Below are 72,089 nucleotides of genomic sequence, written 5' to 3'. Positions count from 1 at the left end.
GTACCCTTCCCTCCTCCTCCCCCCCCCCCCCCCCCCCGCAATCGTCAGAGTGGTTCGTGAGTGACTGCACTACACTCTACCCATTCCAAAATTATGTCTTTAAATTAGGTGTAGAACGGATTCTTCCTTCAGAAATGTCCGTCGTACACTTTGCTCCTACTGGCCCGTATTATATTCCTCCGGTACCGATAGCCTTGTTGTATGTTGTATGTTAACCGGAGACCTAGAAGCGACGGAGAGGCTCCGTCCCCGCCGCAGCCGCAGTGGTCCACAACCCCACGAAGACTACCGCAGTCCACTTCACCCCTCCGCCGCCCCACACCGAACCCAGGGTTATTGTGCGTTCGACCCCCGGTGGTGTTATGATTATCTGTCAATATATAAATAACAAAATCTCTTTTCACTGTATTCGAAACAGTGTCCCTGTCATTATGGTTTATGTTCGGTAAAGTAAAACGAGAAATAAAAAGAAAATATTCGGTTGTCGCTTGTAGGTAGGGAAAATGACGAAAGATTTTCATGGTTTCCAAATTATGTTGTTTCCTATCCCTCACTTTGCTCGGAAATTATCGTGGTGAAGATTATGTCGCTATCTTACAAAGATATCTGCTGAAGAAGTCCACATTTAGCACATAATAAATCTTCACAGTTAGATTCGTGTGTTCTGAAGTTGAAAGTGTGTCTTGAAGTAAAACTTACGAATTTCGTTGTAGTAAACGAATGGTCTTACATTGTCTCTCATTACCAACAAAACAGTTAACACTGGTAAAGGTAGATCCTATTTCGTTAATTATTTTGCTAGTTTTCTGGTTGGCAGTTAGAGAGGCAAACGTAGAGACGAAATTATGTCAGTAGACGTTGGAGTTGAAAGATACTGTATTTTGTTTACCATCTTATGTTTGTGTGCTTATTATTTCCTCACTTCATACTGTGTTATTCTGGGAGGTCTTAGGCAGCATAAACCCTGTAGCTGCTGAGATTTTGATGACTTGGCTCTCGTGATAACTGAGAACAGGGGGAAAGCTGCTGGTCACGGTGACAAGCTTATCAGCGAGGACGCTACGGGTCCTTGAAGCCGTTTGAGTATTTATGTAAACACTGGTACCCGAAGCTGCTGTCTGTTCCTTGATGTCCAAAGCTGTTAGACCCATACTATTCGTAACGCCATGGCACCAGGTGCCCAGTTATAAGGAAGACATAATCGTTTACTAGCTGCCCTGTGGACTGTTGTATCTTACGTCACATTCATGATATTGAAGATGAGTATATTGTTCTGTGTATGACAGAGCAGTTCTCAACGTGAGAAATTTTGCGATGTAACTATACGATAAACCTAAGGCCTGTTTCACACTATACAGGTTCCGCCAAAAGGCAAATCGTCTCTTCCGTAGGCTGCATAATGTGTGTACTGGGTTTTCATCTGCTACACACACCTTTCCACTGACACTAAAGCTTTTGCACCTGTTTCTCCTGCGGCAGCTTACAGTACTTTTGGGTACAGATTTGGCAAGTGATCACAAGGTCGTTGTAGCTAGGCTCAATACCGTTTCTTCCAAATCCACCAGAAACAAACGCAAAATAATTTTATTTAAAAAAGCGGATAAAGTGTCACTAGAAGCCTTTCTAAGAGACAATCTCCTTTCCTTCCGAACTGACTATGCAAATGTAGACGAAATGTGGCTCAAATTCAAAGATATAGTAGCAACAGCAATTGAGAGATTCATACCTCATAAACTGGTAAGAGATGGAACTGATCCCCCATGGTACACAAAACAGGTCCGAACGCTGTTGCAGAGGCAACGGAAAAAGCATGCAAAGTTCAGAAGAACGCGAAATCCCGGAGATCGGCTAAAATTTACAGACGCGCGAAATTTGGCACGGACTTCAAAGCGAGATGCCTTTAATAGGTTCCACAACGAAACATTGTCTCGAAATTTGGTAGAAAATCCGAAGAAATTCTGGTCGTATGTAAAGTACACAAGCGGCAAGACGCAGTCAATACCTTCGCTGTGTGTAAGCTTAGGGACTGATGACCTTAGCAGTTAAGTCTCATAAGATTTCACACACATTTGAACATTTTGAACTTCCTTCAGGATAACGACATCGCTCGACTAGAGTTAGCAGCATGTTCTCCAGACATTAACCCAATCGAACATGCCTGGGATAGATTGAAAATGGCTGTTTATGAACGACGTGACCCACCAACCACTCTGAGGCATCTACGCCGAATCGCCGTCGAGGAGTGGGGCAATCTGGGCCGGCAGTGTCTTGGTGAACTTGTGGATAGTACGTCACAACGAATACAGGCATGCATCAATGCAAGATGACGTGCTACTGGGTATTAGAGATACCGGTGTGTAAAGCAATTTGGACCATCACCTCTGAAGGTCTCGCTGTATGGTGGTACAACACACAACGTGTTGTTTTAATGAGCAATGAAAAGGGTGGAAATGACGTTTATGTTGATCTCTGTTCCAGTTTCCTGTACGGGTTCCGGAACTCTTCGAACCGAGGTGATGCAAAACGTTTTTTGATGTGCAAGTATATAGCAGTTTTTATGAAGTTACCCGTGAAACAGATCCTATGTCTCTTTTACATTTCATTTATCATATTTTGGTGACATTATCTTCCTGACATATTTTACTTCAATAAAACCCTTGAATTACTTAGCATATGTTACTGCAGACATCAGAAAATAGCAGCTACCGAAATGCGAAAAAATCACTATCGTAGATGTCTGCGGGTGCTAATAAACAGTGTGTTAAGGGTAGTCTTTTTTTCAAGTTACGTTGGTTGTCAGTAATTAATATTCTCCTTTTAAATTTTCTCCTCCGTTGTAATGAGAAGCCATCAGATGTGTCAACCTACACGAAGCGCCAAATAAACTGGTATAGGCATGCGTATTCACATACAGAGATACGTAAACAGGCAGAATACGGCGCTGCGGTCGGCAACACCTATATGAGTAGGGTTGGGTTGTTTGAGGGAAGACACCAAACAGCGAGGTCATCGGTCACATCGGATTAGGGAAGGACGGGGAAGGAAGTCGGCCGTGCCCTTTCAAAGGAACCATCCCGGCATTTGCCTGGAGCGATTTAGGGAAATCACGGAAAACCTAAATCAGGATGGCCGGACGCGGGATTGAACCGTCGTCTTCCCGAATTCGAGTCCAGTGTGCTAACCACTGCGCCACCTCGCTCCGTCGTCTATATGAGACAACAAGGGTCTGGCGCAGTTGTTAGATCGGTTTTCGGCGCACGAGCGGTGGGACACAGCATCTCCGAGGTAGCGATGAAATGTGAATATCAGAAATCGGGTAAAACATAAAATGTCCGACATCTCTGCCTCCGTAAAAAGACCGTTCAAGAACGAGACCAACGATGACTGAAGAGAATCGTTAGACGTGACAGACGTGCAACCATTCCGCAAATTGCTACAGATTTCAGTGCTGGACCATCGACAGCTATCAGCGTGCGAACCGTTCAACGGAACATCATCCATATGGGCTTTCGGAGCCGAAGGCCCATTCGTGTACCCTTGACGACTGAAGGACACAAAACCTTACGCCTCGCCTGTGCCCTTCAGCACCGACATTGGACTGTTGATGACTGGAAACATGTTGCCTGGTCGGTCGAGTCTCGCTGCAGATTGTTCCATAGGTAGACCGCTCGCCTGGTGCAAGTCTTTTTAGAGAAGAGAAATTCTCCGACACAGCCGGGAGTCGAACCCGGTCCCTTCACACGGGTGACCACCCAGCTATGGAGGCGGAAATTTATTTAAATAATCAGTAAGTTAATAATAATAATTATTATAATAATAATACATTATAACACGAAAAAACTTGATTGTATTAACAATTGTGTAAGAGTTCGAACTGTGTGCGGCGTGCCTTTTTATATTACTAACAAGTGACTATCACCAAAGCTGAACCCAATATCAGTTGCAGGTTGCCTATCTAATGGCTTCCAGGGGCAATAAAAATTTTATTTTCAATATTTCACATAATGATTGACCGAATTTAAAAATTTAAAATGCTGCCATAATCTACTCATTAGGAGGTTTGATCTTACGTCAAAAGTTTAACACAATAAGACAAAGATAAAAGTCAGAAACTGTGTCAAGGCAATTGACGGCGCACAAGTACCCGGAGTTTATTCATCCAGTATTTGAGAATAAGAGCACTTGGCGACTTCAACAAACTTTACACATGATTTCAAATTTTTAGGAAACTTTTCTCGCAGAAATTCCCCACAAAACAATGAAAGGAAAGAAGTTCATAGCTTACTACATTTTTGCTGTTCACACAGTAAAAGTGCCGCCTCAGACATGACATTTTATTGTTTTACTACCGACTCTGTTCGCAGCTTAGATTTCAGACAATGTCCGCTTATATCACTAAATGTACCTGGAAAATTATATCAATGTCCGACACACATTTCAGGAGATATGGCGTCATAGACATTGAGATGCGTGGAAAACTAGCATTTGCTTCAAATGGAGCGGAAGTTATGCTGAATATATTCATCCACTGTTTCATAAAGAGAACACTTAGCGATTTCCAACAAACTTTAAGTGTCATCCGAAACCTTTTCTGAACTACTTCTCGCTTATATGCCTAATGTCAAATATTTAACACATGAACTCATTTGTGGTCAGGCGTTTCATACTTGGTAATTTGGTTCGTTAAAGAGCTGGGGGTTTTACTGGTAAGCTTCTATATGGTACGGTGGGGCGAGCAGGTCATCTCTTTCGCCAGCGCCCACAGTTACGTCTGCGCGAGGCGCCTGCCGCATTATTACGGCAACTGTGGTCGTACCAAACATCCAACAGGTGTTCACCAGCTGCCGCTTCAGCGATCGACCTGCGAAAGCGCGCATTGCTGATGTCTTTAGTTCACATCCGTTTCCTCACGAAGGGAGATAGATAACGGCACGCATCTGATACTGATAGTTGTCTGTTAAGATTTGCCAATTTTCAAAAATCATGCTTTACGTGCCTGATACTTGTGATCAATCTCTGCTGGCATATCTGTGCCCACTGATCGATTTTCCGTATATTCAATACTAGCTTAGCGCCCGCTGGTTTGCTCGCGTTTGCTTAGTAATTACAACAGAAATAATTTTATAAAAGTATGAGGTTTATCGAAAAGTTAGTGTATTAAAAGCGAATTACTTTTTATATGCAATTGTGAGAAAGCCGATTTGTCATAAATATTGGTAGCTTTCTTTGATGTAGTTCGCCAATTGTAACACCTTCTAAATTTTTCACGGCGATTAAGGCCATAGAAGCATGGTATTTTCTGATTGTACTCCTGACCAAATGCGATTTTGGTGGCTGGACCCGGAGGTTTTTGTCAATCCCGCCTTTTGAGTTCTTGTTGTGATATTTCCATGGAAACTTTCATCCACTAACACACATTTCTTTATTTATAAGCGAGAAGTCAAATACTATTCCCCATAGATTTAGCTTTAAAAACATTTTAATGTAACAAAATATTGTCACCCCTATTCCCCCCCCCCCCCCCCACTGGGGGTTGAATTTCCAAGAACACCGAAACACGTTTTTTTTTTGTTGTAACAGAGAAGTCAAATACCAATTTTCATAGAAGCATCTTTAATATTGATTTACTTAAAAAAAATTGCAGGCTGTTTCACCTCCTTATGGGTTGTATTTCCAGAAATGCTGAAGCACGTGTTTTTTTCATTTCTGATCAATAACTGAAATACCAATTTTCATAGACGTTAACTTCAAAAATGGTTTAGTAGTTCTGTAATAATTTATTTTCACAAAAATTTTGAACCATTACTTCCTCCCTTAGGGCTGCATATCCTCACTTCTGCAGTTGTAGCTTTAAAATTGCTTTAATCACCAATTCCACCCCCTCAGGGATTGAATTTCCTAAAATACTGAAACATGAATTTATTTCAAAATACAAATTGTCATAAACATTACTTTAAAAATGCTTTTATAAAGAAATTTATTCATAATACTTGTCAGCTGCTGTTTCACCTCCTAGGGGGTTGAATTTTGAAAACCATTGAAATACGTATTTTTGTTTCTAATTGAGAAGTCATATACCAGTTTTCATAGACGTAGCCTAAAAAATACTTTAGCAGTTCTTTATTAAAGGTTTATTTTCAAAGAAGCATGCACTGTCTATTTCTGCCCCTTATGAGTTGAATTTTTGAACAAAAATGCTGAAACACCTAATTTTTTTTAAATTTCTGGCTGGTAAACGAAATATCAGTTTTCGTAGTTCTAGCTCCAAAATTGCCTTAATAACTACAGATTTGAAGGAAAAAATCTTTCATCCCCTATTTCAAACCCCACCGACAGTACTTCTACAGTATAAGATCAACACCCTCTTTAGACTTCAAGTTTCTACCCTTAGCGGTTTGGGCTCGGCGGTCAATCAATTAGTCAATCAATTAGTCAATCAATCAGCCAGTCAAGAAATATATATATAAGAGAGAAAGAGATTTCTTCTGCTAGTCTCGTTTGTCTTGGCTAAGATCCTTGAGGCAAGAGCGGGGTCAACAAATAAGGGTTGATGACGCTGCTAAGGGCAGCGTACCTTACCAGTTTGAAGTGGAACAAACTTCCCGTCTTCGGTGCTATTCTGTTCAGGAGTGAAGGTGTGCCTTTGCTCGTGTGCTGCATGGTGTGCTGATAACCGTGACTGCATCGAATTACCCTGGGTAAAATAGGCAGCAATGTGTGAAAGTAGCCTGGGGTTTTTATTCAGAAAGTTATACAGAGAACAGTGCACAAAATTTGGCTATGCGGTTACTCTGTAAGACAAGGTAATGTTTGTATATTTACGAACTTGGAAAGCCAATTTTAAAAGTAACATTCCTTGGACACGAAAGCAAAACGAACAGCTTAGTGATACTCGTGGTTACGACTAATGTGGGGGCAGTTTCCACTCTGTTTCATGCTGTATTTCATTCGTATTAGAGTTTAGCTAGTCGGTATTTCTTTCACGAAAGATTTCTTGCACTGGCTGTATTTCACAGCTACCCTGAAGAGCAGGGCGTGTATACAGTTGATTTATGTAATACTAATCTTATTTTCCTGTGTTACACATCTGTGTTACACATCTGTATTATTTGGGATTCAATGATCACAAGTCAAAAGAGAACCACATATTTTTCTTTACATTTCATTCCTGCATCAGTTTAATTAAATAGAACATGCTTTTCATGATGGTGGCAGTGAATAACCATGAGATATGGCACTATTGCTTGCCACAGGAATAATAAGAGAAATTATGCTGTGCTTCAGTTCGATGAAAGTCACGTCTCCTGTCATAGGAGTTGTAGAGACAGAAAAAAAATTCTGTTAAGTTTTTCAATTGTTTTGAGGTTTCAGGAGCTTAATTTGATTCGAGAATATTCCAGACCAGCAGTTGTTTCGCCATGTTGATACATTGTTTTGTGGGAACATTGTATTATTGGACACTAACAGTACATTCTTGTAAACCATAACTCAATGCACAATTCTGATACTTGTGTTCCCTACTAGACAAAATCTAGAGGATGTATACGCAGTTCAAGGTTAGATTCAGCGGAAAAATTTGTTCAGTTACAAATAGTACATCATTCCAGAAGTCAAACAATATCTGTTGTGTGTCTGTATCGAATCATATGTGAAGGGCTGTCAGATCGGGTAATGATAACTTTTACGGCTCAGTTCACTTACTGAAGAGAGCATCTTGCGTCGGAGCAATTTTATGCGGGACTTAATCACCACTAGTATAAGTGAAAATCATTTTACAGGCGTCATACAAGATTAATAGCTTCTACGAATCGTTAGCTACATTTCGTACGCTGGTATGTATAGACTAAAAAGTACTGAGCGCTAAACCACACGCTGTCACACTTTTTGAATACATTTGTGAATCAAGTGCACGCTCTCAACTAATCAAGAGATTTCAAGGGCTTTCATTATGAATCTGCAATGTTTCCAAATGGCATTAAAAAAACTCATATTTTTGGGAAATACTAATTTCACAATCGAGTGAGAAATTTGGCTTGAACAATCGTGTGATATAAAAGAAAAATCTTTTTTCCATTTGAAAAGTAATGCTTCTATTGAAAAAGAAGCTCCGCTAACAGATTTTATATACTCTGCTTTATGGAAATGGAAATGCAGTCCCATGCTTCTTGACAGAGCGTAGGGGAACGATGCGGGAAACCCGCACTGTCGTACTAGGCAAGGTCCTAATGGAGGTGGTTTGCCTTTGCGTTCCTCCGACGGTAATGGGGATGAATGATGATGATGAAGACGACACAACAACACCCAGTCATCTCGGGGCAGGTGAAAATCCCTGACGCCGCCGGGAATCGAACCCGGGAAGCGCGAACGCTACAGCGAGACCACGATTGGTGGACACTTTAATTTATATGTGAATGATTTATGGCAACAGAATCGGATACACCAGTTTCTAACTGCTAGATGAGGTACACAACCAGCATGCGTGAAAAGTCAGCTGTGGACATGGTACAGCGTAATCCCCCGCACGACGGAATTCGTTGTGTTTGAAACAGGCCTAAGATGAAACTTCGTGGCAGATTAAACCTGTGTGCCGGGACCTTTGCCTTTCGCGGGCAAGTGCTCTACCATCTGAGCTACCCAAGTACGACTCACGCCCCGTCCTCACAGCTTTACTTCGGCCATACTCGTCTCCTACCTTCCAAACTTTACAGAAGCTCTCCTGCGAACCTTGCAGAACTAGCACTCCTGAAAAAAAGGTTATTGCGGAGAAATGGCTTAGCCACAGCCTTGGGGATGTTTGCAGAACGAGATTTTCACTCTGCAGCGGAGTGTGCGCTGATATGAAACTTCATGGCAGATTAAGACTGTGTGTCAGACCGAGACTCGAACCCGGGACGTTTGCCTTTCGCGGGCAAGTGCTCTACCATCTGAGGTACCCAAGCACGACTCACGCCCCATCCTCACAGCTTTACTTTCTTCCAGGAGCGCTAGTTCTGCAAGGTTCGCAGGAGAGCTTCTGTGAAGTTTAGAAAGTAGGAGACGAGGTACCGGCAGAATTGAAGCTGTGAGGGCGGGTCGTGAGTCGTGCTTGGGTAGCTCAGATGGTAGAGCACTTGCCCGCGAAAGGCAAAGGTCCCGGGTTCGAGTCTCGGTCTGACACACAGTCTTAATCTGCCAGGAAGTTTCATATCAGCGCACACTCCGCTGCAGAGTGAAAATCTCATTCAGGCCTAAGATGTTTAGCGGAGTAAAATATACTGAGATGACAAAAGTTGTGGGGTAGCTTCACGCACATATACAGACGGCGGCAGTACCGCGTACACAAGTTATAAAATAGAAGTCCATTGGCGGATATGTCACTTGTACACAGGTGATACGTGTAGAAAGGTTTCCCACATGATTCTGGCCGCATGACTGGAATTAACGGACATTGAACGCGGAGTGGTAGTTGGAGCTAGACACATGGGACACTCCATGTCGGAAATCGATAGGCAATTCAGTATTCCGAGTCTGCAGTATCAAGAGTGTGCTAGGAATAGGTTTCTGGTATTACCTCTCACCACGGACAACGCAGTGGCCGAAGGCTTTCACGTAACGACGGAGAGTATCGACATTTGCGTAGAGCTTTCATGCTAACAGACAAGCAACAATGCGTGAAATAATCTCAGAAACCAATGCGGGACGTACGTCAAACGTTTCCGTTTGGATCGTGCGGCGAAAATGGGCGTTAATGGGCTACGGCAACAGGCAACCGACGCGAGTGCATTTGCTAACACCACGACATCGCCTGCAGCGCCTCTCCTGCCCTCGCGACCGTAGTGGTTGGACAACAGACAACTGGAAAATCGTGAGCTGAGCTGGTCAGATGAATCCAGATTTCAGTTAGTAAGAGCTCATAGTAGGTTTAGAGAATGGCGCAGAACGTGCGAAGCAATAGACGCAAGTTGTCAACAAGGCACTGAGCAAGTTGGTGGTGGCTCCATAATGGTGGGGGCTGTGTTTACGTAGAAAAGACAGGATCCTCTGGTCCAACCGATCACTGACTGGAAACGGTTATGTTCGGCTACTTGGAGATCGTTTGCCGCTATTCATAGATTACATTTTGTATGTGTTACCGGGCCACAATTGTTCGCGATAGGTTTGAAGACAATTCTGGACAATTCGAGCGAACGATTTGGCCACCCAGATCGCCCGACATTAATCCCATCGAACATTTACGGGACTTAATCGAGAGGTCAGTTCGTGCGCAAAATCTTGCACCGGCAACACGTTGGCAATTATTTACGGCTGTATAGACAGCATGGCTGAGTGTTTCTGTAGGGGACTCCCAACGATTTGTTGAGTCCATTCCATGTCGAGCTGCTGCACTAAACCTTGCAATAGCAGGTCCGACACGATATTTGGAGGTATTCCATGACTTTTGTCATCTCACTGCAATTCATAGATTACATTTTGGAAAAAAAAAAGTGAAGCACACAGAAGACATGGTCTGATGTCAGTGTAACTTCGTCTCGTACAGTACACACCACCGACTAGTGTGTAAATGATTAGAGATGAAGTTCTCAATGCCAGGTACAACTGCATTAGTGTTGTCACCAGGTCTGGTTAAAAACAAAAATGGTTCAAATGGCTCTGAGCACTATGGATTTAACATCTGTGGTGATCAGTCCCCTAGAACTTAGAACTACTTAAACCTAACTAATCTAAGGACATCACACACATCCATGCCCAAGGCAGGACTCGAACCTGCGACCGTAGCGGTCACGCGGTTCCATAAAGAAGCGCCTGGAACCGCTCAGCCTCACCGGCCGGCCCAGGTCTGGTAGGATATCTAAGCGGCATAAACAGCGACAGATATTGAATGATCACTGTGAAGGATTTGGAGATGCCGCGTGCTAATGTGTACATCTACATCTACGTGATTACTCAGCAATTCACAATGAAGTGCCTGGCAGAGGGTTCAATGAACCACCTTCAAGCTGTCTCTCTACCGTTCCACTCTCGAACGGAGCGCGGGAAAAACGAGCACTTAAATTTTTCTGTGCGAGCCCCGATTTCTCTTCTTTTATCGTGATGATCATTTCCCCCTGTGTAGATGGGTGCCAATAGAATATTTCGCAATCGGAGGAGAAAACTGGTGATTGAAATTTCATGAGAACATCCCGTCGCAGCGAAAAACTCCTTTGTTTTAATGATTGCCACTCCAATTGACGTACCATGTCTGTGGCACTATCTCCCCTATTTCGCGATAATACAAAACGAGCTGCCCTTTGTACTTATTCGATGTCTTCCGTCAGTCCACCTGATGCGGATTCCACACCGCACAACAATACTGCAGAATAGGGCGGACAAGCGTGGTGTAAGCAGTCTCTTTCATAGACCTGTTGCACCTTCTAAGTGTTCCGCCAATGAATCGCAGTCTTTGATTTTCTCTACTCACAACATTATCTATGTGATGGTTCCAATTTAGGTTACTTGTAATTGTAGTCCCTAATTATATAGTTGAATTTACAGCGTTCAGATTTGTGTCACTTATCTCGTAATCGAAATTTAGCGGATTTCTGTTAGTACTAATATGAATAACTTTACACTTTTCTTTATTCACGCTCAATTGCCACTTTTCGCACCATACAGATATGTTATCTAAGTCATTTTGCAATTCGTTTTGGTCATCTGATGACTTTACAAGTCGGTAAATGACAGCATCATTTGCAAACAACCTAAGACGGCTACTGAGATTGTCTCGTATGTCGTTAATATAGATCAGGAACTATAGAAGGCCTACAATACTTCCTTGGGGAACGCCTGATATAATTTCTATTTTAATCGATGACTTTCCGTCTATTACTACAAACTGTGACCTTTCTGACAGGAAATCACGAATCCAGTAGCACAACTGAGGCGATATTCCATAGGCACTCAGTTTAATTAGAAGATGCTTGTGAGGAACGGTGTCGAAAGCCTTCTAAAAATCTAAAAATATGGAATCAATTTGACATCCCTTGTCGATAGCACACATTACTTCATGAGTATAACGAGTTAGTTGTGTTTCACAAGAACGATATTTTCTGAATCCGTGCTGACTACGTGTCAATAAATCGTTTTCTTCGAGGTACTTCATAATGTTCGAATACAGTATATGTTCCAAACCCCTACTGCAAATCGACGTTAGTGATATTGACCCGTAATTCAACGGATTACTGCTGCTTCCCTTTTTGGGTATTGGTGTGACTTGGGCAACTTTCCAGTGTTTAGGTACGGATCTTTCTGTCAGCGAGCGGTTGTATATAATTGCTAAATATGGAGCTATTGTATCAGCTTACTCTGAGAGGAACCTGACTGATATACAATCTGGACCGGAAGCTTTGCTTTTATTAAGTAATGTCAGACAGCGTTGTCAACCTCTGACAGAGGGGCCTCACCATGGGTTGTTGCAGGAATTTCCGGGCACTTGCCTTGAGTGATTTAGGGAAACGGTGATGGCTGGAGAGAGGTCTTTTATCCAGATCACTCACAATATAAGCGAGGCGTCTAAATCAGTCCATTTCGCTCCGTGGGTAGAACCTACCACAGAGGGACAGTTGCCACCGCCACGTGATACACAGAGGCACGTGCAACTACGAGGGCGTGCTGAAATGTAACGCCTTAGATTTTTTATGTGTAAATTTTGAAAGCTTTTTAAATAAAACTGACTTTATTGATATTCTACATCCTTATTTTTCAGGTCTGCTTATTTATTTCTCAAAGTAGTCACCCTGTGATGAACTAATTTCTTCCAACGAGAGAGACGAGTTTGCCGATACCGACACTGTGGAATGTACGACTTTGTTCACGGAGCCGCAACCCCACTCTAGGCGCACCGCTTCACCACTATAAAGAGAAGTCCTCGAAGGTGTTGTTTATGTTTTGGAAACAGATGAAAATCGCATGGGGCCAAGTCGGGACTGTATGAAGGACGATGGATGACACAGAATCCAAGGTGTCCGATTGTTGTGGATGTCGCAGCGCTGTTGTATGGTCCGGCACACTGTCATGCTGAAGATGAGTGGATGAACTCTTCGAATTCGACACTCGATTACAACACGCTGTTTCTCACACAATGACGTAGTCAACTGATATTGAGAACAGAATAACGAAATCGGAGGCATTACTTTTCAGCACGCTTTCGTATTTTTTGGTTTTAAGGGTATTTACAAATAAAAGTATGTGTCATATTCTAAAACGAAAATAACTGCTGTTTACTGTGCAGAAATACACAGAACTAAAAAAAATGGCTCTGAGCATTATGGGACTTAACATCTGAGGTCATCAGTCCCCTAGAACTTAGAACTACTTAAACCTAACTAACCTAAGGACATCACACACATCCATGCCCGAGGCAGGATTCGAACCTGCGACCGTAGCAGTCCCGCGGTTCGGGACTGAGCGCCTAGAACCGCTAGACCACCGCGGCCGGCTAATATACAGAACTCTGTGAAGTTCTACACTATTACATAAACTATGATAAACTGTGTGATAAACACAATAAAGTACTATGAAAAGAAAAGTTATTTCAGCTGTAAAATTAATGTTCAAACTGAAATACTTTTAAATCTCAGTTTATCATATGTAAAGGCAAATATTAACTGTGACAGCGAGAAGTGTTGATAGTCTCATTAACAAATGGAACAGTATGAATTAAGAAGCTTCAGAGACTACAGTGATAATCGAGTCTTTTAAATACAACTAAAGTTATCATAAATAAAGCAGTTCGGCCCCTCATCCTATCAGTCATCCAGTTCCGTGACGCCCTTGGGGCAAGGAGGAAGAACAACACGCTGACGGAAATGCGAAGTATTATACCATGAAAACGGTAACAGAACAGTAAAGGACTGATACTTCAGTATTTCCATTTCAGTGGGATAAGGCGATTAAAGTTTCATCCTTATGCGAAATTATTTTTCAGTACAGAAAAAAGCCATTCCTACAGATGAAGTATGGTGTGAGCTCATGATGGCTACTGGGCATGCCCGACGTTACTGGGAGTTTTCAGATAGTGATCGCCACGCAGCAAGCCAGACAACGTGCATCTGCAGCTCACCGGCATCTTTCGGATTTTGAAAACAGTCGAATCATCAATTGGTGACGAACTATCGTTGGGAGAGCAGAATGGCTAGAAGATAAGACATTATCCATTATAGAAGAACTACATCACAAGAAGATCATATGTTTGTTCGGCTCGCTATGGCGAACAGGCAGAGGACAATAGCTGAAACATGTAAAGAGCGCCGTGCGGGATTAGCCGAGCGGTCTAAGGCGTTGCAGTCATGGACAGTGCGGCTGGTACCGGCGGAGGTTCGAGTCCTCCCTCGGGACAGGTTTGTCCTTAGGATAATTTAGGTTAAGTAGTGTTTTTAGCTTACGGACTGATGACCTCAGCAGTTAAGTCCCATAAGATTTCACACACATTTGAACATGGAAAGAGGTTATGGGGGACCTAGATTGACATGTTAGGTTCCCATGTGACGTTTAGTATTCGACACCGTAACGCAGATAATAGAGCATTATAGAGCCAGAGTCAAACTGAGTGGCATTCTGTGCTGTACAGCTATGAGGCTCGCTTCTGCCTGTGCCAATCAGATTGATGCTAACAATTATGTGGATGACATGGTGAAAGATCATAGGAGGCGGCGATTCTCGAGACCCAGATCTTTCCAACTTCTGAAATAACGGTGTGGGGAGCCACTGGATATGACAAGACTTCCGATAATTTCTGAAGTGAGGCTGAATGCTCGCCAGTATGTGGCAAGGAAGGTAAACGCTGTTGTCATCCCATTCGTGCCCAGGTACCAAATGGCATATCCCACCAGATAATGCAACAGCCTGCACTGCAGTTAACACCAAAAATGTCTTGAGGAATGTGTGGGACTTTGGCTGGCCTTGCGAATCCGCTGATTTGGCTCTGATGAGGATCTCTGGGGGTGTTGTAGGCAGACATATAAACCAACCTCTAACCAGCACTCTTCATGAACAATCACAGCATTTGACCCGTTCCAGGAACATATCTGCCTGTCGTTGCCAGAGAGGCTTGCTGTGAGTGAAGTGTGACTGGTGTTCTCTGTGGCTATCGAGGAAGCCTGAGCGCTGTCGGCCGCTATGGAGTCTCGCCGAGTCTGCCTGAGGACGAGGAAATGGACGCACTGTCGCCCGTAGTGCGTTGGGGAGCAACCAGTCTGTGTATTGATGTCATGGCGGTGCGATCGCTGAGCGACAACGGTTGTACCGAGCTACGGGCAAAGCGTGCAGAATCTGTGTTCCACATATTGCTGTCGTGGATGGAATACATCACCTGAGTCGAAGCCGTGCAGTTACAGGCGACGAGTGGAGGCTGTTTACCTGCCATCTTCTTGCTGCCATGTATGGAGTACGGCGCCCGGAGAGATGATATGCCTGTCGCATTCCGGTGAGTGTGGACATGAAAGTGACAGGGCCATGTCAGCATGCTGTTCACCTATGATTGCTAGGGGGTAGATAGCCACCAAGCCATTAATCGCTGGAGTGTTGTTGTTGTCTGCTTGTTGTGGATCATCGTGCATTCTGTTCTGGTAAGTTCTATTTAGTCTGTTTTCCTCTTTATTGCTGTGTGCTACTACAGCAGTGTGACGTGGACATAGTGTCGATCATTAGTGTTTGCACTGCGTCCGCAGCTCGTGGTCGTGCGGTAGCGTTCTCGCTTCCCACGCCCGGGTTCCCGGGTTCGATTCCCGGCGGGTCAGGAATTTTCTCTGCCTCGTGATGACTGGGTGTTGTGTGATGTCCTTAGGTTAGTTAGGTTTAAGTAGTTCTAAGTTGTAGGGTACTGATGACCATCGATGTTAAGTCCCATAGTGCTCAGAGCCATTTTTTTTGTTTGCTTTGCAGTGAATGTTGTTGATTAGTTTCTGAGTGACACTGTTTGGCAGACAGTATGGCTGATCGGCGTATGAGCGACATGGATTTGTTGTTGTGGTTTATTATGGCGACTTCCTTTTTGTTGCGGCTTTTGCGCCATGTTAGTATCATGCGTTGCGTCACTTTAGTGTTGCCTGCTAGCATGAGCTTGTGTCTTATTAAACTGCATATGTTAGTTTATTTGTCGCTAGCACAAATGAGGGCTTTGTTTTGGTTGCCAAGATTGTTCCTCATTCTTCCCTTTGTAAGATTAGTATTAAGTTTGGCTTGTAGTTGTTACATATATTGTACCTGTGTGTCTGTTAAGTAATTGAAAGCAATCTCATGTTCCATTGAAAGTTTAATTTATGAAGGGTGCCTCCATTTGATTGCTCTTAATTATTTACTGCGCTGTTAGCGCCGGGACTGAGCGACAGGTGATAAAATGTATGTGAGCTATCAATGCGAGGTTGTCACCATTTAACTGTGTTAAAATTTAGTGCGCTAGTGACGCTAAGGTTGCATGAGGGTTTTAATACATGTGAAGTCAATTGATATATGTTTGTTACGTATGTTTATAAAGTTGTGTGTCGAAGAGTGGGTTTAAAATAAATCAAGGTCTAAATTGTAAATATTTTTAGTGACTCGCAAGACGAAAGATTTTTTTATAACAAATATTATGCAATGCAAGTGGACGTTAACATTAGCTATGATCAACAATTGTGTAAATGTTTTTACCATGATGTACAATATGCTGACTGTCTATCAATAATGACTTGAAATTTATGCCCAGTAAAATCACCATTCTCCTTTGCCAACGGTTCTACTTTATCAGCATGTGTTTCACGCTAGGCAAGAAATTCCTCGTTTTTGCTTCTATATCATAACAATTACGAGGGAGTATTCCACACCATGGGGATGGACACTGGTGTTGGCAGTCATTTTCTGACTGAATGAAAATTTAATCATTTAACACCTATTATTTCATGACCATCTTCGCAATGTTTAATAAATATCGAACTAGTGTTTCATGAGGTAACACTTTCCACTTCCTTCACTATATGAGGGGCGTTCAGTTAGTAATGCAACACTTTTTTGTCGGCCAATTTTCGCTCAATAAATGCGGAATTCACTGTGGGACATCATGGAATATTTCCGTCGCAGCCCCTACGGTCTCGTAAAGTTCCAGCATGTGGCAGCGTTATGCTTCAAATTGCTCTGAGCGCTATGGGACTTAACATCTGAGGTGATCAGTCCCCTAGAACTTGGAACTACTTAAACCTGACTAACCTAAGGACATTACACACGTCGATGCCCGAGGCAGGATTCGAACCTGCGACCGTAGCGATCGAGCGGTTCCAGACTGAAGCGCCTAGAACCGCTCGGCCACACCGGCCGGCCTCGTGTACTGGAATCCTGAATGAAACCAACTATCAGAAAAAAATGTGTTGCGTTAGTTAGCGAACGCCCCTCATATACACCGGTGTACTGCCATTAGATCATCACTTTGCAGTTTCTCCTTGAAGGCCACCTGCAGTACCCCCATGTTCGAGTACATTCCTTATGCACGACGCCACTCTCTCAGATCGAGATGCCTATGGCTGCGATAGTCTACGCTCAAGTCACTTCCACATTCTGGAATCTGCTCGGTGGGAAAAGTGAGAGGTCCACAGTCAGTCTGCCGCGTGTACATTGGACCACTGTCCGACGCTGGAGTTTGTGGTCAGACTTTGACGAGAGCCTTGCCGATGGCGTCGCCCCTGAGCATGGCGGCGAACGCGCGCGGCGTGTCGAGGAAGCCGTCGGTGACGGTCTCTCGCCACTTGAGGCGGCCCTGCCTGATCCAGAGCGCCATCCGCTCGTCGGCCTCCGGCCAGCGGTCGCGCCACTGGGTGAACATGAAGCCGTCCATGCGCAGCCGCTTGCGGACGACGGCGGGCGGGATGAGCAGCATCCTGGGCGGGCGCGGGTCGCGGTACGTGGACACGCAGCCGCACACGGCGATGCGGCCCCTCTCGCGCATGCAGTCGGCCACCGCCGAGCTCAGGTCGCCGCCCACCGTGTCGTAGTAGACGTCGACCCCGCCGGGCGCCACCCGCCGCAGCGCCGCGCCCACGTCCGTCGTCTGGTAGTTGAAGGCGTGCTCGAAGCCCAGCTCTTCCCTCAGCCACCTCACCTGCAAAGGCGCCGAAGCACAAATGGCATGTATTGAGGCAAGCGATCTCGTCGGACTTTGGAGATTTGGCGGTTCTGATACATACTGAGGTGACAAGTCATGGATAGCGATATGCACACGTACGAGGTGCGTTCAAGTTCTAAGGCCTCCGATTTTTTTTTCTCCGGACTGGAAAGAGATAGAAACATGCGCATTGTTTTAAAATGAGCCCGCGTTCATTGTCAATACGTCCCAGAGATGGCAGCACCGTAGGGCAGATAGAATTTTACCGCCAGCGGCGAGAATGAGAACTGCTTTAAATACTTAAAATGGCGACGTTTTCCTTACTTGAACAGCGTGCAATCATTCGTTTTCTGAATTTGCGTGGTGTGAAACCAATTGAAATTCATCGACAGTTGAAGGAGACATGTGGTGATGGAGTTATGGGTGTGTCAAAAGTGCGTTCGTGGGTGCGACAGTTTAATGAAGGCAGAACATCGTGTGACAACAAACCGAAACAACCTCGGGCTCGCACAAGCTGGTCTGATGACATGATCGAGAAAGTGGAGAGAATTGTTTTGGGGGATCGCCGAATGACTGTTGAACATATCGCCTCCAGAGTTGGCATTTCTGTGGGTTCTGTGCACACAATCCTGCATGACGAACTGAAAATGTGAAAAGTGTCATCCAGGTGGCTGCCACAAATGCTGACGGACGACCACACGGCTGCCCGTGTGGCATGTTGCCAAGCGATGTTGACGTGCAACGACAGCATGAATGGGACTTTATTTTCGTCGGTTGTGACAATGGATGAGACGTGGATGCCATTTTTCAATCCAGAAACAAAGCGCCAGTCAGCTCAATGGAAGCACACAGATTCACCGCCACCAAAAAAATTTCGGGTAACCGCCAGTGCTGAAAAAATGATGGTGTCCGTGTTCTGGGACAGCGAGGGCGTAATCCTTACCCATTGCGTTCCAAGGGGCACTACGGTAACAGGTGCATCCTACGAAAATGTTTTGAAGAACAAATTCCTTCCTGCATTGCAACAAAAACGTCCGGGAAGGGCTGCGCGTGTGCTGTTTCACCAAGACAACGCACCCGCACATCGAGCTAACGTTACGCAACAGTTTCTTCGTGATAACAACTTTGAAGTGATTCCTCATGCTCCCTACTCACCTGACCTGGCTCCTAGTGACTTTTGGCCTTTTCCAACAATGAAAGACACTCTCCGTGGCCGCACATTCACCAGCCGTGCTGCTATTGCCTCAGCGATTTTCCAGTGGTCAAAACAGACTCCTAAAGAAGCCTTCGCCGCTGCCATGGAATCATGGCGTCAGCGTTGTGAAAAACGTGTACGTCTGCAGGGCGATTACGTCGAGAAGTAACGCAAGTTTCATCGATTTCGGGTGAGTAGTTAATTAGAAAAAAAATCGGAGGCCTTAGAACTTGAATGCACCTCGTACTTAACAGCCGGCCAACTTTCAAATCTGAAGTTGCCAATAGTGTAGTGTAAGTAGGCTGTTTAGGTTTTTTTTATTGGTAACGCCATGTAGCGCTCTGTATGAAAATCACTGAGTGTGCTGTGTGCAGTCTGTGGCTGGGTGGCATTGTTGAAATATTCGCTATTGTAGTGTTGGGCTGTTGGCTGTTAACAGCGCGTAGCGTTGTGCAGTTGGAGGTGAGCCGCCAGCAGTGGTGGATGTGGGTAAGTGACATGGCGGATTTTTGAGAGCGGATGATCTGGACGTGTGTCCATCAGAAACAGTACATTTGTAAGAATGGATGTCATGAACTGCTATATATATTATGACTTTTGAACACTATTAAGGTAAATACATTGTTTGTTCTCTATCAAAATCTTTCATTTGCTAACTATGCCAATCAGTAGTTAGTGCCTTCAGTAGTTTGAATCTTTTATTTAGCTGGCAGTAATGGCGCTCGCTGTATTGCAGTAGTTCGAGTAACGAAGATTTTGTTCCATTGTGTCTAACTTTTGAAGCTTTTGCTGTGTTTGTCCCATTTGTTGTATTAATTCTAATAACAATGCACTGGTGTCTGAAACATGTTCCTCAGTGCTTTTCGGCAGTGAATTTGCACCGGCAACATTCACATTTTGACAAGCAAGAAAATTTCTTGACTTATTTGAGAAAACGATGAGGACCCAAAAGCTGAATCTACAGTATTTGCGAGATTGTGTCCTGTCATTTCGGATTCCTGAGGCGAGCTGTTGCGGACCGATCGATCGATAATGCTTCCCTGTTCACTAGTTGTTTCACTGTCTACGCCATTATTTGCCGCCCGCTCCATTTCCCTATGCACAATTACCAAATTACCACTTTGAATGTCTGTTAATTCATTACACAGTGGTGCTGATAAGCTACGCACGTCGTCACTATTATTTCTCAGTTTACTTTGGAGCCTAGTGTTACGTTTTTCACACGCCAATATTGTCACAATATTTCACACGATAACACAGAAAAGCACAATTTGAAGAGCAAAATAAGAAAATACCTACCAATATTCTTCAAAATTTCGACTGACTGTGCTGTGGGTTTGCTCTGTTGTGGACCATTATCTGTCTGCATGTCAAGAGTGAGCATTATCTTTCTGTTGGAAGGACAACACTACTTCTTCAAGACTGCATGGAAATCCATTACTTCAGTGTGCATTTTCTTTTACTACTCAGACTTTGAGAAAAAAAAAACACTGCAATTTTACTCTGGTGAATGATCAGGACTGTCTTTATGAACTGTGAGAAAATTTTATCTTTTGACCAACATTGTATCAATAAGTGTGTGCATTTGATTTCTTTGTTATTGTAATTGTAAAAATTTTTTAGCAAATATGTATTGGCCAGTGCCCAAGACAATTTGTAAAATTTTTTGTGGGGAGCATGGGGGCTATGTAAGTAGGCTGTTTAGGTTTTGTTAGTGGTAACGCCACGTAGCGCTCTGTATGAAAATCACTGGCTGTGCTGTGTGCAGTCTGTGGCTAGTTTGCATTGTTGTTTGCCATTGTAGTGTTGGGCAGCTGGATGTGAACAGAGCGTAGCGTTGAGCAGTTGGAGGCGAGCCGCCAGCAGTGATGGATGTTGGGAAGTGAGATGGCGGATTTTTGAGAGCGGATGATCTGGACGTGTGTCCATCAGAAACAGTACATATATTATGACTTTTGAACATTATTAAGGTAAATACATTGTTTGTTCTCTATCAAAATCTTTCATTTGCTAACTATGCCTATCAGTAGTTAGTGCCTTCAGTAGTTAGAATCTTTTATTTAGCTTTGGTATTGGCGCTCGCTTTATTGCAGTAGTTCGAGTAACGAAGATTTTGTGAGGTAAGTGATTTGTGAAAGGTATAAGTTAATGTTAGTCAGGCCATTCTTTTGTAGGGATTTTTGAAAGTCAGATTGCGTTGCGCTAAAAATATTGTGTGTCAGTTTAGTGTTGATCAGAATAGGCAAAGAGCGAAATGTCTGAGTACGTTCAGTTCTGCTCAGCCGTTTGAAAATCAAATAACGTAGGGGATTTACCAGCACAGTAATTCACTAATTTTTCTAAGAGGACGTTTCATAGGCCAACTTTCAAATCTGAAGTTGCCAATAGTGCAGTCCCTTAACAACACAGTGGTCTCTTTCCAGTTCTGCAACTTTTACTGTTATCGACTCTTAACTAGACAGCGAGGACACACAACAGCAAAACTCTGGGTACTGGAAGAACACGACTGCGTCGGCCGTTCAAATAACATTACTAAACCACTATCCCGAAAACGGCTTCCAGGGATAGCAAAAATTTGTTTTCAGTCTATATTCATAAAAGTGTAAACTGTTGATTGTTAAAAATCGTTAATCTGCGAAAGTTCTTGAAAACTGCTTTGAAATTTTGACCCAACGTTGCATTCTGATAAAGGCGTGATTTTACGCACCTCTTCCTTTAATATATGATATACAATATACGGGGTGAACGTTAACAGCACCGAAATTCCTGGCTGGAAATGGAGGAAATAAATGTCCTATGAACATGTGACCGGAAATGGACGGCGTGCGTGCAACAACAAATCGTCGCGGAACTGAGTACAGAGCTGCATCGCATCGACGTGACAGCAGGTCTTAAGGTGGCCTCCATGAGATGCAGTGCACGCATTCACACGTCGCATTGTGGACTGTCGCACGTTTTTACACGTTCCGGTCTCTCTCGCCGTCAACACGCTGTTGACGTCAGGAACTGCTTCAGTATACAAAACGCTTTTCAGATGCCTCCAGAGGTAAAAATCTGGGAGATTTAAGTCTGATGATCCAGCAGGCCATGCTACAGGGCCTTCTCGCCCTGCCCAGTGTCCATGAAGTTGTTGAGGTGTCGGTGAACTATACTGTGGAAGTGGGGTGGCGCTCCCTCGTGCAGAAATTACGTACCCTGTCGTATTGCTAAAGGCACACTCTCAAGCAGCTCAGGAAGAGCATTCCGCGTAAGTCCAGGAAAGTTCCTTTGATGAGACTTCGTGGAATAATAACTGGTCCAGGTATGTGGTCGCCAAGAATCCCTGACCACACTCTGACGCTGGACCGATGCTCATAAATGCCTCAACCATTCGCCGAGGATTATCTGTGTCCCACAGATGACGATCATCCAAATTGATCATGCCAGTTCTGGTTATAATTTCTTCGGTGGTAAAGAGGACTGAGAGCAGAAATCTCATTATGATGGTCTGGTGCAAAAATCATCGACAAAATCCTCCCATAGAGAGAAATCCTCTACTGATAATCCTTTCACTCGTTGCAGGGGTAGTAGCTGTTGTCATGTAGGATACACATGACCGTACTTTGACGTACAACATGTTGGCGGGCCACTTGCCTGGAGCTTGTACTACTGTTCGTCTCAATATCCTGTAGAGTGTGGTCCTCCAGTCCGCCACCTCCCGGCACATTAGTCTGTCTGGAATATGCCGCAGAATATATCGTTGTACGTAACTTAGCTGAAGAGACAAGACGTCATAAACACTGATATAGGTGAGAAAATGTCGCATCATCCGTGAAGTTTTAATACGTTTATTCTTTGCTATTAAGACACCCCTCCAAGCGAGTGAAGTTAAGGAAACCCCTGACACCTGGCAGAGCTTTCGACAGCTTTCAGCTGCGAAGCTCAAACTTCTGTAGGTGAAAACAATAGTCTTTTATAGAACTATAAAAAGGCTTTACCATAGAGAGGTTTACAAAATCGCGTTGTAGACGCGGGAAAAACCAGCGCCCAGCTTACAAAAAGTGTCCAGGATCTTGTGTCTGAACCTGGATACACTACTTATACATTTGCACGTTATGCATGTTTCTTTTTACGACTGTTTCATAATTTCAAAGCTGTTTTCACGAATTCATGGAAATGAAATTTTTTCGACACTTCGCTACAAACAAAGTATATTTTCTTGTTTTCGTCTTTAATAGAACAGTGGCAAAATTAATACCCGGCAATGCTGGGCATGTCAGCTTGTTGTTTTATATTTTGATACTGCAGTTGCGACGTCTCCTTAATTTTTGGAAACTAGTATAATGTTTTAGAATTAAAAGCAAGTATCTGAGTGCTTCTGCTTGGTAGTAGATAAGAGTAATCAAGAAAAAAACAAACAGTATCGAACGAAGATGAGTGCCTACAGCTGTTGCGTCGCTTGATAAGGCTAAACGCTGGCAAGAAACAAACCTTCACCTGCTCTGGTGCGAACCTACGGTTGTGAATTGGTGACAACGGTCACCAGATAAGGCTGACGTCTAGATGGAGCAGCGATGCATGCTGTCATGAGCCAACGGTTCAGAATGTTCGCTGATTGGTATCAGATTGTGGTGTCGCTTCCTGGCGTAGAAAGTATATTTCACACTCTGTGGAGAATCAATACTTTTTCCAATTCAAGAAAATGATTTTTTCCAGGCACTCCTTCATACTTGCTTTACCAACACGTTGCGTAAAAAAGTAGGTACACTAACAAATTTCATAATTTTGGTTCTATTACCTCATGTTGATTGCCCTTTTCCGATGACGCCAGATATCGTATCGAGAGAGAAAAAAAATGGTTCAAATGGCTCTAAGCACTATGGGACTTAACGTCTGAGGTCATCAGTAACCTAGACTTAGAACTACTTAAAACTAACTAACCTAAGGACAGCACACACATCCATGCCGGAGACAGGATTCGAACCTGCGACCGTAGCAGCCGCGTGGTTCCGTACTGAAGCGCCTAGAACCGCTCGGTCACAGAGGCCGGCTATCGAGAGAGACAGTAGACTGTTCTTATCCACAAGACCCATTTGGTGTGCACAATAAAAATATAGCACTCTCTACTTCCAGTGACCTCTTTTACGACACAAGGGAATTAATGACATTAGCTGTCAGTGGACGTTGATTTTAATCAATGGGGCAAGTTAAAAATTTGTGCTGGACTAGGATCCAAACCCAGGTCCCCTGCTTACTAGGCAGATGTGCTGACTGTTGCACCATCCAGACACAGCTGTCAGCGTAACTGCTCCCGTCAGACCCAAATCCTCACCTCATTGCCGCGCAGGGTAACCGCGCGGCCTCGGGTGCCTTGCCACGGTTCGCGCGACTCCCCCCCCCCCCCCCCCCCCCCAGAGCTTAGAGTCCTTCCTCGGGTATGGGTGTGTGTGTTGTTGTTAGCGTAAGTTAGCCGAAGTTAGATTAAGTAATGTGTAAACCTAGGGACATATGACCTCAGCAGTTTGGTCCCCTAGGAACTTACCACAAATTTCCAATTTTTCTCACCCTATCCACATACTAGTATGCAGTGCCCCTTTGCCCACTATACTCATTATTCGCGGCATTTCCCCGATTTCCATAAGACCGATGCGTGGCGTACATCGGTACTGAAGTGATCTATTGGTCGTTCTCACCTTCATTACACCTCTTTTATGCTAGTTTATTCATTTTCATTTTTCTCAGATTCCGTCGGAACCGCCACGCGGGACTAGCCGAACGGTGTAAGGCGCTTCAGTCATGGACTGTGCGGCTGGTCCCGGTGGAGTTTCGAGTCCTCCCTCGGGCATGGGTGTGTGTGTGTATGTTTGTCCTTAGGACAATTTAGGTTAAGTAGTGTGTAAGCTTAGGGACTGTTGACCTTAGCAGTTAAGTCCCATAAGATTTCACATACCTTTTGAACCGTCGGAACCAGAGAGCTGAAGCTACTCATACATGGAATGAGTTTATAAAATTATCAGAATCCTGAAAAATGTCTGTAATTCTCTTTATGACCCCATTCTCTATTTTTATGAAGCTACGTGTTTCACTGACGAGTATTATAATATGACCCTACTTGGAAGCCACTTTGCGAAGGTGGATGAATACAGCACTCACGCGCCGATCTGCAGCAGGCTACTCATTTTATCTTACATAGTTCAGTCTTAGCTCCTCAGTAATTAAATAACTGAATCCGTTTTCTCCTCGCTTGTTTCCCGTAGATGGATATGACACGATTGTCTTGTTAAAAGTACTGCAACCAAGCCTTTTTCAATAAAACTTTTGACTTGGCTACTGTTGACAGGAGTTGACTATTAAATATTTTGTAAAACCATGGCGGACCACTAGACGTTACTTCGAATCTTAGGATGACAATTCAAATTCGTTATTTTTTGTTTTAAGATATGACTGTATGCTTAATTTGCAGACGTTAACTGCAATTTAACATTGATCAGCTTTTAACGCCAACGAACGGACACAGAGTATTATTTACGAGAGGCTGCTTCACTGAAGAACACTAGTCATGGTACAATTGTACGTGGGATCTCTCGAAATACAGTGCACTGTGTTTTTAAATGAGGTGTGTCTTCATTTTGTTTCTATACAATGTTTTATTGTCATTATTGCAAAAATTTCTCATTTGTTCTGCTTATCTGATAGATTCTGATGATACCTGTGGCCGAAACGTGTCAAAGCGTATGTTTTGAAAAGTAAAGATGTAACAGCTACCAAGACGAACAATTACATAGACAAATTTGGGTGTTAGGAAGTCTTTTGTGGAGGTATTTGTATGTACCGGTACGGTACTGAAACGAAATCGGAAAAAATGAAACTTATGGCACAGCTTAAGTAAAAAAGGGATCGAATGATGACACATTCCGAGGCATCAAGGGACCGTCACTTTAATAATGAAGGGAAATTTGGCGAGTAAAAATACTGCAGGGAGACGAAGGGATGAATACTGTAAGCAGCCACAAATGGTTGTATGAGGGGCAATCAAATGAAAATCGATCACCCACCACAACGGCACCATGGAATACTTCAATTCAAAACCAATTACCACACTCGTTGAGACGTTTATCCGACTGGGAGGCAGACGATCAATTTCTGTTTCGTAGAACGCGGTCGGCCGCTGGCGGTTCCACAACCAAATCCTCACATGCACTTCCTTGTTCAACTGAAAACGACGTCCATGCATGTCTCGCTTCAGGTCACGAAAAATGCCAAAATCGCACGCTGAAAGCTCTGGTCTGTTGGGAGGATGTTGCAGTGTTTCCCAACCAACCAATCAAATTGCCGAAGCGTAGCTTCCGTCCGATTGGCAGTGTGGTTCAAATGGCTCTGAGCACTATGGGACTTAACTGCTGAGGTCATCAGTCCCCTATAACTTAGAACTACTTAAACCTAACTAACCTAAGAACATCACACACATCCATGCCCGAGGCAGGATTCGAACCTGCGACCGTAGGGGTCGCGCGGTTCCAGACTGTAGCGCCTAGAACCGCTCGGCCACACTGGCAGGCGGCAGTGCGGGATCGGTCGCTATCAAGCAACAGGATGATTCCGCCCAGCAGCATTCCTTGACGCGTCGTACTTTCTGTGAAGTGTCTTCATAGCGCTGCGCAGTGACTGTAGTGCCACGTTCGAGGAACTCTACGAGTAGAGGAATCATCCCGTTGCACGGTAACTCCCGCCACCGCAGTGCCAATCGGACGGAGGCAATGCTTCACCGATTTGGTAGGAAAACATCGCAACATCCTCCGTACGGTCTGGACGTATCACCGTGAGTTTCACATCTTTGGCGACCTGAAGAAACACATGCGTGGATATTGGTTTCAGTCGGACGAGGAAGTGCAAGAACGGAGGGGTTGTGGATTCTTCAGCGGCCGACAGCGTTCTACGAGACAGGAACTGTTCGTCTGGTCTCCCAGTGAGATAAACGTCTCACCGAGTGTGGTGACTGCTTTTGACTGGAACTGTTCCATGGTCCTGTTGTGGTGGGTGTCCTTTTTCCATCTGATTGCTCCTTGAAGGCTGCTGTAGCTATCCGGAGATGAAGAGGCTTGCACAGGATAGACTAGCATCAAACCAGTCTTCGGCCTGAAGACCACAACGCCGCGCGGAGTCGCCGCGTGGTTTGAGGCGTCATGTCACGGATTGCGCGGCCCCTCCCGCCAGAGGTTCGAGTCCTCCCTCGGGCATGTGTGTGTCTGTGTGTGTGTGTGTTGTCCCCAGGATAAGTTAGTTTAAGTAGTGTGTAAGTCTGGGGACCGGTGACCTCAGCAGTTTGGTCCCTTAGGAATTCACATACATTCGAACGTTTGAAGAAACCAACAACACGATATTATTTGTCGACCAGTGTTATTGCACCTGGAAATGAGGACGGTTCGGTCAGTGCGTGAGTTGTACCTTTCCACTTGAAGCCCATCAGTGTGTGGACTGTTGTGCTAACGACCAGATAACTTGCTCGTGAAGCTATTCGGTTCAAAAAATGGCTCTGAGCACTATGGGACTTAAACTTCTGAGGTCATCAGTCCCCTAGAACTTAGAACTACTTAAACCTAACTAACCTAAGGACATCACACACATCCATGCCCGAGGCAGGATTCGAACCTGCGACCGTAGCGGTCGCGCGGTTCCAGACTGTAGCGCCTAGAACCGCTCGGCCACAAGCTATTCGGACTTCACAGTGTTTACGACGGTCGGAAAAGTGGATATGATTTTTTGTTTGCTGTAATGTCACAGCTTGTTTCTGATGACAGGCACAGGAGGCCAACTGCAGTAATATCGTGGCTAAGCAGTACTACGACACTGTATCGTGCAAGCTGCTCGCGGACGAGAACAAACGTAATGTAATGGCGGTAGAGGGCGAAGAGCGGTGTGTGTGTGGGACGGGGGAGGAGGGGGGGGGGCAGCCAGCCAGCCTAACACACGTGTTCTGCACTTCAGCGAAAGTAGATGTGAAGCATATTGGTAGTGAATGCCGAATCCAATGAAAACATATATGTACAGGGCTATTACAAATGATTGAAGCGATTTCATAAATTCACTGTAGCTCCATTCATTGACATATGGTCACGACACACTACATATACGTAGAAAATCTCATAAAGTTTTGTTCGGCTGAAGCCGCACTTCAGGTTTCTGCCGTCAGAGCGCTCGAGAGCGCAGTGAGACAAAATGGCGACAGGAGGCGAGAAAGCGTATGTCGTGCTTGAAATGCACTCACATGAGTCAGTCATAACAGTGCAACGACACTTCAGGACGAAGTTCAACAAAGATCCACCAACTGCTAACTCCATTCGGCGATGGTATGCGCAGTTTCAAGCTTCTGGATGCCTCTGTAAGGGGAAATCAACGGGTCGGCCTGCAGTGAGCGAAGAAATGGTTGAACGCGTGCGGGCAAGTTTCACCTGTAGCCCGCGGAAAATTGGCTCATGCCACAACTGGAGACCGACAGCGCCGACTTCATCTTTCAACAGGATGGTGCTCTACCGCACTTCCATCATGATGTTCGGCATTTCTTAAACAGGAGATTCGAAAACAGATGGATCGGTCGTGGTGGAGATCATGATCAGCAATTCATGTCATGGCCTCCAAGCTCTCCCGACTTAACCCCATGCGATTTCTTTCTGTGGGGTTATGTGAAAGATTCAGTGTTTAAACCTCCTCTACCAAGAAACGTGCCAGAACTGCGAGCTCGCATCAACGATGCTTTCGAACTCATTGATGCGGAAATGCTGCGCCGAGTGTGGGAGGAGTCACTAAAGGGGCACATATCGAACATTTGTGAATGCCTAAAAAAACTTTTTGAGTTTTTGTATGTGTGTGCAAAGCATTTTGAAAATATCTCAAATAATAAAGTTATTGTAGAGCTGTGAAATCGCTTCAATCATTTGTAATAACACTGTATTTCTAGTTAGTGCGTAACAGTTGTCAGAAAAAATATGAAATTATAGAGAAACAGAATGTTTGACAGAAGATCAACGTAATTAAATATGCACAGCGTTTACATACTGGATGGAGAAGGTTGACAATTTGTTAGTCACTTCCAAGGTCGCTCTTGGCCGCGTTACGTTAATATTCATTATCAGCTGTGTCCGTGCGAGATGGGCTCTCATTTTCCGCTGTGTCTGTATTAGATGAATCGTCACTAGAGACATTAGAATGTATTATAATATCGTTGGTTGCAATTTCCATGGCGCCATCGCGCCTCCTATGACGACGTCCCACCTGTTGCTCAGGTTTTTGCAGTACTCTTCCCTGTCATGTGGAGTGAGAATTGAAGGCACTGTCTGTCCGTTTCTTGGGATTTGCTGCAGACATGTCGCCAGGGACTATAATAGCTGGCTTCAAATCAATATGAACGAGTTCATTTTACGGTGTTTCTTAAATAAACATCTACATCAGGGGCGGGCAGGAATCCTGCACATAAGCGGTGCACTTGCACACAGGGGCAAGCTGGCCACCCGCTTATCTCCCATCCCCACCATACCTTCTGTCCGCTCCTTCCTCTGTAATGTGTCTTGTTTCCTAGCTTGCTTTATTGAGTGAATGAATAAGGTTAGTAGGAGTGCTTGAAAGAAATCATGGTTTGAAATAGTACCTATTACCTACGATACGTTCTATTTAATTATCACAGGTGGAGTTTACAATACGTTTAATATCTGGAACAAAATTTCTACACACAAACAGTTACGTAAATTTTCATCACTGATGTTTGCCCTTAACCGAGACTTATTAATTCAGCAAATGGTTTTCCAGCTCTCGCTATATTAAGCTCAGTCTTATAACTTGCACATACCGCTGGGCTATTATTGTTGTCGTCCTGGAAACTTGAAAACAGTGCTCCATAAAATGTTAAATCAGTTAGATGAGAGACATGACGAGAGAAAGTCGCAGATCTCTCGTGACAACAGCAACTACGACAAATTCAAATGACTCTGAGCACTATGGGACTTAACTGCTGTGGTCATCAGTCACCTAGAACTTAGAACTACTTAAACCTAACTAACCTAAGGACATCACACACATCCATGCCCGAGGCAGGATTCGAACCTGCGACCGTAGCGGTCGCGCGGTTCCAGACTGTAGTGCCTAGAACCGCTCGGCCACTCCGGCCGGCCAACTACGACAGATTCATCTGGTATCGTCAGATCGCTCTTCTTAAGCTCAGTCAATTCCCCTTCCGCTCTGAATCCGACAATAAATTGTACTCGTCCTTGTGAAATTTATTATAATGGCCTTCAATACTAAACTTCCGTTGACCAGCGAGAATACTGCCACATATTAAACATTTCGAATTTTCACGTTTTTGCACAAAGAAAAAATGATTCTGCCATTACTTTTTAAAAGATAGAAAATCTCCACTTCTCCGTTTCTTGAAATACAACGTTCACTACATAGTGCTCGCTTCGCATCAACGTCCGCAGGTTAGCCTGGCACTACACTGCCGCAACCTGGCGGCTGTCGCCACAGCTCCGGTCGACGCTTGCACGCGAGCAGCACACGTGCAGCGCTGTGCGCTCATGAGCCGCGTGCAACGTTTGCCCGCCCCTGATCTACATCTTCGTCCACGCCTACATAGATCCTCTGCAAACCACGGAACCGTGGATGCAGGAGGGTACCATGTTCCACTACTTGTCATTTCCTTTCCTGTTCCAATCGCAAATGGAACGAGAGACAAATGACTGTATATATGACTCTGTATGAAACCTTATTTCTCGTATCTTATATTCTAGGTCCTTAAGCGCATTATCTGTTGGCGGCAGTAGAATCGTTCGGTAGTCAGCTTTAAATATCAGTTCTCTAAATTTTCCCAACAGTCTTTCTCGAAAAGAACGTCACCTTCCCTGCAGGGATTCCCGTGTGAGTTGCTAAAGCATCTCTGTAACACTTATGTATTGGTCAAACCTACCGGTAACAAGTCTAGCAATCGGCCTCTGAATTCCTACGATGTCTTCCTTCAGTCCGATCTGGTGCGGATCCCAAACACTCGAGCAGTAGTGAAGAATAGGTGGCAGCAGCGTCTTAAATGCGGTTTTCTTACAGGTGAACCACTCTTTCATAAAATCCCCCCAACAAACCGAAGTCTGCCATTCGCCTTCCCTACCACAGTCCTCATATGCTTGTTCCACCTCACATCGCTTTCAAACGTTACTCCCAGATATTTAAACGACTTGACTGTGTCAAGCAGCATACCAGTAAAGCTGTATCCGAACACTATAGATTTGTTTTTCCTACTGTTCCGCGTTAATTTACATTTTTCCACATTTAGGGCTAGCTGCTGTTCATCACACCAACTAGAAATTTTGTCTAAGTCGTCTCGTATCTTCCTACAGCCACTCAACTTCTACACCTTATTACACTCCTGGAAATGGAAAAAAGAACACATTGACACCGGTGTGTCAGACCCACCATACTTGCTCCGGACACTGCGAGAGGGCTGTACAAGCAATGATCACACCGCACGGCACAGCGGACACACCAGGAACCGCGGTGTTGGCCGTCGAATGGTGCTAGCTGCGCAGCATTTGTGCACCGCCGCCGTCAGTGTTAGCCAGTTTGCCGTGGCATACGGAGCTCCATCGCAGTCTTTAACACTGGTAGCATGCCGCGACAGCGTGGACGTGAACCGTATGTGCAGTTGACGGACTTTGAGCGAGGGCGTATAGTGGGCATGCGGGAGGCCGGGTGGACGTACCGCCGAATTGCTCAACACGTGGGGCGTGAGGTCTCCACAGTACATCGATGTTGTCGCCAGTGGTCGGCGGAAGGTGCACGTGCCCGTCGACCTGGGACCGGACCGCAGCGACGCACGGATGCACGCCAAGACCGTAGGATCCTACGCAGTGCCGTAGGGGACCGCACCGCCACTTCCCAGCAAATTAGGGACACTGTTGCTCCTGGGGTATCGGCGAGGACCATTCGCAACCGTCTCCATGAAGCTGGGCTACGGTCCCGCACACCGTTAGGCCGTCTTCCGCTCACGCCCCAACATCGTGCAGCCCGCCTCCAGTGGTGTCGCGACAGGAGTGAATGGAGGGACGAATGGAGACGTGTCGTCTTCAGCGATGAGAGTCGCTTCTGCCTTGGTGCCAATGATGGTCGTATGCGTGTTTGGCGCCGTGCAGGTGAGCGCCACAATCAGGACTGCATACGACCGAGGCACACAGGGCCAACACCCGGCATCATGGTGTGGGGAGCGATCTCCTACACTGGCCGTACACCACTGGTGATCGTCGAGGGGACACTGAATAGTGCACGGTACATCCAAACTGTCATCGAACCCATCGTTCTACCATTCCTAGACCGGCAAGGGACCTTGCTGTTCCAACAGGACAATGCACATCCGCATGTATCCCGTGCCACCCAACGTGCTCTAGAAGGTGTAAGTCAACTACCCTGGCCAGCAAGATCTCCGGATCTGTCCCCCATTGAGCATGTTTGGGACTGGATGAAGCGTCGTCTCACGTGGTCTGCACGTCCAGCACGAACGCTGGTCCAACTGAGGCGCCAGGTGGAAATGGCATGGCAAGCCGTTCCACAGGACTACATCCAGCATCTCTACGATCGTCGCCATGGGACAATAGCAGCCTTCATTGCTGCGAAAGGTGGATATACACTGTACTAGTGCCGACATTGTGCATGCTCTGTTGCCTGTGTCTATGTGCCTGTGGTTCTGTCAGTGTGATCATGTGATGTATCTGACCCCAGGAATGTGTCAATAAAGTTTCCCCTTCCTGGGACAATGAATTCACGGTGTTCTTATTTCAATTTCCAGGAGTGTATAAAGCACGGCATCATCAGCAAGCAACCGCAGATTGCTGCCCATCCTGCCCGCCAAATCATTTATGTATCCAGAGAACAATGGTGGTCCTACCACACTTCCCTGGGGCACTCCTGACGATAGCCTTGTCTCTGATGAACACTCGCCGTCGAGGACAACATACTGGGTTCTATTACTTTGCTACACCAAAAACCAACTGGTGTACTATACCATGTCTAGGTAAGCTATCAGACAAACTAGCCAAAACACTGAAAACCCAGAACTATAAAACATCATTTTATGTAACAGGTACTACAGCTAATCTACTATTCAACAGCAAGGACAAAATAGATAAACTAAGCAACAGTGGGTCTACAAAATAAGCTGCACTGTCTGCAATAAACTGTACATTGGTCAAACGGGCCAGGCCATATCAACAAGGCTGACTGAACATGAACGCAGCTGGAGATTAAATAAATCGGACTCCACCTTTGCTGAACATGTGCTCAAAGGAGAACACAAGTGTCTAACACACACAGAAGTGCTACAAAAAGCCAACAAAGGCAGAAAACTCGGCCTACTAGAAGCACTTGAAATTAACAAACACTTGGCCCTAAATCCCCAGCTGGTCCTGAATGACCAATTGCAACTGAGCACATCACCACTCTTAAACTTTACACAATAAAGTAAACCTGCTACTAAACAAGAAGTGTCCCAATAGGAAATAAATTCACACGGCAATACAATGTAATATCCCTTATGTGTTTACATTCCTAACTGTAACTCAACTGTAACAGTGTAATATTTAATACGTATTAATGCACAATTTTCTAATAACAAAATGTAACCGCCAAAGAAAACATAGCTATTGTACAACCACCAATTAATGTGCATTGCAAGTGTTCACAACAACTAACAAAAAATTGTAACTTTGTAATAATGTGTATTCTAAATAATTCTAATTGTTGGCACATAGTACTGACAAACCATAAAAATTCATTTTTTTATGTTGTTTTTGTTGTTGTTGTTGTTGTTGTGGTCTTCAGTCCAGAGACTGGCTTGATGCAGCTCTCCATGTTACTCTACCCTGTGCAAGCTTCTTCATCTCCCAGTACCTACTGCAGCCTACATCCTTCTGAATCTGCTTAGTGTATTCATCTCTTGATCTCCCTCTACGATTTTTACCCTCCACGCTGCCCTCCAATACTAAATTGATGATCCCTCGATGTCTCCGAACATGTCCTACCAACCGATCCCTTCTTCTGGTCAAGTTGTGCCACAAACTTCTCTTCTCCCCAATCCTATACAATACCTCCTCATTAGTTATGTGATCTACCCATCTAATCTTCAGCATTCTTCTGTAGCACCGCATTTCGAAAGCTTCTATTCTCTTCTTGTGTAAACTATTTATCGTCCATGTTTCACTTCCATACATGGCTACATTCCATGCAAATACTTTTAGAAACTTCAACAAAAGTCCGTACCGAGCTACTGAGCGTCTCTCCTGCAGAGTCTTCCACTGGAGTTTATCTATCACCCCGTAACGGTTTCGCGATTACTAAATGATCTTGTAACGAAGCCCGCTGCTTTCCGTTGGATCTTCTGTCTCTTCTATCAACACTATCTGGTACAGATCCCACACTGGTGAGCAATATTCAAGCAGTGGGCGAACAACTGTACTGTAACCTACTTCCTTCGTTTTCGGATTGCATTTCCTTAGGATTCTTCCGATGAATCTGTCTGGCATCTGCTTTACCGATGTTCAACTTTATATGATCATTCCATTTTAAATCACTCCTAATGCCTACTCCCATATAATTTATGGAATTAACTGCTTCCAGTTGCTGACCTGCTACATTGTAGCTAAATTATAAAGGATCTTTCTTTCTATGTATTCGCAGCACATTACACTTGTCTACATTGAGATTCAATTGCCATTCCCTGCACCATGCGTCAATTCGCTGCAGATCCTCCTGCATTTCAGTACAATTTTCCATTGTTACAACCTCTCGATATACCACAGCATCATCCGCAAAAAGCCTCAGTGAACTTCCGATGTCATCCACAAGGTCATTTATGTGTATTGTGAATAGCAACGGTCCTACGACACTCCCCTGCGGCACACCTGAAATCACTCTCACTTCGGAAGACTTCTCTCCATTGAGAATGACACGCTGCGTTCTGTTATCTAGGAACTCTTCAATCCAATCACACAATTGGTCTGATAGTCCATATGCTCTTACTTTGTTCATTAAACGACTGTGGGGAACTGTATCGAACGCCTTGCGGAAGTGAAGAAACACGGCATCTACCTGGGAACCCGTGTCTATGTTGTGAAAAGCAATGGTCCCATAACACTCCCCTGTGGCACGCCAGAGGTTACTTTAACGTCTGTAGACGTCTCTCCATTGAGAACAACATGCTGTGTTCTGTTTGCTAAAAACTCTTCAATCCAGCCACACAGCTGGTCTGATATTCCGTAGGCTCTTACTTAATCAGGCGACAGTGCGGGACTGTATCGAACGCCTTCCGGAAGTTAAGGAAAATGGCACCTACCTGAGAGCCCGTATCTAATATTTTCTGGGTCTCATGAAGAAGTAAAGCGAGTTGGATCTCACACCATCGCTGTTTCCGGAATCCATGTAGATTCCTACAGAGTAGATTCTGGGTTTCCAGAAATGACATGATACGCGAGCAAAAAACATGTTCTAAAATCTTACAACAGATCGATGTCAGAGATATAGGCGTATAGTTTTGCACATCTGCTCGACGACCCTTCTTGAAAACTGGAACTACCTGTGCTCTTTTCCAATCATTTGGAACCTTTCGTTACTCTAGAGACTTGCGGTACACGGCTGTTAGAAGGGGTGCAAGTTCTATCGCGTACTCTGTATAGAATCGAATTGGTATCGCGTCAGGTCGAGTGGACTTTGTTGAGTGATTTCAGTTGCGTTTCTATTCCTTGGACACTTATTTCAATGTCTACCTGGTTACCGGCAAAACGGAGACATTTAGTACCAGTGGGGGAGTTGTTGCAAGTACGAGTAATCTCAGACACGACACGGGGCCAGGAGTCGCCGCTCACTCAGTGGCTCGCCACACGAGTCGCGCACCGCCCCCGCCGGCGCCTCACCTTCTCGTCGGAGCGGACGAGCCCGACGGCGGTGCAGCCGTGGATGCGGGCGATCTGCCCGGCGAGCGACCCCACGGCCCCGCCGGCGCCGCTGACGACGACCACGTCGCCCGGCCTGGGGTCGCACACGTCGAGGAGGCCGAAGTAGGCGGCGTAGCCGGGCATGCCGAGCGCGCCCAGCGCCAGCGACGGCGGCAGCCCGCCCAGGTCGCGCGGCAGCAGCGCGGGCGGCCATAGCAGGTGGTGCGCCCGCGGGCCCACGTCCACCACGGTGCGGTCGCGCCAGCCGAAGCAGCCCACCACCAGCCGGCCCGCCGGGAAGGCCGCCGACCGGCTCTCCACGATGCGCGCCAGCTGCGGGAAGGCCAGAACTGTGCCAGCTGTACTGCCTCCATCATAAGCCCAATGTTAACAAACACAAACGCGATGACTAGTCAGCAGCAGTTCAACACGCGTTTTACGCGCTTGGAAGTAGTTCCAACTTACCTATTAGATATCTTATTACTACACTGTATTCAAACACAGATATACACTACTGGTCATTACAATTGCTACACCAAGAAGAAATGAACATGATAAACGGGTATTCATTGGACAAATATATTATACTAGAACTGACATGTGATTACATTTTCACGCAATTTGGGTTCATGGATCCTGAGAAAATCAGTACCCAGAACAACCACCTCTGGCCGTAATAACGGCCTTGATACGCCTGGGCATTGAGACAAACAGAGCTTGGATGGCGTGTACAGGTAGAGCTGCCCATGCAGCTTCAACACAATACCACAGTTCATCAAGAGTAGTGACTGGCGTATTGCGCCGAGCCAGTTGCTCGGCCACCATTGACCAGACGTTTTCAGTTGGTCAGAGATCTGGAGAATGTGCTGGCCAGGGCAGCAGTCGAACATTTTCTGTATCCAGAAAGGCCCGAACAGGACCTGCAACATGCGGTCGTGCGTTATCCTGCTGGAATGTAGGGTTTCGCAGGGATCGAATGAAGGGTAGAGCTACGGGTCGTAACACATCTGAAATGTAACGTCCACTGTTCAAAGTGCAGTCAGTGGGTACAAGAGGTGACCGAGACGTGTAATCAATGGCACCCCATACCATCACGCCGGGTGATACGCCAGTATGGTGATGACGAATACACGCTCCCAATGTGCGTATACCGCGATGTCGCCAAACACGGATTCGACCATCATGATGCTGTAAACAGAACCTGGATTCATCCGAAAAAATGACGTTTTGCCATTCGTGCACCCAGGTTCGTCGTTGAGTACTCCATCGCAGGCGCTCCTGTCTTTGATGCAGCGTCAAGGGTAACCGCAGCCATGGTCTCCGAGCTGATAGTTCGTCCTGCTGCAAACGTCGTCGAACTGTTCGTGCAGATGGTTGTTGTCTTGCAAACGTCCCCGTCTGTTGACTCAGGGATCGAGACGTGGCTGCACGATCCGTTACAGCTATGCGGATAAGATGCCTGTCATCTCGACTGCTAGTGATACGAGGCCGTTGGGATCCAGCACGGCGTTCCGTATTACCCTCCTGAACCCACCGATTCCGTATTCTGCTAACAGTCATCGGATCTCGACCAACGCGAGCAGCAATGTCGCGATACGATAAACCGCAATCGCGATTGGCTACAATCCGACCTTTATGAAAGTCGGAAACGTGATGGTACGCATTTCTCCTCCTTACACGAGGCATCACAACAACGTTTCACCATGCAACGGCGGTCAACTGCTGTTTATGTATGAGAAATCTGTTGGAAACTTTCCTCATGTTAGCACGTTGTAGGTGTCGCCACCGGCGCCAACCTTGTGTGAATGCTCTGAAAAGCTAATAATTTGCATATCACAGCATCTTCTTCCTGTCGATTAAATTTCGCGTGTGTAGCACGACATCTTCGTGGTGTACCAATTTTAATAGCCAGTAGTGTATGTAAACAGGCAGAATATGGCGCTGCGGTTGTCAACGCCTATATAAGACAACAATTGTCTGGTGCATTTGGTAGACAGATTACTGCTGCTTACAATGGCAGTGAGCTGTGCCCGGCTCGTGTTGATGCCGTTTGTTCTTTGGCATTTTGTCGCAATCGAGTGGTGTCGCTGAATTCCTACCGTAACGAGTTGCTGACTTGCCTGTGTCAGTGGCTGCATCAGCGCTTATCGATACTAGTACTGCTGTACCATCTTTGGTGTGACCGCTATATTTCCGTGTGGTGGTGTGTGTGGCAGTTGGTCGGTTGGGACAGAGCAGGGAGGAAGTCTCTGCGGTGCGAGGTCAGGTCGGGACCGCTGGCTCCGTGCCCGCGCGGTCGGATTCTGAGGCGCTGCCTGCGAGAGCTACCAAGTTCGTTGCCCACCGAACCTGGATACTGAAGTTGAGTGATCAGTTAACCTGTTATGAAACCTCAACCGGTATGACATCTCTTCGTTCAGTGCTGGTTGTTGCCTCCTGGGCCGTTCCGGCTAGCAGCAATGTATGATGTGTTGGAGTCACCGAAATTTTGCAGCTGTCTTCCTCTGTGGCCTTTAACTATTAAACTGGTTGTTGCTTATCAGTGAAGTGCACCAGCGGTATTTTCTGTCTTCTGGCCGTTAACGCCCCAGTTACCTGCCCTGATAGTTAGCGTAGTTTTCCGGCAGTGTGTTTTTCCTCACTATGTTGATGCTGTCTGGCACGGCATGTAGTTCGACAGCCTTTTAGTTGTTCTTTCATATTTTTTTCTTAAAAGTTGTTATTATGCCTTGGCTGCTCTTAGACGCCACTTTGGAAGACGTAATGCTGATGGTATCTTCGTCCTCGGCTCATATTTTCCGTTGTCGTACCGTTGGTCGGGCGGAATGGAACTGATTAAGTTGCTGGTCGGTCCTTCAGCCGTCCCTGGGTCGGCCATCCGATCACTTAACCTTACTCTTGACTGCCTATCTAACCCCACCTTATGTTAGAGCTACCTCCTCAGGTCGACCGTCAGAACACTTCTGAGCACCACTGTTCTGCTGATTTTAGATTGCGATTTTCATTTTAGTCTACTGTACTGTGCAAGGCCTTCAGCCGTCTGTTAATATAGTTAGTTTTATTTTTATATAAGGCCTTCAGCCGACTTAACTTAAAAATTTGAAAATTTATTTGTTTAATAACTAAAATTTTCAAAGTTTCTTCTGTATGAAATTCTTGTTATCCAGGCCCTAAGCCCTGAGTTCTTCAACGTCTCGTGTGTGGCCTTCAGTCGAGTATTTACGTGAAATATTTTTTTTTAAAGTAAAGCCTTCAGCCGCCTGTATTCTTTAAAGCAATTTTTTTTTATAACTTGTGTTCAGGCCTTCAGCCATTCTTGTTTTTGGTGTGGTTTTGGGCCTTCAGCTCAGGGGGTGTCACAAGTTTTCTTAACTAGACCTTCAGCCGCATTGTTTTAATTTGATACTTTTAAGGCGATGTGTAATTAAGTGGTTTTTAGGAAAATAAAAGTTTGTGTGTTTTGTGCAACTAACAGTAACTGATTACGTACCCCTTCACAACCATAACCTGGTCCGCTATATCCTGCGAAACCAGATTCCAGGCAGGTTATCAAGATTCAAATAAGTTTGAATGCAGTGTTATAGCCGGCGCACGAGCGATGGGACACGGCATCTCCGAGGTAGCGATGAAGTGCGGATTTCCCCGTATGACAGTTTCACGAGTGTAGCGTGAATATCAGGAATCCGGTAGAACATCAAATTGTTGCGGCCGGAAGAAGAGCCTGCAAGAACGGGACCGACGACGGCTGAAGATAATCGTTTAACCTGACAGAAGTGAAGCCCTTCCGCATATTGCTGCAGATTTAAATGCTGGGACTTCAACAAGTGTCAGCGTGCGAACCACTCAACGAAACCTCATCGATATGGGCTTCCAGAGCGGAACGCCTTGATGACTGCACTGCACAAAGCTTTACGCCTCAGCTCGGCCTGTGAACACCGCTATTGGACTGTTGATGATTGGAAACATGTTGCCTGGTCGGACGAGTCTCGTTTTAAAATTGTATTTAGCAGATGGACGTGTTCGAGTATGGAGACAACCTCATGAATCCATGGACCCTGCATGTCAGCAGGGGACTGTTCAAGCTGGTGGAGGCTCTGGAATTGTGTGGGGCGTGTGCAGTTGGAGTGACTGGGACCTCTGATACGTCTAGATACGACTCTGACAGGTGAGTCGTACCTAAGAATTCTGTCTGATCAGCTGCATTCATTCATGTCCATTGTGCATTCCGACGGATTTGGTCATTTCCAGTAGGACAGTGCGACACCCCACACTTCCAGAATTGCTACAGAGTGGCTCCAGGAACACTCTTCTGAATAAACACTTCCGCTGTCCTCCAGACTCTCCAGACATGAACATTATTGAGCATATCTGTGATGTCTTGCGACGTGCTCTTCAGAAGAGATGTCCACTCCCTCGTACTCTTATGGACAGCACTGCAAGATTCATAGTGTAAATTCCCTCCAGCACTACTTGAGACATTAGTCGAGTCCATGCCACGGTGTGTTGCGGCACTTCTGCGTGCTCGCGGGGGCCGTACACGATATTAGCCAGGTCTACCAGTTCATTTGGCCCTTCAGTGTATATTACTGTAAATGGAACTTTAAGATCAGAGGGACGTTAAATAAGTATTGTAACAAATTTTTTTCGTGGCAAATTCCGACTGAAAAAATGCGGAATTTGTTGCGGCACACCTTGGAATATTACGGCTTGGACTCATGTAGTTTCAGGAAGTTCCGATGGCTGGTGGTGCTATACGTGATTTTCAAAATGGCGTCTGTAATGAAGATGCGTTCCAAGCAGTGATCTGTCATTCAGTTTCTTTGGCCGGAAAACCGAGCATCGCAGATATTAATCGGTGCTTGCAGGATGGCTGTGGAGGTCTGGCAGTGAACAAAAGCACGGCGAGTCGTTGGGTGAGGGGTCTGTCATCATCGCAACAACATGTTCGATTTCTCTCGTCGCGCGGTCGCGTTCTCGCTTCCCAAGCACTGGGTCCCGGGTTCGATTCCTGGCGGGATCGGGGATTTTCACCTGCCTCGAGATGACTGGGTGTTTTTGTTGCCCTCATCATTTCATCATCGTTCATGAAAGTGGCGAAATTGGACTGAGCAAAGGTTGGGAATTTGTACGGGCGCTGAATACCCCGCAGTTGAGCGACCAACAAACCAATCATCATCATCATTTCTCTCGTGCCGGCCGGCCGCACACAGCTGTGACTCCTGCAATGTTGGGACATGCGGACACTCTCGTTGCAGATGATCGACGGATCACAAAGAAACACCTCATTGCTCAACTGGACATCTCTGTTGGTAGTACTGACACACTCGTCCACCAGTTGTGTGTACTCAAAGGTGAATGCTCGCAGGGTTCTTCGCCGCCCAATAGAAGACCATACAGAACAATGAGGGACCATGTGTGCGGAATTGCTTGCGCGTTACGAAGCTGATCGTAACAATCTTTTGTCGTACATCGTCACGGGCGATGGAACATGGATTCATCACTTCGGACCGGAAACACAACGGAAATCCATGCTGTGGCGCCACTTCACCTCTCCTTTGCAGACAAGGTTCAAAGCTGCACCCTCAGCCGGTAACGTCATGACGATGGTCTTCTGGTGCTCTGAACGGGTTGTTCTGTTTTGTGTCCTCCCTCGTGGTGCAACGATTAGCTCTGGAGGCTGTTGTGCTACTCTCAGGGCACTGAAGAAACAACTTCAGCGTCTTCGTCGTCACAGAAATGCAAAGGAACTTCTTCTCCAAGACATCGCGAGGCCTCGCACAAGTCTGCGCTCCAGAAAGGAGCTCAAAAAACTTTATTGGATTATTTTCATCACCAGCCTCAAAGCCCGGATCTCGCACCTTCCATCTGTTTGGCCCAGTGTACGATTCATTCCGTCAGAAGCAGTACATGGATGATAGGGAGGTTATTGGTGGAGGAAGACTTTGGCTCCGACGTCGACCAGTAGAGTGGTACCATGCGGGCTTACAGCCGCTCCCAGTCAGGTGGCGTAAGGCCGTCGCATTGAACGGAGATAATTTGAAAAATAGTGTTTTGTAGCCAATAGAGTGGGGGAATAATATCGTGTATTGGAATCCTGAATGACACTAATCTGTTTTCAGGAAAAAAAGTGTTGTATTACTTACCGAATGCCCCTCGTATACTAATGCATTAAGAGCCATCAAAGTTTTGTTAATCATAGTTTAGCTACATAGTTTTTCTTTAAAAAATCGTGTACGATGGTAGCCTGTGCAAAGACTAGTTGTGCTATGTTTGTCGCGATGTTCAGATGTAAAGTGAAAATGCCTGACGCTGCTTTCTGCTTCGTAGTGAAACATGGGCGCGGGACACAGTTAAAAAGTGGCGAGAAACGGGTAGTTCTTTGTTTTTCGCAAGATTACAGAGAAAATTGGCATTGAAGTTTTTTTTGAGAAACTGTGTTTACTAAATATAAGGCATCTGAAATGTGTGTGTTAATCTGGACATTGGAATCCGGTAATCGTGAATTTTATGGGTCGCTGTTTCGAATCCTGCTATGACCTGTTTCGTTCACTTCGAATACCTACATCATTTCAATATGAAATTCAGCAACTGTATGACAATTAACACATACTTGATTATAATTATTTTATGAAAATTTCCTGTCTTTTTGTTTCTAATTACAAGCCGCACGCAAAATTTCGGTTTTCATTGCAAATATTAATTGTTAAATATGAGTGCTTTATGAAAGAATGTTAACAGGGATTAAGTTAAGAAAATATTACACAAATTTTTGGACGTAATATGGGAAATAAAATACTTTTTATTTGTGCTATTGTTTTATACCATATACACTCCTGGAAATTGAAATAAGAACACCGTGAATTCATTGTCCCAGGAAGGGGAAACTTTATTGACACATTCCTGGGGTCAGATACATCACATGATCACACTGACAGAACCACAGGCACATAGACACAGGCAACAGAGCATGCACAATGTCGGCACTAGTACAGTGTATATCCACCTTTCGCAGCAATGCAGGCTGCTATTCTCCCATGGAGACGATCGTAGAGATGCTGGATGTAGTCCTGTGGAACGGCTTGCCATGCCATTTCCACCTGGCGCCTCAGTTGGACCAGCGTTCGTGCTGGACGTGCAGACCGCGTGAGACGACGCTTCATCCAGTCCCAAACATGCTCAATGGGGGACAGATCCGGAGATCTTGCTGGCCAGGGTAGTTGACTTACACCTTCTAGAGCACGTTGGGTGGCACGGGATACATGCGGACGTGCATTGTCCTGTTGGAACAGCAAGTTTCCTTGCCGGTCTAGGAATGGTAGAACGATGGGTTCGATGACGGTTTGGATGTACCGTGCACTATTCAGTGTCCCCTCGACGATCACCAGTGGTGTACGGCCAGTGTAGGAGACCGCTCCCCACACCATGATGCCGGGTGTTGGCCCTGTGTGCCTCGGTCGTATGCAGTCCTGATTGTGGCGCTCACGTGCACGGCGCCAAACACGCATACGACCATCATTGGCACCAAGGCAGAAGCGACTCTCATCGCTGAAGACGACACGTCTCCATTCGTCCCTCCATTCACGCCTGTCGCGACACCACTGGAGGCGGGCTGCACGATGTTGGGGCGTGAGCGGAAGACGGCCTAACGGTGTGCGGGACCGTAGCCCAGCTTCATGGAGACGGTTGCGAATGGTCCTCGCCGATACCCCAGGAGCAACAGTGTCCCTAATTTGCTGGGAAGTGGCGGTGCGGTCCCCTACGGCACTGCGTAGGATCCTACGGTCTTGGCGTGCATCCGTGCGTCGCTGCGGTCCGGTCCCAGGTCGACGGGCACGTGCACCTTCCGCCGACCACTGGCGACAACATCGATGTACTGTGGAGACCTCACGCCCCACGTGTTGAGCAATTCGGCGGTACGTCCACCCGGCCTCCCGCATGCCCACTATACGCCCTCGCTCAAAATCCGGCAACTGCACATACGGATCACGTCCACGCTGTCGCGGCATGCTACCAGTGTTAAAGACTGCGATGGAGCTCCGTATGCCACGGCAAACTGGCTGACACTGAAGGCGGCGGTGCACAAATGCTGCGCAGCTAGCGCCATTCGATGGCCAACACCGCGGTTCCTGGTGTGTCCGCTGTGCCGTGCGTGTGATCATTGCTTGTACAGCCCTCTCGCAGTGTCCTGAGCAAGTATGGTGGGTCTGACACACCGGTATCAATGTGTTCTTTTTTCCATTTCCAGGAGTGTATATGGTCTCACACGAGCCACAGTTACAAGCGTCGTAGAAACATGACAAACAATTTTCACAGCATCGAACACACTGCACATTGCACTGCATTTCAGCAATTGCCGCCGTACCATTGCAATCTGAACCGATTAGAACTGATCTGGAGCTAAGTTAAGGGATTTGTCGCGAGAAATAACAAATCATTTAAGGTTCCAGACGTACCGGAACTAATACGCGAAGCTCTGTCACACGTCACTGCCGAACAATGGCGAAATGCGGACGCAATAGCACGTCTTGAAAGAAGAAGAGAAAACGAGGTCTTTTGGGTAGCTTGCTGCAATCTGTTGTTGATCGCCACGTTATCACCGTAGCAGATGACAGTTCCAGTACTGAAATGTATTCCTCGGATGCGGATGTGGAAGGATTTCAGAGACTACGAGAGGAGTAATTGTAAATAGTATCTTTAGTGGCTTCAGTATTCAGCTATATGGTGAAGTCCCTGCAGTACACTTTTATGTCACGCACAGCTCACGCAGAACAATTGCTCTTTGTTTAAGCTAGGGATTTTCATCACTCTTGTTTTTATTTATTATACTGTTTTAGCTAAGAACGATAGTAATTTATGTTTTCCGTGTGGTCACCTAAGAAACGTATTGCCAGGGTTTGTCGTATGTTATTTCATTGTGCTCAAAAATTAAATGACATTAGAAGCTATATTGTTTTTCTGCTCTTCGCTTTTAATTTCGTAACTGCAACTGTTCACATCACTCCAGGGTAGCTGGACTAATTGGTTGTCCAGTGCTGTCCACGTCAAATGCGGCGGTAAAGCTGTTGCCCCTTATCATCGCTGAGTCGTTGTGCGCGTAACGCACAGCGTAAACAATATTCTTTATTATCGTACTTATGTAACAGACAGCTTGGCTTCTGCTCCGCTGAAACGAAATCCAATGAGGTTTCAGCAAACGTGGAAGAATACATAGTATAATGTAATATGTAGAAGATAACTAAGACGAAGGTAAGGGATTGGAGAACATAAAAATTGAAGGGATTGGAGATGTTTAAAAGGAAAAAATTGAGATGACTGGTGCTGGACTATCAAGGACAACAGTTCCGTAAGACCTACCCGTCCGTGTTACAGATACGGTTGTCCGTCCTGGGTTGTCAAAAATGGTTCAAATGGCTCTGAGCACTATGGGACTTAACTTCCGAGGTCATCAGTCCCTTGAACTTAGAACTACTTAAACCTAACTAACCTAAGGACATCACACACATCTATTCCCGAGGCAGGATTCGAACCTGCGACCGTAGCGGTCGCGTGGTTCTAGACTGTAGAGCCTAGAACCGCTCGGCCACTCCGGCCGGCTCCTGGGTTGTCGTCTTCATTAGTTGTTCGGAAAGACATTAGGGATGTGACTTCCAGAACACCTTTCTTTGAAACTTGAAAGGGCTCCTCGACACTTCTTGAAATCTTTGTCCCACGATCACTAGCTGCACAGGATGTGGCTTTACTGATGCACTGTCCAGTCACATTAACGTGACTACCTGCCAAAAGGCTGAAAAAGACCTTTTGCAGCGTGGACCACTTTCACTTTTTTTTTCACTTGCTGCTTGTGTTTTCTGACCCTCCTTCCAATTTCTTATGGTGGGTCGCAATGTGCCACTTGGCCGCTGTGACTGGGTTCGGGGCCAGGAATGGCTGTTGGGACACCACCCTGACCCCGACCCACTCACACCGTTACCAGTGTCCCGCCATGTGGAGGCGCGCTCTGTTTGTTTGATATGTTCGGTTGTTTTTCTTTGTTGTGCGGCATTATAATAAAGTTACAAATACGAGTAACATAATGAAAGTAGGGAAGAGAAATACAAATCATTTGGAATTTAAGAAGAATTTAAAAAGAGGGTAGGAATTTACAGAGAATGAGAAGTTCGCTTCACCTTGTATGTGGGTGGCGGCCAGGGTCTTGAAGGTCTCACAGATTCCTTTTATATGACTACCATACTTAAACTAACATAGTGCCAAAGAAAGAAACAACAAAAGGCACCCCATGTCATTGTTGTTTGTTCTTGTCAGCAGTCGGGGGATTAGCGCCTCCCGGTTACACAAGCAACCCTGCCCGGAAAGTGGTTTTCCCCGATCTACAGTAGTGTATCTGTCGGGTTGGGCTCTGGTGCGAGGGACCACAATTACTATCCTTCTGCCCGGGCCGTGCATTGCTGCCCACCAGAAGACGTAGATCCTTCACTCGTTGCCTATCTTTTGTAAGTAGGCTGTTTGGGTTTTTATGTTGGTAACGCCACGTAGCGCTCTGTATGAAAATCACTGACTGTGCTGTGTGCAGTTTGTGGCTGTTTGGCATTGCTGAAATATTCGCTATTGTAGTGTTGGGCAGCTGGATGTGAACAGCGCGTAGCGTTGCGCAGTTGGAGGTGAGCCGCCAGCAGTGGTGGATGTGGGGAGAGAGATGGCAGAATTTTGAGAGCGGACGATCTGGACGTGTGTCCATTAGAGACAGTAAATTTGTAAGACTGGATGTCATGAATATATATATATATATATATATATATATATATATATATATATATATATATAATGACTTTCGAACACTATTAAGGTAAATACAATGTTCGTTCTCTATCAAAATCTTTCATTTGCTAACTATGCCTATCAGTAATTAGTGCCTTCGGTAGTTAGAATCTTTTATTTAGCTGGCAGTATTGGCGCTAGCTATATTGCAGTAGTTTGAGTAACGAAGCTTTTTGTGAGGTAAGTGATTCATGAAAGGTATAGATTATTGTTAGTCAGGGCCATTCTTTTGTAGAGATTATTGAAAGTCAGATTGCGTTGCGCTAAAAATAGTGTGTGTCAGTTTAGTGTTGATCAGAATAAGTAAAGAGAGAAATGTCTGAGTACGTTCAGTTCTTCTCAGCTGTTTGAAAATCAAATAACGTAAGAGGTTTATCAGCTCAGTAATTCATTAATTTTACAAAGGGGACGTTTCACACTTTAAGTTACTTCTCTGATGCTACTGACTACTTGTTTGACATGGTGGTGTTAATATTTACATATTTACAATTGCGGTGAAGTTTATTTCGTGATTGCCTGTCAGGAAGGTCGCAGTTCGTAGTAATAGACGGTAAATCATCGAGTATAACTGAAGTGATATCAGGTGTTCCCCAGGGAAGCGTCCTGGGACCTCTGCTGTTCCTGATCTATATAAATGATCTGGGTGACAATCTGAGCAGTTCTCTTAGGCTGCTCGCAGATGATGCTGTAATTTACCGTCTAGTAAGGTCATCCGGAGACCAGTATCAGTTGCAAAGCGATTTAAAAAAGATTACTGTATGGTGTGGGGGGTGGCAGTTGACGCTAAATAACGAAAAGTGAGAGGTGATCCACATGAGTTCCAAAAGAAATCCGTTGGAATTCGATTACTCGATAAACAGTACAATTCTCAATGCTGTCAATTCAACTAAGTACCTGGGTGTTAAAATTACGAACAACTTCAGTTGGAAAGACCACATAGATAATATTGTGGGGAAGGCGAGCCAAAGGTTGCGTTTCATTGGCAGGACACTTAAAAGATGCAACAAGTCCACTAAAGAGACAGCTTACACTACACTCGTTCGTCCTCTGTCAGAATATTGCTGCGCGGTGTGGGATCCTTACCAGGTGGGATTGACGGAGGACATCGAAAGGGTGCAAAAAAGGGCAGCTCGTTTTGTATTATCACGTAATAGGGGAGAGAGTGTGGCAGATATGATACGCGATGTTGGATGGAAGTTATTAAAGCAAAGACGTTTTTCGTCGCGGCGAGATCTATTTACGACATTTCAGTCACCAACTTTCTCTTCCAAAAGCGAAAATATTTTGTTGAGCCCAACCTACATAGGTAGGAATGATCATCAAAATAAAATAAGAGAAGTCAGAGCTCGAACAGAAAGGTTTAAGTGTTTGTTTTTCCCGCGCGCTGTTCGGGAGTGGAATGGTAGGGAGATAGTATGATTGTGGTCCGCTGAACCCTCTGCCAAGCGCTTAAATGTGAATTGCAGAGTAATCATGTAGATGTAGATGTAGAAGCATGTGTTGTGACATGTGCACCTCTTTATGGCTTTTCAGGGATAGTAGGCTGCCACTCTCGATTCTTTATCTGTATCTACATCTATCTACATGTAGGTCTGCTGCTCTTGAGATTACATGACGAGGAGAGGTGTAGAAGAGATGGATATGTAAGAGAGAAATGCGAGTATGCATGGGAAGGATATGCATCTCCCGGCTCTGCAAACGACCCAGCCTGGACGGCGGTTTTCCCCGATCTACATTAATGGTTGGTTGGTTGCTTGGGGAAGGAGACCAGACAGCGTGGTCGTCGGTCTCATCGGATTAGGGAAGGAAGTCGGCCGTGCCCTTTCAGAGGAACCATCCCGGCATTTGCCTGGAATGATTTAGGAAAATCACGGAAAACCTAAATCAGGATGGCCGGACGCGGGATTGAACCGTCGTCCTCCCGAATGCGAGTCCAGTGTCTACATTAATGTACCCATCGGGTTGGGCTCTGCTACGAGGGACCACAATTAAGATCCTTCCGTCCAGGTCGTGTGTCGCAGCTCACAAGGAGGCGTAGGTTCCTGAAAGGGGTGTCTAATTTAAGTTCCTTCTCGATTGCAGGACATGGGGGTGCTACTTAATGTGCACCTAAGTACAGTTGTGGTGCTGGTTGTTTATTAATATGTGTGTGTATTTTTAGATTCGTGGACCTGGTATCGGTTATTCCGGACCATTCGTGCTGTCACGCAAGTTGCCACTATGGGTCATCGACGTGAGACGCCTCAATATCTGAATCGTTGCCATGATCAGTGTCTGTAGCTTCTTCTCCTGAGGTGTCAGACCTGTTGTCCATCCCATGGGTACTTCGCTGTCTACGTCCACCGATTTGCCTTCTATAGGGTCTGTTGCGTGGACCACTGTGAGACGTGCAGGAAGGCAGTCAGTGAGGTTCTGGACGGTACCGAGAGGGATGGGAGTCACGCCAACTCCAATGCCGTGGCCAATTGCGCTAGGTTTCTCGGTTGAGGATCATCCATGGAGCGAACAGCGCGATCGAGGTGGTCCCACAAATTCTCGGTTGGGTTTAAGTCCGGGGAATTTGGTGGTCAGGGGAGTACGGTAACTCGTCCTGATCTCTTTGAACCACACACAAACATTGCAAGCTGTGTGATGCGTTACATTATCCCGCTGGTAGATGCCGTCGCACCGAGGAAAAAGCAAACTGCATGCAGGCGTTGACATGGGGCCCAAGAATAGACGCATACTTGCATTGATCCATTGTGACTGCGTGAAGATATCGCTCAGATAGTGCCAGGAAAACATTCGCCATCCCATAATGCTCCCTCCTCCGGCCTGGACCCTTCCGACGACTGTTGCAGGGTGTTTGCTTTCAGACGTTTCACGCTGTACACGCCGACAGCCATCTGTCCGGTGGAGCATAAAACGTGAGTATTCTCAAAACCCAACCTGTCGCCATTCAGTGGACGTCCAGTTGGGGTATTGGCGGTCAATTCCGATCCTTCGTCGCCACCGAACAGCGATCACCATGGGTGCATGAACCCTAGACCCAGTGCAGAAACGTTCGCTGAACGTTCGCTGAGGAGATACTGTTAATAGCCCCCATGGTTCATCTGGGCGGTCAGATGCTCAGATGCTGCACGTCTGTTCGCCCGTACACATCTCTGCAGCCGTCGTTGACCCCTGTCCTCTATCGCCCGCGGTGCACCACAGTTGCTTCGGTGCCGGTTTTGGATAGCGCCCTTTTGCCATGCACGGTATGCTTTAACCGCGACGGCACTCCAATAGTTTACAAACCTAGCCGTTTCGGAAATGGTTCCACCCTTGTGCCGAAAGCCAACGATCACGCCCTTTGGACACTCCGTGTCCGCATTAAAAGGGTAATAAGTACAGAACTCTGTTTGTGTGGCAGTTGGTCACACTGTTATGAAGAGTGCTTCACGCGCTGTGTGTAAACATGCGCACGCCGCTCTGAGGCGCTCAGTCTTGGCTTGGCAGCCGTTGAGAATGGAGCTCCCGTTGGATGTTACCGCCAAGTGCGAATTGCGCGCAGTTATTCGGTTTTTGAACGCAAAGGGCACTGCGCCGATTGAAATCCACCGCCAATTGATGGAATTGTACGGTGAGTCGTGCATGGATGTCAAAAATGTTCGTAAGTGGTGTAGAGAGTTTGCAGCTTGTCGGACCGAAATTCACGACAAACAAAGGAGCGGGAGACCGTCAATTTTTGAGGAGACAGTGTTGAAGGTTGAGCAAAGCATGCGTGAAGATCGGCGGATCACCCTGGATGATCTCTGCACGTTGGTTCCTGAGGTTTCCCGCAGCACCGCTCACAGAATTTTAACGGAAACATTGAACTACCGGAAGGTATGCGCAAGTGGGTGCCACGCATGCTGACTGAGGACCACTTGCAACGAGTTGATGCTTCTCGCGCATTTCTTCACAGCCTTGCAGCCGAGCAGGACAACTTTCTGGACTCAATTGTCACGGGTGACGAAACCTGGGCATACCACTTTACACCTGAGACCAAGCAACAATCACACCAGTGGTGGCATCCTTCTTCGCCAAAGCTGCGGAAATTCGAGCAAACACAGTCTGTCGGTAAAGTCATGACAACCGTTTTTTGGGATCGGAATGGGGTATTGTTGGTCGACTTTATGCCCACTGGGACCACAATTAACGCTGACGGGTACTGTGAGGAACTGAAAAAACTCAAACGGGCAATTCAGAACCGGAGAAGAGGAAAGTTGAGCAAGGGCGTACACATTCTCCATGACAACGCTCGCCCACACATCGCTCGGCAAACCGTTGCTCTCCTGCAACAGTTTCAATGGAACATAATCACCCACCCACCCTATAGTGCTGCCTTGACGCCCAGTGACTATCACCTGTTCCGTAAATTAAAAGAGCATTTGGCCGGAAAGCGATTCAGCTCATAACTTTCCGAACAGCATGGCGGTGAGCTGGTCTGACATGGGCATACAGAAACTGCCACAGCGTCTACAAAATGCTTCGACAGAAATGGTGATTATGTCGAAAAATGCCTAAATTTTCAAGCTGTAAACTGATGTAAACCACTGTAGAAATAAACAGGTCTGTGTACTTACAAAAAAATAGGAGACCTTACTTTTGGGATTACCTTCGTACTACAGCGACTGCACTGTTTTCGGCGTCCCCCCCCCCCCCCCCTGCACGCTTTGTATACATTCCACTGCTCTTGCTACCACCTGCCACCTGGAGTGATTATTCCACCTTGACTTCGAAATTAGGTGGTGGTCCCATCATGCGACTAGACCGTGTTTTTCTACTATATTCCGGTCATTCCGATAACAAAAAACATTCATTTACTAGGATTCGAAGTGTTTTCGTGAGGTAAAAGGAAAAAAGTGTTACTGCTGTTTCTTATCCGACTGAAGAGAGGACACCATCCCCATTATTCAGCACAGAGAATGCCAGCGCGCCAAACAATCATTGAGACTTGAGAGGTGATTGTTTGGCTTCACAAATAAAATTATATCCTATTAATTTCTACACGGATAATATATCTGAGAGAAAAGATTATTTTTTACCATTACAGAAGATGAACAGTCGAATAATTACTTTACATAAGGAAGGCGACACGATATGAACTTGGGTGTATATGGAATGCCCTGTGTTTACTTTCGAAACATTTAACACACTTGTGGAATGATAGAATTGTCAGGCACCGCCTCAGGTCCAAGATTAGGTTCTAGTCTGGTTCTAGGATTATTTTCTTCTAGCAGTTTATATTTTCTGTGAGAAAATATATTTCCATCGTTGTTCGGACCGCAGTTTAGACTGTAGTTCACTCTATCAGTAGACGGCCGAAGCAGTTCGTACGTCGCGGGACGGCAGAAGCATATCACCTCAGTTGGGATCATACTTAGTAAAACACGGTGTTCTTCCTACTCCGGCCGCGGTGGTCTCGCGGTTCTAGGCGCGCAGTCCGGAACCGCGCGACTGCTACGGTCGCAGGTTCGAATCCTGCCTCGGGCATGTATGTGTGTGATGTCCTTAGGTTAGTTAGGTTTAAGTAGTTCTAAGTTCTAGGGGACTGATGACCACAGCTGTTAAGTCCCATAGTGCTCGGAGCCATTTGAACCATTTCTTCCTACAAACACACGGATTGATGACTGCATTACTTAAATGGCAACAACAGGAAAAAATTTCCAGTTCTTATGGAAACACCAGACTGTGGATGGTTAAGCTGTTTGAACGTAATCTGTATCATTAATGGAATGACATGCCTACAAAATTTTGTTGTAAACGTGAGTGTTACGGTTTGCTTTGTTTGCGAAGCTAAGTGTTGCAAACATGTGATAAATAAGTAGTTGCTAGCAAGAGAACTAAAAACGCAAAATTTTGACTTTACATCTGAAACAGAAGTTGGAAAGACAACGACGCCGTGATTAATATGCAAGACTGCTGCCTGTGCGATAAGATTGTGTGAAAGCAGTAGGCGGACCTCTTATCTTCGAGTACTGAGAGGAGATAGCTCAAGAGATCCTGAGTGGACTTCGTGATGACATTTGTAATTATAGACGACTAATGGTGCAGAATCTTAATGTTTCTTGTGTGTCATCACAGCACAGAGGAATTTAATTTCTATTTTTCTGTTTGCTTGGCAGAGCTTGCGAGAGCGACGTTGGTGTTAGTAGCTAAAGAACAATGAGAACGGAAATGACAAAGCGTGTTAGCCGGAGAAGGCCGTGATTTCGAAGTACGCTTGCCTGAAGTTTCAGAGAATGTCTTACCTCCCTGTGGATAGCAGATAACTTATCCGTAGAGAGCACACTAGTGTGTAGAACGGCCAGAATCACGCGATTTGGTGATCACGATTATCGATGTAGCGGTTATTTTATGAGGTCTGTAATTTTAACAAACAATAAACATTCGTCGCTGATACTGTGGGTCTGTATTTTTGTCGCCTCGCCATGGCGTTATAGCAGTTGGGTCAGGAGAGGCAAATTAACTGTTCAGTGTTGCTGACATTATATAAGTGGAAAGTTTAAAGAAAACCGAACATATGATATATTCACGGGTACTAATCTAACAATCGTATAACATCAATTGGAGGGAAGACTTTTTTTTTTTACAAATGACAGCAAAAGATGTTTAAGAACAGGATGGAATTATGTGACAATTTACGCACCATATTTTGTTTTTCGTTGTCAAATGCTACATGGGTCTTAATATGGACCGCTGTTATTGTTTCGGTCACCGACTCTAACAAGGCAGGATTGATGCAGTTGTCAAGTTGTGGAATTAGGCAGCTACCCTCATCATTCCTGCATAACAGCTGCATCGTTAGCATCATCTGCGATCCACACAATCCGCAATCCACCCAATTCTTTACCACTCTGTTTCCCCTTTCCTATTCCAGTCGCAAGTGGTTCACGGACAGAACGATTGTTTTGTAAGCATTCGTGTGGAATCGAAACACTCTACATCACACAGACAGAGAGCTGTATCATACCACTCTTCGGACTGGATACTACAACATCAACGTGGTGTTGCTAATTCCAGAGAACAAAATGTTATGTCGACAGTGGACGCTGAAAATGCTGTCTATTCAACTGTGCTTTTCTGATTTGTATTGGTGGGTCGTCAGCTGCAGTGCGCTTTCGACGCTAACTAGTTTTGTTCTTAGTTTCTCCATGTGGTTGCAGACTTCCATTTATTTTGAATTGTCTAGCTGCAGTGAGCCCAAATAATGCCTCCTCATCATGTCTCTTATGCGGTGGCCAGCGACAACAGAAACCGTTGGTTTGTGTTTGGTTACAAATAAAACAATTTTTAAACCGGGATTTTACGTGCCCATTCGACAGAGCGCTCCTAAATTAGCCTAGCCCGATGTTAGTTTTATCAATATGTATTAACGAGGACAGTAAAAACACTAAGAATAAACAGTGTATTGTGTGTGTATTTTGTATTGAAACCGGGGATCTAGAAACGACGGAGAAGCTTCGTGCTGCCGTTAGCCCTCAGTGGTTTACAACCCCACAACAGGCCACAGCAGTCCACCCACCCCACCACCGCCCCAAACCGAACCTAGGCTTATTGTGCGGTTTGGCCCCCAGTGGATCTCGTCTCCTCCCCCCCCCCCCCCCCCCCCCTCAGGAACGCCTCATACCAGACGACTGTAACCCCAAATATTTCCATGGTAGAGCATCTGGAGACAGTGTTTGCACAGCAATTGCCGAGATAGTGTAACTGAGGTGGAATAAGGGGAACCAGCCTGCATTCGTCAAGGCAGATGGAAAACCGCCTTAAAAACCATCCACAGGCTGGCCGGCACGCAGGACCTCGACACTAATCCGCCGGGCGAATTCTTGCCGGGGACTGGCATGCCTTCCCGCTCGGGAAGCAGCGCATCAGACCACGTGGCCAGCCGGGCGGGCTTAAGAATAAACAATACTCCAGCAGCGACTCAGTAGCGCTGCATGCTTTGCAGCAACAGTCAGCACGGGCCAGGGCGGTGCATACGCTGGTGGAGTTCTGGTTATTCTTCGACTTTTATTATCCTTTGAATACATGTCGATAAAATGAATATCGCACTAGACTAATCTGGGACCGCTCTATCGAGTGGGCAAGCAAAATTCCGCTTTAAAAACTGTTTTATTTGCAACGGGAGACAAACGGACGCTTTCCGTCGACACTGGGCGACACATTGAAGACTTGATGAACAGTATTTGGGTTGACCCCAGCTATGCAATGCTAAGGAGAAATTGCAGGTATCTGTTGAAACACCAGAGAAAAAGCGCCTGACGACTCCTTTAAGAGAGACAAGCCATACAGACAATGACAGCGGTCCTGTCACCGTTCCCCAGAGTGTTCCTGACCATACCACTGTCTCTGAATACTCTGCCGAGGACAGCGTACTGGATTCTAAGGACAACTTACTGGGTTCCTTCATTCCTCATCATACTCGGTTGGTTGGATTGGGGGGGGGGGGGGGGGAGGGCACCAAATAGCGAGGTCACTTGTCCCAATGGATAAGGGATGGATGGGGAAGGAAATCTGCCGTGCCCTTTCAAAGGGACCATCCCAGTATTTGCCTGAGGCGATTTAGGGAAATCACGGGAACCTAAATCAGGTTTTGACGCGGCTTTGAAACGTTTGTAAGTAGGCTGTTCAGGTTTTTATGTTGGTAACGTCATGTAGCGCTCGGTATGAAAATCACTGACTGTGCTGTGTGCAGTCTGTGGCTAGTTTGCACTGTTGGAATTTGCTATTGTAGTGTTGGGCAGTTGGCTGTTGGTGTCGCGCAGTTGGAGGTGAGCCGCCAGCAGTGGTGGATGTGGGGAGTGAGATGGCGGAGTTTTGAGAGCGGATGATCTGGACGTGTGTCCATGAGAGAGAGTAAATTTGTAAGACTGGATGTCATGAACTGATATATATATTATGACTTTTGAACACTATTAAGGTAAATACATTGTTCTCTATCAAAATCTTTCATTTGCTAACTATGCCTATCAGTAGTTAGTGCCGTCAGTAGTTAGAATCTTTTATTTAGTTGGCAGTTGGCGCTCGCTGTATTGCAGTAGTTCGAGTAACTAAGATTTTTGTGAGGTAAGTGATTCATGAAAGGAATAGGTTAATTTTAGTCACGGCCATTCTTTTGTAGGGATTTTTGAAAGTCAGATTGCGTTGCGCTAAAAATATTGTGTTAGTTTAGTGTTGATCGGAATAAGTATAGAGAGAAATGTCAGACTACATTCAGTTCTGCTCGTCTGTTTGAAAATCAAATAACGTAAGAGGTTTATCAGCACCATCATTCATAAATTTTTCTAAGGGGACGTTTCACGTTGTCCTCCCGAATGTGAGCCCAGTGTGCTAACCACTGCTTCACCTCACTCGGTCCTCGTCATACTTCAAATTAATGTAATGCACATGTAACTTTAACACCTCTGACGATGGCGGCATACTGCCGAAATGCGTCGTGGAAGTAAATATTGCTAAAGTATTTATTATTTCGTAAGTTGGCTGTTTTTGCTTCGGAAGCGAACGGCCGAATCGAGTGCGGTACCTGCGAGCCGATCATGGTGGCGCCGACCTTGTGCAGGTGCCTGAAGGCCCACTCGAACGGGTCGAGGCTGATGTAGAGCGCCTCGACCAGGATTTGCCCGTCGCGCAGCGGCGGCAGCTCCTCCTCCTGCAGGCAGAAGTCTTCGGGCAGCGGCTCGGCGCCGAATGGGCGCGCGATCACCAGCTTGCGCGCTCCCGCCATCGCGGCCCGCGGCGGACTGAGCGCTGCCAGCTGCCAGCTCCTCCCGTGTATCGCTCTGCACGTTACGTCAGCGAGAGGCGCCGACGCGGGCACGCCACAGAGTCTGCGACGCGCGCCGCTGTTCACGTGTCGCGCGTCACCGTGATCCAGATGAACGAATCTGTACTGGCGTTGTCATCTCCAGCCTTACCGTTCCTTAGTGTCTAACGCCGGAAATGCATATCCTACTATTTCCATCTATTGTACTATAAATTTTTTTCCTTATTTTGTTACCTGAAGATATGCCATTTCTGTGTCTTTATACAGGGTGTTACAAAAAGGTACGGCCAAGCTTTCAGGAAACATTCCTCACACACAAAGAAAGAAAATATGTTATGTGGAAATGTGTCCGGAAACGCTTACTTTCAATGTTAGAGCTCATTTTATTACTTCTCTTCAAATCACATTAATCATGGAATGGAAACACACAGCAACAGAACGTACCAGAGTGACTTCAAACACTTTGTTACAGGAAATGTTCAAAATGTCCTCCGTTAGCATGGATACATGCATCCACCCTCCGTCGCATGGAATCCTTGATGCGCTGATGCAGCCCTGGAGAATGGCGTATTGTATCAGAGCCGTCCACAATACGAGCACGAAGAGTCTCTACATTTGCTACCGGGGTTGCGTAGACAAGAGCTTTCAAATGCGCCCATAAATGAAAGTCAAAAGGGTTGAGGTCAGGAGAGCGTGGAGGCCATGGAATTGGTCCGCCTCTACCAATCCATCGGTCACCGAATCGGTTGTTGAGAAGCGTACGAACACTTCGACTGAAATGTGCAGGAGCTCCATCGTGCATGAACCACATGTTGTGTCGTACTTGTAAAGGCACATGTTCTAGCAGCACAGGTAGAGTATCCCGTATGAAATCATGATAACGTGCTCCATTGACCGTAGGTGGAAGAACATCGGGCCCAATCAAGACATCACCAACAATGTCTGCCCAAACGTTCACAGAAAATCTGTGTTGATGACGTGATTGCACAATTGCGTGCGGATTCTCGTTAGCCCACACGTGTTGATTGTGAACATTTACAATCTGATCACGTTGGAATGAACCCTCATCTGTAAAGAGAACATTTGCACTGAAATGAGGATTGACACATTGTTGGATGAACCATTCGCAGAAGTGTACCCGTGGAGGCCAATCTGCTACTGATAGTGCCTGCAGACGCTGTACATGGTACGGAGCAACTGGTTCTCCCGTAGCACTCTCCATACAGTGACGTGGTCAACGTTACCTTGTACAGCAGCAACTTCTCTGACGCTGACATTAGGGTTATCGTCAACTGCACGAAGAATTGCCTCCTCCATTGCAGGTGTCCTCGTCGTTCTAGGTGTTCCCCAGCCGCGAGTCGTAGGCTGGAATGTTCCGTGCTCCCTAAGACGCCGATCAATTGCTTCGAACGTCTTCCTGTCGGCACACCTTCGTTCTGGAAATCTGTCTCGATACAAACGTACCACGCCACGGCTATTGCCCCGTGCTAATCCATACATCAAATGGGCATCTGCAAAATCTGCATTTGTAAACATTGCACTGACTGCAAAACCACGTTCGTGATGAACACTAACCTGTTGATGCTACGTACTGATGTGCTTGATGCTAGTACTGTAGAGCAATGAGTCGCATGTCAACACAAGCACCGAAGTCAACATTACCTTCCTTCAATTGGGCCAACTGGCGGTGAATCGAGGAAGTACAGTACATACTGACGAAACTAAAATGAGCTCTAACATGGAAATTAAGTGTTTCCGGACACATGTCCACATAACATCTTTTATTTATTTGTGTGTGAGGAACGTTTCCTGAAAGTTTGGCCGTACCTTTTTGTAACACCAACAGTTACCAATAAAAGTAGCTTTCACAATGACCATTAACAAAGCAGAATGTCAGACGCTGCATAGGGCAGGACTGTATATACCAGATCGTGTTTTTCTCACATGGTCATTTGTAAGTGATTTTTTCAACAAGCTCGCAAATTCAGTGATATTTACGTTTGCGCTGAAGACACATGTAGCCTAAAAGTAAACGATAATCCCATCATAAATGCTAACAAGCTTTCGAAGAAGTTTTATAAAATAAAGAAATTTTAAAAAATAAAATTAATCTGAGAAAGATATTTGCTTTTTATACGTTTTGCAGTTAACATTTGTATACAATGATATCTATTTTTTACGAGGAGACTAATATTTGTTACTGCTGTTCGCAATATAACACCTTTTATTTATAAATACTTACATTTACTTATTTCTCCATTACTGTATTACCTATCGGTGACTGGTCAGGATATAATGCACGTTATTCACGCAGGTCGACTAGGCATTCACGAAGTGCTTATGTTTTGCAAGAGTGTCTGTAAGATGTGTGTCACTACTACTATCTCCAGAACTGGAAGAGAGACGCTGCCACATCTGTGAAGAACTTTTGCGGCGCTTTGAAGCAGGTGGTGATGGGATTTTCGCGAGAATCATTGCAGGAGATGGAACACGTCTACACGGCCACCAACCCGAAAGAAAGAGAGCAAGAAAGGAATGGCGCCACTCCTTACCAACCAAACCCAAGAAATTCCGGACGCAGCCACCTGCAGGGAAAGTTTGCCGACACACTTTTGGTATGAACGAGGCATTGACTTTGAACACTACAAGACTAGGAGAAACACCGTCTCCAGTGAGTCATATTCCAATAGGTTAAAAAATCAGCTTCGGCCTGCAGTAATATGAAAGCGACGTGGACTTCTGACTGCAGGTGTCATTTTGCAACACGACAATGCTCGACCGTGCAACTCTTGGAACCATCGATGACCTGCACCTTGATACTCTTTCACATCCACCGTAATCATCAGACCTCGCACCCAGTTATTACCACATCTTTGGAACACTTAAAAAGGCAATGGGACGAAAGAAGTTTCGTTCCATTAAAGAGATGCAGTGGGCGGTGCACGAGCGGCTGGAATACGCGCATTTCCTACGCACAGGAAGAAATGTGTTGAACTATAGGGAGAGTAATCGAAAAATGATACACTTGTATTCTACTTGTCTTCAATAAAAAAGTTAAATATATTTTTAAGGTTTTAATTTTACGGGCCGGCCGGTGTGGCCGCGATTCTAGGCGCTACAGTCTGGAACCGAGCGACCGCTACGGTCGCAGGTTCGAATCCTGCCTCAGGCGTGGATGTGTATGATGTCCTTAGGTTCGTTAGGTTTAAGTAGTTCTAAGTTCTAGGGGACTGATGACCTCAGAAGTTAAGCCCCATAGCGCTCAGAGCCATTTGAACCATTTGAACCTCTAGTACTAAGCTAGTGCTTCCTTGATGAATGAGAATGTGTCCTACCAACCGGTCCCTTCTTCTAGTCAGATTATGCCACAAATTTATCTTCTCCCCAGTTCTCTTCAGTACCTCCTCATTAGTTACGTGATCTACCGATCTAATATTCAGCATTCTTCTGTAGCACCACATTTCAGAAGCTTCTGATCTCTTCTCCTCAAAGCTGTTTACCATCCACTTTTCACTTCCATATATGAACCCCATGAACCCCATGAACCATGGACCTTGCCGTTGGTGGGGAGGCCTGCGTGACTCAGCGATACAGGTGGCCGTACCGTAAGTACAACCACAACGGAGGGGTGTCTGTTGAGAGGCTAGACAAACGTGTGGTTCCTGAAGAGGGGCAGCAGCCTTTTCAGTAGTTGCAGGGGCAACAGTCTGGATGTTTGACTGATCTGGCCTTGTAACAATAACCAAAACGGCATTGCTGTGCTGGTACTGCGAACGGCTGAAAGCAAGGGGAAACTACGGCCGTAATTTTCCCCGAGGGCATGCAGCTTTACTGTATGATTAAATGATGATGGCGTCCTCTTGGGTAAAATATTCCGGAGGTAAAATAGTCCCCCATTCGGATCTCCGGGCGGGGACTACTCAAGAGGATGTCGTTATCAGGAGAAAGAAAACTGGCGTCCTACGGATCGGAGCGTGGAATGTCAGATCCCTTAATCGGGCAGGTAGGTTAGAAAATTTAAAAAGGGAAATGGATATGTTAAAGTTAGATATAGTGGGAATTAGTGAAGTTCGGTGGCAGGAGGAACAAGACTTCTGGTCAGGTGACTACAGGGTTATAAACACAAAGTCAAATAGGGGTAATGCAGGAGTAGGTTTAATAATGAATAGGAAAATAGGAATGCGGGTAAGCTACTACAAACAGCATAGTGAACGCATTATTGTGGCCAAGATAGACACGAAGCCCACACCTACTACAGTAGTACAAGTTTATATGCCAACTAGCTCTGCAGATGACGAAGAAATTGAAGAAATGTATGATGATATAAAAGAAATTATTCAGATAGTGAAGGGAGACAAAAATTTAATAGTCATGGGTGACTGGAATTCGAGTGTAGGAAAAGGGAGAGAAGGAAACGTAGTAGGTGAATATGGATTGGGGCTAAGAAATGAAAGAGGAAGCCGCCTGGTAGAATTTTGCACAGAGCACAACTTAATTATAGCTAACACTTGGTTTAAGAATCATGATAGAAGGTTGTACACATGGAAGAACCCTGGAGATACTAAAAGGTATCAGATAGATTATATAATGGTAAGACAGAGATTTAGGAACCAGGTATTAAATTGTAAGACATTTCCAGGGGCAGATGTGGTCTCTAACTACAATCTATTGGTTATGACCTGTAGATTAAAAATGAAGAAACTGCAAAAAGGTGGGAATTTAAGGAGATGGGACCTGGATAAACTGAAAGAACCAGAGGTTGTACAGAGTTTTAGGGAGAGCATAAGGGAACAATTGACAGGAATGGGGGAAAGAAATACAGTAGAAGAAGAATGGGTAGCTTTGAGGGATGAAGTAGTGAAGGCAGCAGAGGATCAAGTAAGTAAAAAGACCAGGGCTCTTAGAAATCCTTGGGTAACAGAAGAAATATTGAATTTACTTGATGAAAGGAAGAAATATAAAAATGCCGTTAATGAAGCAGGCAAAAAGGAATACAAACGTCTCAAAAATGAGATCGACAGGAAGTGCAAAATGGCTAAGCAGGGAGGGCTAGAGGACAAATGTAAGGATGTAGAGGCTTATCTCACTAGGAGTAAGATAGATACTGCCTACAGGAAAATTAAAGAGACCTTTGGAGATAAGAGAACCACTTGTATGAACATCAAGAGTTTAGATGGAAACCCAGTTCTGAGCAAAGAAGGGACAGCAGAAAGGTGGAAGGAGTATATAGAGGGTCTGTACAAGGGCCATGTACTTGAGGACAATATTATGGAAATGGAAGAGGATGTAGAAGAAGATTAAATGGGAGATACGATACTGCGTGAAGAGTTTGACAGAGCACTGAAAGACCTGAGTCGAAACAAGCCCCCCGGAGTAGACAACATTCCATTGGAACTACTGACGGCCTATGGAGAGCCAGTCCTGACGAAACTCTACCATCTGGTGAGCAAGATGTATGAAACAGGCGAAATACCCTCAGACTTCAAGAAGAATATAATAATTCCAATCCCAAAGAAAGCAGGTGTTGACATATGTGAGAATTACCGAACAATCAGTTTAATAAGCCACAGCTGCAAAATACTAACACGAATTCTTTACAGACGAATGGAAAAACTAGTAGAAGCCGACCTCGGGGAAGATCAGTTTGGATTCCGTGGAAATACTGGAACACGTGAGGCAATACTGACCTTACGGCTTACCTTAGAAGAAAGATTAAGGAAAGGCAAACCTACGTTTCTAGCATTTGTAGACTTAGAGGAAGCTTTTGACAATGTTGACTGGAATACTCTCTTTCAAATTCTAAAGGTGGCAGGGGTAAAATACAGGGAGCGAAAGGCTATTTACAATTTGTACAGAAACAAGATGGCAGTTATAAGAGTCGAGGGACATGAAAGGGAAGCAGTGGTTGGGAAGGGAGTGAGACAGGGTTGTAGCCTCTCCCCGATGTTATTCAATCTGTATATTGAGCAAACAGTAAAGGAAACAAAAGAAAAATTCGGAGTAGGTATTAAAATCCATGGAGAAGAAATAAAAACCTTGAGGTTTGCCGATGACATTGTAATTCTGTCAGAGACAGGAAAGGACTTGGAAGAGCAGTTGAATGGAATGGATAGCGTCTTGAAAGGAGGATATAAGATGAACATCAACAAAAGCAAGACGAGGATAATGGAATGTAGTCGAATTAAGTCGGGTGATGCTGAGGGAATTAGATTAGGAAATGAGACACTTAAAGTAGTAAAGGAGTTTTGCTATTTGGGGAGCAAAATAACTGATGATGGTCGAAGTAGAGAGGATATAAAATGTAGACTGGCACTGGCAAGGAAAGCGTTTCTGAAGAAGAGAAATTTGTTAATATCGAGTATAGATTTAAGTGTCAGGAAGTCATTTCTGAAAGTATTTGTATGGAGTGTAGCCATGTATGGAAGTGAAACATGGACGGTAAATAGTTTGGACAAGAAGAGAATATAAGCTTTCGAAATGTGGTGCTACAGAAGAATGCTGAAGATTAGATGGGTAGATCACATAACTAATGAGGAAGTATTGAATAGGATTGGGGAGAAGAGAAGTTTGTGGTACAACTTGACCAGAAGAAGGGATCGGTTGGTAGGACATATTCTGAGGCATCAAGGGATCACCAATTTAGTATTGGAGGGCAGCGTGGAGGGTAAAAATCGTAGGGGGAGACCAAGAGATGAATACACTAAGCAGATTCAGAAGGATGTAGGTTGCAGTAGATACTGGGAGATGAAGAAGCTTGCCCAGGATAGAGTTGCATGGAGAGCTGCATCAAACCAGTCTCAGGACTGAAGACCACAACAACAACATGGCTAGATCCAGCTACATCCATATAAACACTTTCATAAAAGAGTTCCTGACGCTAAAATCGATATAGGTTGTTAAGAAATTTCTGTTCTTCAGAAAAGCTTTCTTGCCATTGCCAGTCTACATTATATATCCTCTCTTCTTCGCTCATCATCAGTTATTTTGCTTGCCTAAAAATAAGACTCATCTGCTACTTTAAGTGTCTCATGTCCTAATCTAATTCCCTCAGCATCACCCGATTTAGTTCGACTACAGTCGTTTTGCTTTTGTTGATGTTCATCTTATATCCTCCCTTCAAGACACTGCCCATTCCGTTCAACTGCTCTTCCAGGTCCTTTGCTGTCTCTGACATAATTACAATGTCATCGGCAAAACTCAAACTTTTTATTTACTATTCTTGGACTTAAATTAATACTAGAAATTTTTCTTTTGTTTCCTTTTCTGCCTGCTCAAAATAGAGATTGAATAACATCGGGGATAGGCTACAACCCTGTCCCACTTCCTTCTCAACCACCGCTTCTCTTTCATGGCCTTCGACTCTCATAACTGGCCTCGTTTCTGTAAAAATTGTAAACAGCCTTTCGCTCCCCGTATTTTAAACCTGCTATCTTCACAATTTCAGAGTAAGAATTCCAGTCAACATTGTCAAAAGCTTTCTCTAAGTCTACAAATGCTCTATACGCAGGTTTGCCTTTCCTTAACCTATGTTCTAAACATAAATCGTAGCGTCAATATTGCCTCGGGTGTTCCTTCAGTTTTCCGAAATCCAAATCATCGTCCCCAAGAACTGCTTCTATTAGTTTATCCATTCTTATTCTGTAAATAATATGTATTAATAATTACTAACTGTGAATTATCAAATTGGTAGTTCGGTATTTCCACACCTGTCAGCACCTGCTTTCTTAGAAACTGGAATTACTACACTATTCTTGAAGCCTGAGGGTATTTCTCCTGTCTCATCCATCTTGCTTACCATGTGGAAGAGTTTTGTCATGGCTGGCTCTCCCAAGGCCATCAGTAGTTCTAACGGAATGTTGCTCTAACCTGTATAAGTTATTTTGAATTGTGATGTATTTGTTCTGGGTTAATACCGTTAGGGAAAGTTAGGTAAAGCAATATCGTTGGGAGTGATTGAAGACTTGTTTAGGACGCTTGCTCTGAACGGGAGTGTGACGTCAGAGCAGAACACGCAGGAAACTTCCTTGGTTGTGCGACGTAAGAGTGGAAACACGAAAGTCGTGCGCATTGTGTGGCCTGTGTGAGGCGCAGGTGTGAGTAGCGATGCACCAGGAGCGTGACGAGCGTGGGCAGATGTAAGAGGCTCCAATAACTTCAAGATCCTGCTCCGTAGCTGGTCTATGCGAATGAAGGTGTGCCCGCAATACTGCATGGAGTAATGAAAGCATTGTAGACGACAACGAAGACGAAGATTTAAAATCTGCAACGAACTGTAAGGTTTTATTTTCGTTCGCGTCAAAAACTGTATGAGGTATTACGCAGTGAATTTCATTGCAATAATTAGTGTTGTACTCACAAATTATAGGTACCTGATCTTGTCATTTTCCTCAGTCATAGTGATTTACTTAGTTATTGAATACCCGAGTGTTGTTCTTCAACAAGTTAAAACGATCGTAATAAAATACTGTTATTGCTACTTCTCTTTATTTGCTGGCAATGGCCTTGCCGCAGTTCCCCTCAGACTACCGAAGTTAAGCGCTGTCGGTGTGACCGGCACTTGGATAGGTGACCATCCGGGCCACCATGCGCTGTTGCCATTTTTCGGGGCGCACTCAGCCTCGTGATGCCAACTGAGGAGCTGCTCGACCAAATAGTAGCGGCTCCCGTCACAGAAAACCATCGTTAACGACCGAGAGTGCGGTGTGCTGACCACACGACCCTCCTATCCGCATCCTCATCTGAGGACGACACGGCGGTCGGATGGTCCCGATGGGCCACTTGTGGCCTGATGACGGAGTGCTTCTTTATTTGCTAAAAAGATAACTGAAAGAAATTAATAATGAAGCGTCATTATGTTAATAATGTTGTTCCATAATATTCAGCGGCAATGTCATTCTTGCTAATTCATTTAACACAAAGTAATGTAAAACGACTTAAACTAAATCTCGAAATTTCGATTCAAAGAAAAGAATAAATAAATTTCACTACTTCATATATGTGTCTATTATAATAATGTTATTTTGTACATGTTGTGGTGTCAGAAACGTGTCAGACCTTCTGTTGCTACACGTACAGCCAAACGGGTACGTGTGTATTGCCGTCCGCATTATTCATCAGACGATATTGAACAGACAGTGCCTAGCTGTGCTGGCGACCGTATTTATTATTTTCGTGTATTATTTCCATTAGATTTGTTCTGGACGCTTTCAGTCTTGTGATATCCCTTTTCGTTTCGTATTTTATGTGAATGATGGCACTGTTTTAAATATTCAGGCAAATCTATATAAGTAGGAAGTGCTGTAACAGAATAATCTCTCAGAATAATTTGTTATACACTTCTCTCTAGTAACCGGTCCAAAATTTCTTCGGAGAAATTCAAATTATTAGGCATACGGGATCACAATCGTATTATCGCAATAATCGATTAATTTGAGGGGCGGTTACAAATGGAAAAAATGTGTACTAGACACCATTACATAATAAAGGATTGAAAAAAGTTTGCAACAACTATAGCACCATTAAAATTATCACATAAGTGTGTGTGTGTGTGTGTGTGTGTGTGTGTGTGTGTGTGTATGAGGTATATGTATATAGTCTGCAGAATAGGAGAACAGAGTGGCTTTCCTGCAGGCTGGCTTTACCACAAGATTATCCTACATTTACTACAAAAGAGACAATTGAAAAGAGAAGAGATAGGGGAAGAGACGCAGATATCATTGTCATAGTTTTACAGAAAAAACCGTCCCACTAAAAATCTGTATCTCGACGAGAGCACAATAAATAAAATGTATGATGCGGCAGTTAAAAAAGTTTACGGGGAGGGGGTGGGGTTAGAGACAAGAATGAAAATAGGAAGTAATACGACAAACCAAAGGCTTGAAACGAGGGTGCTGCATAATACCTACTCTGGTTAAGTTTTATCTGAACGAAGTTCTTAAAGAATGGTTGAAAAGTGTGGTATTACGTATCGAGTTTACTATTCGCCGATGGTCATTATAATGGCTGCAGATGACTGTGATACAGAGTACATAACGAATAAAATACTAGAAATAATAAGGTCTAACTAGCAATAAACACATTCTAAAACAAAATATCTCTCTACAGGAAGAAAAAAATCATACCACCATTGAGAGAAATACTATAGAGACCTTTCAAAAGTATAAATACCTGGGCTTTATAATGTCAGATCAGGGTTCGAGCAAACAAGAAATAAGGCATAGGGCAACACTAGCCAAACAAACAAGCAATCAATAACCTTGATTCCATCCTTTGGTCAGACAAAATTAAGAAAAGACAAGAGAAAGATTGTATGAATCAGCACTACAAAGCATTTGTTTATAATTATGGAACGTAATACTGGGAAATGATGGAACGAAATAGAGTACTTGAAGCCGTGCCAATAGATTTTTTTTGAGAAGTTGTAGAGTTTCAAAGCGAGAGAAGAAGAAAGGGAATCAGGAAGCGTATGAAAACTCCCAAGTGCACACCGAACAGATGGAAAAACGGATTTAAAAGGGCGGTGACGTGTGACGATATTAGGGAATGAACTATGGCCGAAAAAAGTACTTTTTGTCAGCCTCCATATTGCAGGAGGAGCACACTGTGCGGGATGGAAAAATTAAGTAGAGTATGAAATGCAATGAAGAAATGTGAAAGAACACTTACGCAAGGGTAGAGAGACCTGGATACGACTTTGAGAGAAACAGGCATAACAGCTCTAAACAGCATATGTACACATACGGTGTCCCAGGAGGAATGGTTCAATATTCAGGGATATGACAGGAACGATCATTCGAAGCAGAGCCCAGTAAACATGGACTCTAAAATGCATATCTGAAGACCTAGGAACACTCGTTTAGTAGCGAATACGAACAACTCCTCATAGTTCCTAAGATATGCACCTTAGAGCCCAAGTTTACTGGACTTTCTTTCTTGTTTTAACGATATTAGCACCTTTCTAAATACGGAAAGCAAAGAGCTTGCAGCAGAATAGATTTGTTTCACAGTATCGAAGGTGATGTTCGATGATGTTTGGTTTGTGGGGCGCTCAATCAGGCGGTTATCAGCGCCCGTACAAATACCCAATCTTTACACACTCCAATCTCGCCACCTTCACGAATGACGATAAAATGATAACACAAACACCCGGTCCCCGGGCGGAGAAAATCCCCAAACCGGCCGCGAATCGAACCGGGGGCCCCGTGATCCAGAGGCAGCAACGTTAGCCGCTAGACCACAAGATGCGGACAGTATCGAAGGTGAAGTAGTACTCACAGCTCTTTAGACGTGCATTTTATAACGCATGTTTACTAGACTTTATGGCTTCGAATGATTGTTCGTATCAATATCTAAATACTTACCACTCCTGCGACAGTCTTACGTATAAACAGTGTGATTAGAAACGTTGTGGAAAGCTTGTAAGCCTGTTGCAGGGTAGTTTGTGCTGAGAAATAATTGTTAAGAAAAAAAATTAGAGACGTTGCGCCGATTCCGAGATAACTGGGATTGAATCAGGGCGCTGTGTGAGCAAATTCAAACGGCCCGCCAGAGATGGTGTCGCCAAATGTATTCTTCGTTTGGTTTCCTGAAACCGAAAAAGAGAGCGATACAAAAATTGAACATGTGACGATAGTATATTGAAACAGAGCTAAAAAAGGCTGAGCTGTCTCCTGCGGTATCAGCTACGCTTTGGAACTACTGGCACTAATTGTATCTGATGAGCTGCTTGAATTTGTGCTCGCAATGACTAGATTGGTTAAGTACAACGATAATTAACTCGGAAACAGCATAACTTACCGAATTTTTTCTTAACAAGTATTTCATAGCACAACCAATCCTGCAATACCCGTACAGGCTTTTTAAACTGTTTATTCTTTCTACTATAATGCACGCGCACAATAAATTAAATTCCATTGTTTACTACCCTTGCTGGTGTGAAAATTTAGTTAGTTAGTTAGTTATATGTTCCATAGATCGTTTGGACGATTCTTTTATCGAAATGACGTGGAATGAGTCAGTTTACAGGATAAGTGCACATGATTAGTGTTAAAATTAATGAAACATTATCATTTTATTTCTACTCATGCAATTACACTTAAAAACAGTTTTTTTAATGGCTACCAGTTTTTGAGTACAAATTATTCATTTGAATTGAAGGAGTTGTCCAGAGGAAATGATTTTAAATTAGATTTAAAACTTGCTTCGCTACCTGTCAGACATTTTATGATGATCGGCAAATGATCAAAAATTTTTGTTGCTCCATACTGAACTCCTGTGCAGTGACAGCTTTAACAATGGGTATAAAGGTCATTTTTGGCTCTAGTGTTGTAGGCATATAGAAGTGTATTCTTCTCATATTGTGACGGTTTAATTCAGACGAACTTCAATAGCTGCACTTAAAATGCCTAGCTCCTTACTGCTCGTTTTTGTACAACCAGTACTTTTTTTCTAAGTGACGATTTACCCCAGAAAATTATTCTGTACGACATTATGAAGTCTAAGTATGCAAAATACGTCAGGAGGTTGATAGGTTTATTTCAAAGATTAGCAATGATAGCAACAACAAAAGTAACTGAAATTATTTGTCTGAGAAGCTCAGTAATATGTTTCATCTAGTTCAAATTTTCATCATTATGTACACCCATAAATTTGGAGCATTGTACTCTACTTACTGACTTCTGCTCATGTGCTACTCAGTTGTTGGTATTACTCTATTTATCCTACTTCATACCTGAATATAGTGTGTTTTTTCAAAATTTAGAAAGAGTCCATCTTCAGAGAACCCTTCATAATTATTTGGAGAATATTGTTTACTAACTCTTCTGCTGCTTTTTGTCTAACGTGATTTATTATAACACTAATATCGTCTGCTCCCCATGAACCATGGACCTTGCCGTTGGTATAGAGGCTTGCGTGCCTCAGCGATACAGATAGCCGTACCATAGCTGCAACCACAACGGAAGTGTATCTGTTGAGAGGCCAGACAAACGTGTGGTCCCTGTAGAGGGAGAGCAGCCTTTTCAGAAATTGAAGAGGCAACAGTTTGGATGGTTGACTGACCGGGTCTTGTAACATCAACCAAAACGGCCTTTCTGTGTTCGTACTGCGAACGACTGAAAGCAAGGGAAACTAGAGCCGAATTCCCGAGGGCATGCAGCTGTACTGTATGGTTAAATGATGACGCCATCCTCTTGGGTAAAATATTTCGGAGGTAAAACAGTTCCCCATTCGGATTTCCGGGCGGGGACTACTCAGGAGGAAGTCGTTACAGGGGAAAGAAAACTGGCGTTCTATGGATTTGAGCATGGAATGTCAGATCCATTAATCGCGCAGGTAGGTTATAAAATTTAAAAAGGGAAATGGATAGGTTATAGTTGGATATAGTCGGAATTAGTGAAGTTCAGTGGCAGGACGAGCAGGACTTGTCGCCAGGCGAATACAGTGTCATAAAAACAATATCAAATATGGGTAATGCAGGAGTAGGTTTAATGATGAATAAAAAAAATAGAAGCACGGGTAAGATAGTGCGAACAGCACAGTGAACGCATTATTGCAGCCAACGTAGACACGAAGCCCACGCCTACCACAGTAGTTCAAGTTTATATGACAATTAGCTCCACAGATGTCGAAGAGCTCGAAGAAATGTATAATGATATAAAAGAAATTATTCAGATAGTGAAGGGAGACAAAAATTTGATAGTCATGGGGGATTGGAATTCGATAGTAGGAAAAGGAAGAGACGGAAAAGTAGTAGGTGAATATGCATAGGAGTACGGAATGAAAGAAGAAGTCGCCTGGCAGAATTTTGCTTAGAGGATAACTTAATCACTACTAACACTTTGTTTAAGCATCATGAAATAAGGTTGAGTACGTGGAAGAGGCATGGAGCCACTGGAAGGTTTCTGATACATTATCGTAAGACAGAGATTTAGGCTCTGAGCACTATGGGACTTAACTGCTGTGGTCATCAGTCCCCTAGAACTTAGAACTACTTAAACCTAACTAACCTAAGGACATCAGACACATCCATGCCCGAGGCAGGATTCGAACCTGCGACCGTAGCGGTCACGCGGTTCCAGACTGTAGCGCCTAGAACAGCACGGCCACTCCGGCCGGCCAGAGATTTAGGAACCAGATTTTAAATTGTAAGACACTTCCAGGGGTAGATTTGGACTCTGATCACAATCTGTTGGTTATGAACTGTAGATTAAAACTGAAGAAACTGCAAAAGAGTGGGAATTTAAGGAGATGGGACCTGGATCAACTGAAAGAACCAGAGGTTGTAGAGAGTTTCAGGGAGAGCATAGGGGAACAATTGACAGGAATGAGGGAAAGAAATACAATAGAAGAAGAATGGGTAGCTTTGAGGAATGAAATAGTGAAGGCAGCAGAGGATCAAATACGTAAAAAGTCGAGGGCTAGTAGAAATCCTTGGGTAACAGAAGAAATATTGAATTTAATTGATGAAAGGAGAAAATATAAAAATGCAGTAAATGAAGTCGGCAAAAAGGAATACAAACGTCTCAAAAATGAGATCGACAAGAAGTGCAAAATGGCTAAGCAGGGATGGCTAGAGGACAAATGTAAGAAAGTAGAGGCAGGTATCAGTAGGGGTAAGATAGATACTACCTACAGAAAAATGAAAGAGACCTTTGGAGAAAAGAGGACCACCTGTATGTACATGAAGAGCTCAGATGGAAAACCAGTTCTAAGCAAAGAAGGGAAGGCAGAAAGGTGGAAGGAGTATACAGAGGGTCTATACAAGGGCGATGTACTTGAGGGCAATATTATGGAAATGGAAGAGGACGTAGATGAAGATGATATGGGAGATATGATACTGCGTGAAGAGTTTGACAGAGCACTGAAAGACCTAAGTTAAAAAAGGCCCGGGAGTAGACAACATTCCATTAAAAATACTGATAGCCTTGGGAGAGCCTTCCCTGGCAAAACTTTACCATCTGGTGAGCAAGATGTGTGAGACACGCTAAATATCCTCAGACTTCAAAAGAATATAATAATTCCGATCCCAAAGAAAGCAGGTGTTGACAAGTGTGAAAATTACCGAACTATCAGTTTAATAAGTCACGGATGCAAAATACTAACACGAATTCTTTACAAACGAATGGAAAAACTGTAGAAGCCGACCTCGGGGAAGATCAGTTTGGATTCCGTAGAAATGTTGGAACATGTGAGGCAATTCTGACCCTACGACTCATCTTAGATTAAGAAAAGGTAAACCTACGTTTCTAGCATTTGTAGACGTAGAGAAAGCTTTTGACAATGTTGACT

General features: G+C 44.8%; 1 protein-coding gene across 1 annotated transcript; it reads right to left on the bottom strand.

Annotated features, from left to right (window-relative positions):
- Nucleotides 1-15,800: 15,800 nt before the first annotated feature.
- On the bottom strand, nt 15,801-56,765 carry LOC126137588 (prostaglandin reductase 1-like). The gene is made up of 3 exons (XM_049915216.1): nt 56,562-56,765; nt 36,197-36,550; nt 15,801-18,082 (listed from the first exon to the last, which is right to left on the bottom strand). The coding sequence occupies exons 1-3, from the start codon at nt 56,760-56,762 to the stop codon at nt 17,630-17,632; spliced, it is 1,008 nt and encodes a 335-aa protein (XP_049771173.1). The 5' UTR covers nt 56,763-56,765; the 3' UTR covers nt 15,801-17,629.
- Between the last annotated feature and the right edge of the window lie 15,324 nt (nt 56,766-72,089).

Source organism: Schistocerca cancellata, chromosome 1 (assembly GCF_023864275.1).
Source record: "Schistocerca cancellata isolate TAMUIC-IGC-003103 chromosome 1, iqSchCanc2.1, whole genome shotgun sequence".
Lineage (NCBI taxonomy): Eukaryota > Metazoa > Arthropoda > Insecta > Orthoptera > Acrididae > Schistocerca > Schistocerca cancellata.
Note: the sequence above shows the minus strand (reverse complement) of the source record. Positions and strands in the feature narration are given on the sequence as shown.

Bases quoted from the DNA above. Each gene is read 5' to 3' on its own strand.
- LOC126137588 (XM_049915216.1), bottom strand. From the start codon at position 56,762: ATGGCGGGAGCGCGCAAGCTGGTGATCGCGCGCCCATTCGGCGCCGAG. The intron at 36,551-56,561 runs GTACCGCACTCG...GCCTTCCCGCAG, and splicing joins CCACCATGATCGGCTCGCAG to CTGGCGCGCATCGTGGAGAG. The intron at 18,083-36,196 runs GTGAGGCGCCGG...GCGCCTTTGCAG, and splicing joins TCGTCCGCTCCGACGAGAAG to GTGAGGTGGCTGAGGGAAGA.